This window comes from Neophocaena asiaeorientalis, unplaced genomic scaffold (assembly GCF_003031525.2).
Source record: "Neophocaena asiaeorientalis asiaeorientalis breed wild unplaced genomic scaffold, Neophocaena_asiaeorientalis_V1.1 scaffold280, whole genome shotgun sequence".
NCBI classification, from domain to species: Eukaryota; Metazoa; Chordata; class Mammalia; order Artiodactyla; family Phocoenidae; genus Neophocaena; species Neophocaena asiaeorientalis.
Window position 1 is genome coordinate 6,781,075 of NW_020185321.1, and position 72,089 is coordinate 6,853,163.

General features: G+C 38.9%; 1 protein-coding gene and 3 pseudogenes across 2 annotated transcripts; 2 read left to right on the forward strand and 2 right to left on the reverse strand.

The window, feature by feature from the left end:
* Window positions 1–865: 865 nt before the first annotated feature.
* ZNF571 (zinc finger protein 571) lies at window positions 866–14,391 on the reverse strand. 2 transcript variants are annotated; one of them, XM_024733835.1, is made up of 5 exons: window positions 14,357–14,391; window positions 11,231–11,318; window positions 9,366–9,492; window positions 8,996–9,091; window positions 866–2,961 (listed from the first exon to the last, which is right to left on the reverse strand). In XM_024733835.1, exons 2-5 carry the CDS (start codon window positions 11,237–11,239, stop codon window positions 1,268–1,270), a joined length of 1,926 nt encoding a protein of 641 aa, XP_024589603.1. In that variant the 5' UTR covers window positions 11,240–11,318; window positions 14,357–14,391; the 3' UTR covers window positions 866–1,267. The 2 variants fall into 2 exon arrangements, with proteins under 2 accessions (XP_024589603.1, XP_024589602.1); XM_024733834.1 differs by lacking the exons at window positions 8,996–9,091; window positions 9,366–9,492; window positions 14,357–14,391 and adding an exon at window positions 13,788–14,023.
* A 6,520-nt stretch (window positions 14,392–20,911) lies between these two features.
* Window positions 20,912–22,127, reverse strand: LOC112392304 (60S ribosomal protein L35a pseudogene; annotated as a pseudogene).
* A 7,061-nt stretch (window positions 22,128–29,188) lies between these two features.
* LOC112392288 (glycine cleavage system H protein, mitochondrial-like) lies at window positions 29,189–32,423 on the forward strand (annotated as a pseudogene).
* A 7,840-nt stretch (window positions 32,424–40,263) lies between these two features.
* On the forward strand, window positions 40,264–57,139 carry LOC112392398 (zinc finger protein 540-like; annotated as a pseudogene).
* The last annotated feature ends 14,950 nt before the right edge of the window (window positions 57,140–72,089 follow it).

Here is a 72,089-nt window from a genome sequence, read left to right on the forward strand (position 1 = left end):
TTTCCATTATGTACTAATACATTTCATTATATATCATCATAGTATCTGTTCCTTGAAGTGTAGAAGAAAAACATAATTCATACTTTATAATGTTCAAAATAATTGCATGCACAAACATGTCTGCTAACTAGTTACTTGTTAACTGGGTTTTAAATGTTTTATATTATTCAGAAATCCCTGAGAGAATTCATGTAAGTGGTTTAACTTGAATTTAAATTATGTTTGGGAAAATTGGGTAGGGTACTTGAATGCATTGGAAACATTATTTTTCCCATTTGAAGTATTGGGATGTAGGTAGGCTCTGAAGTTTGGGCATCTGAAAATTTACTGTTCAACCAGTTATCAAGAATAGATTAGGTTCAGATAATGAGGAAAAAGTGTAGTTGGTAAATTTTGCTTTGATTTCTCATTTAAGACAATATTTTATAGGTTTTTTTTTTAATGGCGTTAACTTGGCTATCATTTTGTTGGTAAATTCTTTTATCCTTAAAGTAGTAATTAGAAAATGTGGAATAATGACTTCTGCTTTTGTAATTTGTTGTAGAAAAATCACCTCTCCTTGATTTTATAAAAAAGCTCTACAACCGTAAAGAAATTTCTTCCATAGAGTTTCTTTCCAGTATGAATTTTCTGGTGCAGCAAAATTTATGAGCTCTAAAATAGAGGCCTTCATACTCTTTTTATGTTCTAAAGCTCTTGTCATAGAATAAATTATTTGGGTTCAAAAGGGGATAGATGGTAATAGAATGTTTACATCTTTCTACGGTACTTATAAAATATTCCTACCATTTGACTTCTCTAATAGCATTAATAATGATGATAATAATAATGATGATGATAATAATAATGATAATAACACTGAGTATCAGATACTGTCCAAAGGGAGTTACATGTATTTAATCACTTACAATTTGATCATTATTATACCATTATAGTATTTTACACATAAAGAAATGGAGGCACAGAGAAGTTAAGTAACCTATCCAATTTCACAGTTAGGAAATATTAAAATAGAGATGGTGCTCAATAAAGGATATAATTCAGCATTACATTCCAGGGTTATAGAGATTTTTTAAAATGTTTAATGGGTTCCAGAAGTCATTTATTTCTGCATTCATGAAGTTAATATAAGCTTTCTAAAAATGAGTTGATTTTGAACACAATCAAAAGGATGTCCTATTTCATTACAAACATGAGTTCTCTAATATTCCAGAGCTGCTGAAGATGGGTGAAGACTTTCTTATATTAAATCATATATAAAGCTTTCTCAATTATGAAGCCTCATATGTTGAATAAGTTGTGAATGACGTCTAAAGTCTTTACCACACTGTATGCATGCATAGGGTTGCTCACCAGTATGGATCCTTTGATGTAGAGTAAGTTCTGAGCCACGACTGAAGGCCTTCCCACATTCCCTACATTCATAGGGTTTCTCACCATTATGAGTTCTTAGATGTTCGGTAAGGTGTGAGCCACGAATAAAGGCCTTCCCACATTGCTTACATTCATAGGGTTTTTCACCTCTATGAATTCTCTGGTGTTCACTAAGTTGTGAGCCATAAATAAAAGCTCTGTCACATTCCTTACATTTGTAGGGTTTTTCACCTGTATGAATTCTCTGATGATATGTAAGTTGTGTGGTACGAAAAAAGGTCTTCCCACATTCCTTACATTCATAATGCTTCTCACCATGAATTTTCTCATGTTGAGTAAGATATGCACAACGAATAAAGGTCTTTCCACATTCCTTACATTCAAAGGGTTTCTCACCTGTATGAATTCTATGATGTTCACTAAGTTGTTTGCCACAAATAAAGGCCTTTCCACATTCCTTACATTTGTAAGGTTTCTCACCTGTATGAATTCTCTGATGTTGAGTAAGATTAGAATTAGAAATAAAGGCTTTCCCACATTCTTTGCATTTATAGGGTCTCTCACCTGTATGAACTCTCAGATGATAAGTAAGTTGTGAGCCACGAGAAAAGGCCTTTCCACATTCTTTACATTCATAGGGTTTCTCACCTGTGTGAATTCTCTGATGTTCATTAAGTTGAGAGGCACATAAAAAGGCCTTCCCACATTCTTTACATCTGTAAGGCTTTTCACCAGTATGAACCCTTTGATGATAAGTAAGGTGTGAACCAAGAATAAAAGCCTTTCCACATTCCTTACACTCATAGGGTTTCTCACCACTATGAATTCTTTGATGGTAAGTAAGCTGAGAGCCAAGAATAAAGGCCTTCCCACATTCCTTACATTCATAAGGTTTTTCACCACTATGAATTCTCTGATGGAGTGTATATTGTGAACAATAACTAAAGGCTTTTCCACATTTCTTACATTCATATGGTTTCTCTCCTGTATGAACTCTCTGATGTTCAGTGAGTTGTGAACCACGAATAAAGGCCTTCCCACATGCTTTACATTGATAAGGTTTTTCATTAGTATGAATTTTCTGATGTTGAATCAGATCAGAACTACGGCCAAAGGCCTTTCCACAGTCCATACACTCATAAGGTTTCTCACCATTCTGAATCCTCTGATGTTGAATATAGGTTGGCTTTTTGCTGAAGATCCTCCTACATTTCTTAACGTCAGAGTGTTTTTCTTTATTATGACTTTTCTCATGTTGAATAAGGCATGACAAGTAGCTGAAAGCTTGTTTACATTCCTTACATTTGTACAATTTTTCCTTGGTAGGATTTGTCTGATGAAGAATAGGGGACATGGAATGGCTTTGAGTGACCTCTTCTTTACAGGTAATTTTCATGCGCATGTATGGTCTTTCCTGACTTCTCTGTTGATCCTCAAACTTGCCTTTGCACTCTGTATTTTCTCCAAGATCATTGCACTCAAGGTTATGGCTTATAGGTTTCCTCATATTCTCCCATTGCAGGGATTCCATTTCATAAGTTCCCTTTTCTGGACATGACCTTTTGGTCTCACAGCTGTATTCCAAGTCTGTAAAATAACAAGAAAACAAATTCTTGCTGTTTTTGTTTGTAAGAAGAAATGAACTGTCTAAGGTAAAAATGGTAGATAAGGGCTTCCCTGGTGGCGCAGTTGTTGAGAGTCCGCCTGCCGATGCAGGGGACACGGGTTTGTGCCCTGGTCCGGGAAGATCCCACATGCCACAGAGCGGCTGGGCCGTGAGCCATGGCCGCTGAGCCTGCGCGTCCGGAGCCTGTGCTCCGCAACGGGAGAGGCCACAACAGTGAGAGGCCCGCGTACCGCAAAAAAAAAAAAGGTAGATAAAATGATAATTCTCATAAGAACAGAATGGCTTAAACATTGCTAAAAATTTTGTGCAATTTAAAAAAAGGCACAAGGAGAGAACATAGAATGAGGGGAATTTATAGGGGGGAAAATAATTAAGAAAACAGATTAAGTCAGTGGTTCTCAAACTTTGGAGTGGATTAGAATCACCAAGGAAGCTTATAAAATTACAACAAAAACACCCCTGGAAATAAACAAACAAATGCCTGGGTGGATAGCCAACCTATCAACAAATCCTATTAGCTCTCCTGTCAAAATTTATCAAATATCTGACCACATCCACTACAACCACATTAGGCCAAGCCACCCATCTCTCACTGTAATAGGCTCTTATCAAATTCTTATGCATTTTAGACTCCCTCACATGCTGTTCCGTCTGCCAGGAATGCTCTCTACAAGGCCAGTTCCTTTTCGTCTAAAACGTACTAACTTAAATGCCAGCTGCTCAGAAAGACTATCACTGAAAACTCTAATTGGGTCCATGCCATGTCTTTATTCTCTATATCTGCACCTTCTTCTTCATTCTTGTTTCAATCTTTGCAATTCTAGAATTACATTTTCTTTATTTATGTTGATCCTTCTATTCCTCAAGCTTCACAAGCGTAGGAAAAATATTCCTCTTTATAGCTATTCCCCAGAACACAGAAAGCAAACAAACACAGTGTTTTCTTCTTCCCTTCATGTATTTTTTCAGGTCTTTCTTTCCAGTACCTTCTACTCAAGGCCAAATGTTCTCATATTTTCCAGAAAAGCATAAGGTTCTATAATGTTCTAGAAATAGTGACAACTTTATACACTAAAGAAAATTTTATGTTATTCTGAACAAAGTTGGGAGATGGGTGTAATTTTAAAAAGTAGAAGAACACAATCCACTGTGACTGGAGCCCCAGGCACACTCTGGAAACACTGCATATAGGCTGTAGAGTGTAATAGAGGATGGTAGTGGGTAAGAAAATAAACATATATTAGTAAATTCAAGTTCAAATGGTCTTTTAGAAATAAAAGTCAGAAATCTGAGGAAAACGTGCTTTTGCTAAAAAGTACAATGAAACTGTAATCTGTAAAGTACAATGAAACTGTAAAATACAATGAAACTGTAAAGTACAATGAAACTATAAACTGTAAAGTACAATGAAACTGTAAACAAAGACCCCCACACGGCTCAATTTAACACCAACTCGTCAGCAAAATGTACTGGGATGAGAGTATCTGGCTTATACTTTCTGTCAGAGAAGCACAATATGGTTTACAAGACAGTAGGAAAGAAACCAACTGGAATATGGTGATTAACGGAACAGCGTAAGGGACCAGATAAATCCAGTTTGGATTCCAAACTGCTCTCCGTGTTATAGTAACACGATAATAAAAATGGGAAGAAATATAAATCTAATGATTCTGGGGTGGGAAGCACTGTGAGACCACACAGGGTAAGGTGCTAAATGGCGACCTAGTGTGATAAAGAAAGTAAAGATAAGAATACCCAAGTCTTAAAACCATGCTGAGGTTGAGGAATGTGTATGAAATGTATTCAAATAAGTAGTTCTTTTTATTGTCATTAAATCAATGCAAGAATAACTGGGAAAACTGCAAAAGGGGTGATGACTAAAGACAACAAAATGGAGTCTGAAAAGCAGAAGGCACAATTGAAAGGCCCCTTTGACTCTTAGCCCCTCGAGTCCTACTGAGTCTATCTCCTAAATAGCTCTTGAATCTGTTTCCTTATCCCCAACACCACTGCCAACACTCTGAGGATGCCCGAAGCAACTCTCATTTGAGCCACGACAATAACCTACTCAGTAACGTCATGAGAACCTTCCTTCTAATCTCCATCTGGCAGTCAGAGTAATATATTAAATGTGTAAATCACACTATGTCACTGTCCTATGTAAGATTCTTCATAAGCTTGCAAATGCTTTTGGGATAAAATTCAAACTTGTTAGTAGCATCTTTCAAACTGCTTTTGACTGCAGCCTCACAATAAGAAATGCATGTTATATTATTAGTGAGTACACATGCACAAACATAAACAAGACAAATAGGTCATGAAATTTTCTTTTTTACATGTGATGCATTCTGATATTTTATTTTATTTTCTCTTCTGTGTTATTTTATTTATGAAACAAAACCAAACCAAAAAATAAAAACAAATGCTGCTCACATTCAATAAAGATGTTAAAAAACAAACCAACCAAAAACAAATGCTGCTCACAGCCTACCAGGTCATTTCATAACCCCTAGAAGGTACTGCCTGGCCTGGCTTCTGCCAGCTTCTCCAAACTCACACCTGGTACCTCTCCCTTACTAGGCTCCAACTACAAGGGTCTTCTTTGAATATCTCATATACACCAGGCTCTATCCTCTTATAGCCTTCAGTACATTGTTCCCTCTGCTAGGAATGCTCTTCCCTCTACCCTCAGCCTCCCTACTGGCTTTCCATCTTTTCAGGGCTCATCTGAAATTTCACAGACCTTTGCAATTCCTGAAAAGCCTTCCCCAAACCCAGACTTCTAGCAACACCGCACCTACAATTCTTTCTTCTATTAAGACAACCACTCCACTCACTGCAGCCTAAAAGAAAGGCCCCCATAGCTTTTGGTGCTGGTAAGACCTCCACATCCTGCTATTAAGGCTGGATTCTCCTGGAAGGTCTTGATTTCCATAAACTCTTAGTGTGACAGTCCCATCACTCTTAGTTTGTAACAGAAATAAGCACCCACCTTCCCCAAAGAGACCACTCAGGACCAATCCTGTAATGCTTGACATCTCTGGGTATCCAATTACCTCTGAAAAGCTCTGGCTTCCTGGGTCCTTGGTCATCACTAGGACTCTCGTCCCAATCCAGGTCTGGACATCCTCTTTTATGACCCAATGTTCTACTGCATGCTAACAAACAGACCTTCTGGAACTCATAGTGTACTTTCCAGAAGTACTCTAACTTCAGCCTCCCTTCTGATTATTCTCTTCACCTTCTTGCTCTGATTGAAACCTTGAGCACACTGCTTCCCCTGAAACACTGTTTTCCTTTACTTCTTTCCACCTACCCTCTCCCACAGTAGATATAACAGACCTTGTTGTTACCAATAATCACAACACCTCTAAAAGTTGTTTCGAGCAATCATCATTTTGACCACTACCACACATATTTCATTTACTCTTATACCATCTCTCTATTATTTATCTCCATCTTAAAGACTCTCCTTTGAAATCAAAACAAAACCACCTCTCCTTTGATTCTTTGGTTCACTTTGCAGCTCTTATCCATTTACTGTACTCCTTCCTGGCAAAACTTCTCAAAAGAGTTGTCTGTACTTCCTGTCTATACTTTTTATTTCACACTTCTTTCCACCTACCCTCTCCCACAGTAGATATAATAGACCTTGTTGTTACCAATAATCACAACACCTCTAAAAGTTCAGTTTCGAGCAATCATCATTTTGACCACTACCACACATATTTCATTTACTCTTATACCATCTCTCTATTATTTATCTCCATCTTAAAGACTCTCCTTTGAAATCAAAACAAAACCACCTCTCCTTTGATTCTTTGGTTCACTTTGCAGCTCTTTTCCATTTACTGTACTCCTTCCTGGCAAAACTTCTCAAAAGAGTTGTCTGTACTTCCTGTCTATACTTTTTATTTCCCTTTACTCCCACCCTCATAACTAACATTTTGCTGTATTTACTTCCAGGTTTTTTCCCTGCACTTTTATGTAGTTACATATACAAACTTGAATCAAACTTCTTTTTCCTCATTATTATATCATACTTCTTTTTCCTCACTATTATATCATACTTCTTTTTCCTCACTATTACAATACTGTTATTTAAAACTTCTAAAGCATTTAAAAACTCTGTTTGTACCTTTGAGAGCCCCTCAAATGGGCCTTCCACACTGCCTGGTGAGTTAACTCACTATCCCACTGTAGTTTTTACTGTTGACTTATTTCTTCTTCATTCTCTTTTTAATCCTCTACAATCAGGTTTTTGCTCCTCTCATTTCCAAACCTACTTTGTCAGTGTCACCAATATCCTTCATCTTGCCAAATCCAATAGTCAGTTTTTAGCCTTCATCTTACTTGAGCTCTTAGCAGTATCTTTCACAGTTAACCACTCTCTCCTTGTGTTTGTCATGGCTTCCAGTACACTGAATTCCCAGTTACTTCCTAGATCACAGGTTAATCAGGAAGCTCCTCAATTTCCTTTGCTGGATCATTTTCCTCTTCCCAGCTAAATGTTGGAATGCCCCATGGTTTAGCCCTTGGACTTTATTTACCTTGCTTTCCATCTAAACCAATCCCTCCATAATCTCATCTCATCCCATCATAAGAGATTAATCCTATATTTGTCTCTTCAGTCCTGACTACCCTCCTGCAGGCTTTCAAATGTGTGTCTAACTTCTCTATGGAGATATCTAATGGGCATCTCAAATGCCCATCTCAAAACTCTTAACTTCCATCTGCAGGCTTCCAAACTCTGACGCCTCTTTCTATTTCCAATCCTTCAGCAAGTCCTATTAATCCTACCATCAAAATACAACCAGAATATAACCCATTCTCATCACCTCCACATATTAAACCCCATTCCAAGCCACTATTATCTGTAATATAGACTCTTGAACCAGTCCTCTAACTGGTCTTTTGCTTCCATTCTTACCGTCTTCCTACACATAACACCCAGAGTGATCTTTAAACAATAATCCCCTACTCATCTGCACAAAATCTCCAAGGGCTCCCTATCATACCTAGGATAAAACCTCACTCCTTGAAATGGCCTACAAGGCCTCATATGATCTGATCTCTGCCCATTTCTCTGACCTCATCTCTAATTTCCACTTTCACTCACTCTGTTCTAGCCACATTGACCTTCTTGCTGATCCTCAAATAAAGGAAGCTCAGCCTCTCCTCAGGGCCTTTGCACTTCTGTTCTCTCTGCCTGAACACACACTTGCCTTATTTTTACACTGCTAATTTCTTTTCGGTCTCAGTTCAAACGTTACCTCCTCTGAGAGATCATCCCTGTCCATCCTAATCTAAGAACACAATAAGCTCTCAACAAACGTTTGCTGGTTGGAGATACCTAGCTAAATAAAAAAAAAACTGGAAAAAAACTTAATCAAGAAATAGAAAAAACGATTGTCTTGGAAGAAGCCAAAGTTTCCTCATTAAAGCAAAAGGGGGGGACATCCCTGGTGGCACATCCCTGGTGGCACAGTGGTTAAGAATCTGCCTGCCAATGCACGGGACACGGGTTTGAGCCCTGGTCCAGGAAGATCCCACATGCCGCAGAGTAACTAAGCCAGGGCGCCACAACTACAGAAGCCTGGGCGCCTAGAGCACGTGCTCTGCAACAAGAGAAGCCACTGCAATGAGAAGCCCGCACACCACAATGAAGAGTAGCCCCCATCCACCGCAACTAGAGAAAGCCCGCGTGCAGCAACGAACACCCAATGCAGCCAAACGTGATAAATAAATAAATAACTTAATTTTTTTAAAAGGGTGGGGTGAATGTAGGAAGAAGAGCAGTAAATGGGAGTTGGAAAGGAAGTTCCTTTGGGAGCTCATGTCGATATCACCTTCCTGCTCTCCCTAGGTCTCAGGTCTTCTTTCCACAGGCCTTTGAAGGGAGCTTCACACAAACATCGCAAAGTGTTGTCACTTCATAAAGCAGCTGTATTATTATCAGCAATAGCTGATCCTGTGTGGCCAGCTCTTATTCACCTGAGCTCCATCTTGTCATGGCTCTCACCACCATCCAGGGCTCCTTCCCTCGCTCCAATAAGGAAAACACGTCTGGCTTAGGGATCGAACATCCAGCTTAAAAGAAAAGAAACGGGACATGGTCATGGGATGAAGAGTCCCAGATTCAAATCCAGTCCATTGGTCATCAAAGAAGAGAAACTAACAGGAAGTGATGGAGGAAGATGTGAAAGTCCGAAGGGTGAGAAATAAAAAGGTACACAGTGGGGCTGTCTACTTCTACTTTTAAAAAACTCAAACGTTTCCTTAGGGAATAGAAATCAGAAATTCACAATGAAGGAGGCAGAAAGTATGGGAGACAAATTCTGAAAACTGTGTAAAATGATCTTACCCAGTGAGATCAGGTGGCTGTAGTTCTCCACCATGACCTGCCTGTACAAATCCCGCTGAATGGGGTCAAGGCATTCCCATTCCTCCTGAGAGAAGTTGATGGCCACATCCCTGAAAGTTACCAACCACTGAAACAACAAATCCATTTATTATTTGTGAAAATACGATGATGATTTTGAGGTGAAATGAGATAAGAAGGAGGAGGGCACTGAAGGAAGGGGGTGATATAATAAACAATATGCCATGGCCAAACACCTGTAACATTGAAGGAAATTGGGTGCCTGAACTATAGTGTCAACATGATCCTTGATCACTGCTACTGCCACAGACAAAACTTCCTATGTATACTAGGACAATTCCATTATCCAGAAAGGTCTGAGAATACAAAAGGCCAGATGATTGCAGTTTCCCAATTGAATGACATATTGTATGCAATCACACAGCACTTTAAGCTTTCTAATTCTCCATAAATAATAAATAAATTCTCAACTAATGGGTTCTTTCTGAAATTAACTTCTCTCTTTAAAGAAAAGGATAAACAAGATTGATGAAATCTTTCCAAACAATTTTTTAACAACTCTCTGGACTGGAACATAGAATTTGGATGTAACTTAGAATCTTTTTGAAGATTCAAGTTCATTAAGTCACTATATTATGTCACCAAATATAATGGACATACAGTATTTTCACTTTATGGATGTAATGATCTGCTTATTTGGGAGTATTTAAAACAAATTCTTTAATGTCTTTAGCTCTAGGAATCTAAAATTCTCAAAAGATTATACATCTGGCAGATTTTATTTGCTCCTACTTTCTGTGTTCCTAGGCTACAGCAGGCTGATGGATGCCAGTCTAGGTGCACACAGGCATCACTCTGACACATTCTGGCCAACTCCAAGGTAAGCCTTGCCTCTCATTGGTTTCTTGGCAAGAGGGATGTGGTAGGTAGACTAATGACCCCGCAAAGATGTCCATATCTTAACCCCCGGAACCTGTGAGTATGTTACCTTACATGGCAAATGGGACTTTGTAGATGTGATTAAATTAAGAATCTTGGGGAGATTATCCTGGATTTTCTGGTTGGGCCCAATGGGATCACAAGGGTATTTTAAGTGATAGAGGGAGGCAGAAGAGTCAAAGGAGATGTGATAATGAAAGCAGAGATCAGAATGATGTGATTGCTGGCTCTGAAAATGGAGGGGACCCTTGAGCCAAGGAATGTGAGCAGCCTCTAGCAGCTGGAAATGCAAGAAAATAGATTTTCCTCTGGAGCCTCCAGAAGGAACACAGACCTACCAACACCTTGATTTTAGCCCTATAAGACTGATTTCAGATTCCAACCTCCAGAAGTATGACAGTAGGTTTGTGTTTCAGTCACTAAGTTTGTAGTAATTTGTTACAGCAGCAACATGAAACTGTACAAGAGGCAAGATCTCTTTCTTCTCAGGACTCAGTTCCCCAACCAATTTCAAAGGCCTCACAAAAAAATCTCACCACACACTGAGATTGGGAACAACCAGCAGAAATGCTGTCACTTCCAAGTGGAAAACCTAGGTTTGTAGAGATCAAAGTCTGTCATGTGTCTCATTTAACTACCTCACTAAACCACTGTGCTAATACTTCTCTTAAGGGGAGATATTTCTGCTTCCTCAGGGCTCCTGGCAGAATACCATCTGGTGCAGGGAAAAACACTTAGAGGAGAATGAAGCTCTTTGCTACGATCACTCACTGGAATGGGAGAAATTTGGGAGCAGTTCCTTTACAGGACTAAGCAAGGCAGAAAATATGGGAATAAATATATCTGGTGTTCATATAACCCAACAAAATGATCGCACTTCAGGGAGGAAAGAAGAAACAGCAACTCACGTGAGGCATGGTTTTGAGCACTGTCAGAACTGATCAACTTTCTCGTTCCTCTCCTGGAGATGTGCAGAGTCCTAAGAGGAGAGCAGGGCTGGAGAAGGAAAACAAAGCCATGAGAACAAGCTTGCCTCAGAGCCCACAAAATGAGCACCTTGGAACTACCTTTATTTCCCCTCTTTGAGGGAAGTTTGGGAAAATCTCAGCCCTCTTACAAATCCAGTGGAATCCAGATAGAGCAGAGGGAATTCAGGCCAGACTTTTCCTTAATCCCCATGATGCTGAACAGGACCCCAGAGGGCGCCAGTTTCCATAGGCATCTTACATCTCTAGGATAGGGGAGTACCCAGGGAGCCCTGGGGAGCAGCGCTTCCCCAGGGCCCACATGCTAAGTGAGATGCTTTGCTCCCATGCTTAAAGGCTCAGGCCCACAAGACTGCTCCTGACTTCAGAAGCCAATCGCAAATCGCAGGCCACTGTACTTCTGACCAACCAGCTATAAATTGGGGGCTCCTACAATCCCCTCCTAAGGTTCTATACTTTGCTAGGATGGCTCACAGAACTTAGGAAAACACTTCACTTATGTTTACCAATTTATCATAATGGATACAATTTAGGAGCAGATGCATGGAAAAGATGCATAGGGCAAGGTATGGTGGAGGGGGAGCTTGGAGTTTCCAATGCTCTCTTTGGGATTGCCACCGTCAAAGCACCTCAAGGTGTTCACTAACCCAGAAGCTCATCAAATCTAGTTCGAGAGTTTTTATAGGGCTTAACCTCCAGTCCCACCCTCCCCTTTCCTGGAGGTCAGGTCAGTGGGTGGGTTGGAAAGTTCCAACCCTCTAATCATTTGGTCTTTCTGGTGATCAGCTCCATCCTGAAGCTATGTAGGGGCCAGACTCCAAGCCACCTCATTAGCATAAATTCAGGTGTGATCAAAAGGGGTTCATTACGAATAACAAAAGACACTCCTATCACTCAGAAATTTGCTAAGTTAGGAAAACCAAATAGTTGATGAAAAGTTCTTATTTATAGAACTCCAGCTAAGAAATGCAGAAGGAATTGAGAGAATTTTTTAAAAAAATCACTATGTGTAACCCTTAATAAAATAATAGATCTCAGCATCAATCATAAATGGATGTTATAACCTCTATGTCAGTGTTTCTTACCCTTTTTTTCATTATTAGTTCCCCCAAAGCCTTTTAAGACAACTTTTCTCCTGATACCACTTACCTATGAAATTTTAATACCACAGATATACTGTATATGTGTTTATGTACTGTGTCCACAAACCGTTATAATATTCAGTAAGAGTTTGGTCCCCCTCCCTGCCAAGAACCAAGTTTCACCCCCGTGGGGGCAATACCCCTCCTTCTGCCATTGAGAATGTATGCTTTAGGTGAAAGAGGAAGAGGGCATTTTATAAAGGAAGAATTAAGTGGACAGCACTTGAACACCAATCAACATGGCATCACCAGAAGTGGGACACCAGACTTTAAAAAACCTCAGGATGTGATGTCACAGGAAGTACACAACATAACCTATGAATTATTTTTGCCTGAAAATGTGATTTAGGCAAAATATCTGAATCTGATCAAGGCTCTAGATCTAACTACCCCTTAACAGAAATATGTAGCATAGGGGAACTAATTATATGACACCACAAGGAAGAAATTAGCCAAAAGGAGAATGCACAATATTCTGTAAACAAATAACCTAGTTTTTCTACAAATCAATGGCAACAATTAAAGTAAAAACAGAAAATAGAGAACTGTTATGGATTAAAAAAACTTAAGAGATTTGACAGGGACTTCCCTGGCGGTCCAGTGATTAACACTCCATGCTTCCAGTGCAGGGGGCCCAGGGTTCGATCCCTGGTTGGGGAACTAAGATCCCACATGCCGGTCGTCCAGAATAAAAATTTTTTTTAAATTTAATAAGAAAAGAGATTTGACAACCAAATGTAATGTGTGGACCTATCTGAATCATGATTTGAACAAACCAATTGTAAAAAATCTATCTTCCAAAGAATTGGGGAAGTTTGAATATATACTGGGTATATGATATTATGGAATGACTTAGTTTTTAAAGTTGAGATAGCATCATGGTTATTATTTAAAAATATGTCCTTTTGGTTACATACGCCTACATGTGATTAAAATAACACTTTGAAATACTAAAGGGAAAAGGGGGATGGATAGGTATAAGGATATTTGCAAATGTGTTAAATTACGGCTGAGCGTTGGGCACACTGGGGTCGTATTATTTTCTACCCTGCTTGAAAATTTCCATACAAAGTTAAAACAAAAGTCCACATTTTCTCCAGAAAGTATAGTTATCTTTCATCAAAAATCTTAGACCAGAAAGGGCTGATTTGTCATCAGGTGGAAAAGGAGAGGTAAAGATGTGGTTGGTGAGTAGAGTAGACTGGTGAGGCCATCCCTGGAGCGCCAAGATTCACAGGGATAGCAATGCCTAAGGTCTCTCCTTAGGGAGATGTTGCAGGAGGTAGCAGCATCTTGAAAAGAAGAAACTCGAGAGAAGAAAGAAAATGGCAACATACTTTAGAAGAGACTTTTAGCTGTGCAATATTTTTTTCCTTTCCTCTGTATGCTTCTGTTGGAAAGAGTAGAACAGAGAAAAAAGAATCAAAGGATATCAAGCCTTTCCCAGAGCCGACCAAACAGTTTAGGACCAATTCCCACAACAACTTCAGGCTGAGAGAGGGATCAGTTTTTCCCCGTAGGGCTCTCAAAGTAGAATGGGGCATCCTGTTAGGGTGGTCTTCTGCCTTCCCGGGGCATAAACTCTCATTGTAGGGGCATCTTCAGAATAGCCTCGTTCTCTGTAAAGTGGAGGAACTGCGGCACCTGGAACCGCGCGATTCTCAACTGGCGAGACTCTGTCCCTGTCTCACGGCGGGAGAGTACACAGTCACTAAAGGGGCACAGCAGCCAAGTGCGTTAGAAGGCGACAGGTGAGCCCGTCACGCTGCCACAAAAGCGCGCGCGCACTCACACACCCAGCACTGTGGAACGTTCATGATAACATCTCCCTGCTCCCGTTGGCCGGGAACCAAAGTCACAGCGCCGCTTTTGCCGGAGGAGAGCGACGCCAAGTGCACACTCATACCTGCGGCGCAGAGGAACACAGCTGATAGCACCACGCCTCCGCCGCTAGGAACCGAAGTGACGGGGCCGACGACCAGCGGGGAAGGGCACAGCCACTCCGCACTGGCAAGGCCGACTTCCGTAAGGAATTAACCTGAGTGCTACGAAGTTGGAGATATGTAGTCCAGAGCCAGGATCGTCTCGATTCCTGTCAGCACCGAGCCCCAGCCGGCATACCGGTATTCCCAGCACCTTACAGGAACTTCCTTCTGGACGCTCCAACCCAAAGGCAGCGTGCGGGTCCCAGCGAGGTAGTGCACTCACCTACCGCTACAGACTGGATCCTTAAACCAAGGAGTAACGGAGTAAGTGTACGAAATGGCGCTGGGACGCGGTGGCCTCCGGGAAATGTAGTCGTAAACATGAACCCGGCCCGTTACAACAGAATCCAGAGGCAGTTGGCCACGTCCTGTGGTCCGGAATCGGGGGCGCCTCGGGGCTCCCTCGCTTGAACTCGGGAACTCACGCTGCTGCGGTGTGAGCCGAACTATTTCATTTTACTCAAGTGACTTCCCAGAGGTTCTAGAAAATCGCAAAGAGGTTACCAGAGCTTGAGTCTTGCAGTGATGCCTTCAAAGAAATATAGTCCAGGGCTGAAAAACCTGCAGAAGTCTAGGAAGCAGGGTCCAGATTTCTTAGACAGAGCTCTGGCCCGGACGAGGTGAAGGTGACTACCGGGTTGCTGCTCAAAGCGGTTCAGGGGTGTGATGCTTACTTCATGGTCGTGTATGTGTGTGTGTGTGTGTGTGTGTGTGTGTGTGCGCGCGCGCGCGCCCGCGCAAGGGCAAGTGTTCTCAATAGGAGAAGGGAAGACTGTGGGGAGTGTGATGTGTGTCAGATTGTGCTTGAGACTGTGAGGAATGTTAGTGGATAAGCATGTGACCCATTTGGGACTGTGTTAAATGTCTGGGGATGGTTGTAACTATAGCTTTCAGGATGATGTATGGGATTAATCAGACAGTCTATGACTAAGTATTTTATAACTTGTAAGAAAATGCTTTTTCTTTGCATGGTTGTGAATTTAGAATAGATTCCATGGAATTATAGAAATGTTAAGTGAAAGATACCTTGAGAGTTCACCTGTAGTAGTGAATGTGGGAAAAGAAATGTGTGAGCATAGTATTGTGAGAGTGGGTATGATTGTCTCGTGATGCAGCTCTGTGTAACAGTGGTATCTTTAAGCTTCAGTTTCCTCACCTGTAAAATGAGGTTAACATTCGTGTAACATTTGGAGCAGTGCTGTCCAATAGATATTTCTGCAGAAGTGGATTCCATGTCCAATGTCTGTGCTGTCCAATACCATAGCCCTGGCCACATTTGGCTATTGAGCACCTGAAATGAGACTAGTTTGACTGAGGAGCTAAATTTTTTATTTTGTTTAATTTTAATAAATTTATATTTAAATAGCTATATGTGGCTAGCTAAATTTGACAGCGCAGTCTGAAGTATCAGTTTGCCTTCAAGATTTGGAGGGGGAGAAACTTAAGTAATTTCATCTAGCAAATAATTTGAAAAATGAGTTTTACATTGAAATGAAGAGAGATGAAAAATGCAAATTCAGCTTTAGTCTTTATTTTGGGGGGAATAATTTGCATAGAGTCCACAAATATTACTATATACCGCAATGATTTTTTTTTACATACCACACACAGATCAAGATAAAGAACATTTCGGGAATTCCCTGGTGGCGCAGCGGTTAAGAATCCGCCTTCCTTCCAATGCAGGGAACACAGGGAAGATCCCACATGCCACGGAGCAACTAAGCCCGTGTGCCACAACTACTGAGCCCACAGTGCTACAACTACTAAAGCCTGGGCGCCTAGAGCCCATGCTCCGCAACAAAGAGAAGCCACCGCAATGAGAAGCCCCCACACAGCAACGAAGAGTAGCCCCAGCTCTCCGCAACTAGAGAAAGCCTGCGCGCAGCAACAAAGACCCAACTCAGCCAAAAATTAATTAATTAATTAAAATAAATAAATAAAATAAAAGGTAAAGAACATTTCAAGGACGCCAGAGTGTTCCCTTGTGCCCCATCCTGGTCAGCTCTGACTCCACCTAGAAGTGACCACTTTTTGGACGTCTAGCACTATAGATTAGTTTTGTGAATTCTTGAACTTCATTTAAATACAATCAGTGTAATGATATGTGTCTGGCATGTTTTTTAAAAAAAATATTTATGCATGCTGTGCCGGGTCTTAGTTGCGGCATATGGGATCTTTAGCTGCAGCATGCGAATCTTAGTTGCAGCATGCATGCAGGCTCTAGTTACCTGATCAGGGGATGAACCCCAGCCCCCTGCATTGGGAGTTCAGAGTCTTACCCACTGAACCACCAGGGAAGTCCTGTGTCTGGCATGTTTTTAATCAACATTATGGCTCTGAGATGAGTCCTTGTTATGGAGTATAGGAATAATACCTGTAGCCAGCTAGTAAATATTTTAGGTTTTGTGTGCCAGATGTTCTCCGTCACAACTGCTTAACTCTGCCAGTGTAGCATGAAAGCAACCATAGACAACATGTAAACAAATGAGTGTGGCTATATTCTGGTAAAACTTTACAGACACTGAAATTTGAATTTCATATAATTCTTACATGTCGCAAAACGCTATTCTTATTTTTATTTTTTTTACATCATTTAAAAATGCAAAACATTTTTTAGGTCGTTGGCCATACAAGAATAGGTGAAAGGCCATATTTTGTCCGTAGGCTGCAGTTTTTCAATTCTTACTATGATTTATTCATTCTATATTAACAGACATTTGTGTGATTTCCAGTTTTTTCTTACTATGAATAAATCGGCCATGATCAATCTTAAAATATTTTTTGGTAGACATAGCATTCATTTCTATTAGGAATCCAAGAGTGGAATAGCTGGATCATAAAGTAGGTCTACATTTATATGTGTAGGTACTGTCAAACGATTTCCCAAAGTCTTTGTGTTAGTTTACACATATGTCAGCAATGTAAAGGATTCCAGCCTTTTGAACACTTGGTACTGTTAGTCTTTTTAAACTTTTACAATACTAGTAGGTAGGTAGTAGTATCTCAGTGTGATTTTAATCTGCATTTCCCTGATTAATACTCACTTTAGCATCCTTTCATATATCAACCATTTGGATAACCTCTCTGTTGAACTGCCTAACTCTTGACCATTTCATTAAAGTCAGTTTGTGGGGTTTTTTTTTTCTATTTATTTATAGCTATTTGTATATGCTGGGATATGAGGCCTTTTGTAGGATATATTTATTGTAGATATCTTTCCCAGGATATGGCTTGCCTTTCACTCTGATAATGAAATCTTTTTTTTAACATCTTTATTGGAGTATAATTGCTTTACAATGGTGTGTTAGTTTCTGCTTTATAACAAAGTAAGTCAGCTATACATATACATATATCCCCATATCTCCTCCCTCTTGCATCTCCCTCTCACCCTACCTATCCCACCCCTCTAGGTGGTCACAGAGCACCAAGCTGATCTTCCTGTGCTATGCAGCTGCTTCCTACTAGCTATGTATTTTACATTTGGTAGTATTTATAAGTCCATGCCACTCTCTCACTTCATCCCAGCTTACCCTTCCCCCTCCCCGTGTCCTCAAGTCCATTCTCTACGTGTGCATCTTTATTCCTGTCCTGCCCCTAGGTTCTTCAGAACCTTTTTTTTTTTTTTTTAGATTCCACATATATGTGTTAGCATACGGTATTTGTTTTTCTCTTTCTGACTTACTTCAGTCTGTATGACAGACTCTAGGTCCATCCACCTCACTACAAATAACCCAATTACGTTTCTTTTTATGGATGACTAATATTCCATTGTATATATGTGCCACATCTTCTTTATCTATTCATCTGTCGATGGACACTTAGGTTGCTTCCATGTCCTGGCTATTTTAGTGCTGCAATGAACATTGGAATACATGACTCTTTTTGAATTATGGTTCTCTCAGGGTGTATGTCCAGTAGTGGGATTGCTGGGTCATATGGTAGTTCTATTTTTAGTTTTTTAAGGAACCTCCATACTGTTCTCCATAGTGGCTGTATCAATTTACATTCCCACCAACAGTGCAAGAGGGTTCCCTTTTCTCCACAATTTTGGGTTTTTTTAGCTGCATTCGGTCTTCATTGCCGCGTGTGGGCTTTCTCCAGTTGTGGCGAGCAGGGGCTACTCTTTGTTGTGGTGCGTGGGCTTCTCATTGCAGTGGCTTATCTTGTTGCAGAGCACGGGCTCTAGGGGCGCAGGCTTTAGTAGTTGCAGCATGCGTGCCCAGTAGCTGCGGTGCACAGGCTTCAGTAGCTGTGGCGTGGGCTCTAGGGTGGGCTTCAGTAGTTGTGGCTTGTGTGCTCTAGAGCATAGGCTCAGTAGTTGTGGTGCACGGGCTTAGTTGCTCCAACGCATATGGGATCTTCCTGGAACAGGGATTGAACCTGTGTCCCCTGTGTTGGCAGGCAGATTCTTAACCACTGTGCCACCAGGGAAGTCCCTGATTTTTGCATGTTAAACCAACCTTACATTCCTGGCATAAATACCATTTGGTCATGGTGTATAAATTTTTTTTAAAAAGATTAGCGATGTTGAGCGTCATGTGTTTGTTGGTAATCTGTATACCTTCTTTGAAGAGATGTCTATTTAGGTCTTCTGCCCATTTTTGGATTGGGTTGTTTCTTTTTTTGATATTGAGTTGCATGAGCTGCTTGTAAATTTTGGAGGTTGATCCTTTGTCAGTTGCTTCATTTGCAAATATTTTCTCCCATTCTCAGTGTTTCGTCTTGTTTATGGTTTCCTTTGTTGTGCAAAAGCTTTTAAGTTTCATTAGGTCCCATTTGTTTATTTTTGTTTTTATTTCCATTTCTCTAGGAGGTGGGTCAAAAAGGATGTTGCTGTGATTTATGTCATAGAGTGTTCTGCCTATGTTTTCCTTGAAGAGTTTTATAGTGTCTGGCCTTACATTTAGGTGTTTAATCCATTTTGAGTTTGTTTTTGTGTATGGTGTTAGGGAGTGTTCTAATTTCATTCTTTTACATGTAGCTGTCCAGTTTTCCCAGCACCACTTATTGAAGAGGCTGTCTTTTCTCCATTGTTATATTATTGCCTCCTTTATCAAAAATAAGATGACCATATGTGTGTGCATTTATCTCTGGGCTTTCTATCCTGTTCCATTGATTTATATTTCTGTTTTTGTGCCAGTACAGGCCCAGCCGCTCTGCGGCATGTGGGACCCTCCCAGACCGGGGCATGAACCTGTGTCCCCTGCATCGGCAGGCAGACTCTCAACCACTGAGCCACCAGGAAAGCCCTTTTTGGGTTTTTTTAGCTGCATTCGGTCTTCATTGCCGCGTGTGGGCTTTCTCCAGTTGTGGCGAGCAGGGGCTACTCTTTGTTGTGGTGCGTGGGCTTCTCATTGCAGTGGCTTATCTTGTTGCAGAGCACGGGCTCTAGGTGCGCAGGCTTTAGTAGTTGCAGCATGCGTGCCCAGTAGCTGCGGTGCACAGGCTTCAGTAGCTGTGGCGTGGGCTCTAGGGTGGGCTTCAGTAGTTGTGGCTTGTGTGCTCTAGAGCATTGGCTCAGTAGTTGTGGTGCACGGGCTTAGTTGCTCCAACGCATATGGGATCTTCCTGGAACAGGGATTGAACCTGTGTCCCCTGTGTTGGCAGGCAGATTCTTAACCACTGTGCCACCAGGGAAGTCCCTGATTTTTGCATGTTAAACCAACCTTACATTCCTGGCATAAATACCATTTGGTCATGGTGTATAAATTTTTTTTAAAAATTTTCTACTGGATTCAGTTTTTTAGTATTTTGTTGAGGATTTTTGTGCCTTTTTGTTACTTTTGTGTTGTTGTTTGCTATGGTAAATATTTTGTTTTAAAATTTTACTGTTTAATTACTTGAAGCTAGTATACATGGACACAATTTATGTTTTTATAGTCACATATCCAGTAATCATGCTAAATTTATTTATTCAACCACTTTTATAATTCTTTTGAATTTTCTACATACAAATTATGTCATCTGCAAATATTGTTATATTTCTTCTTTTCCGATCTTTATACCTTTTCCTTCTTTCCTGTTTATTGCACTAGCTTGGGCCTCCAGTATGACGTTGAATGTATTGGTAGTAGATTTCCTTGTTTTGCTCTCTTGAAGAATCCAGCAAGTATGTTGTCTGTAGGTTATTTAAAGATGCTCTTTATCAGACTGATAAAAGGCAATTTTCTTTTATACCACTTTTGTTGAGAGTTTTTATGAATTTGTACATTATTGATATTTTGTATTCCATCAAATATTTGGAAGAATTCACCAGTGAAAATGTTCAGGAGTAGAGCTTTCCTTGTGGGGAAATTTATAATTAAACATTTATTTTTCTTAACAGAATTACTCAAATTTTATATTTTTTCTCATGTCATTTTGGTAAGTTATATTTTTAGAGGAATTTTCCATTATTTGAAGTTGTCAAATTTATTGGTATAAAGTTGTCCCTAATGCCTTCTTATTTATCCTTCAAAACCTATAAAATCTTTTTCCATACCTGATATTTGTAGGGTTATTTTCCTCTTTCTTGGTCAGTCTTGCTAAGACTTATCAATTTTGTTAAATTTTCAAAGAACTGGTTTTTGGCTTAGTTTATTTTCTCTATTACTACTTTGCTTTCTATTTTAGTGATATCAAACTTATCTTTATTACTTCCTTTTAAATACCTTCTTTGGGTTTAAATTGATGTTCTTTCTTTTAGTTTCTTACAGTGGAGGCTTAAACCATTCATATTCAATATTTTTTACTTTTTGATATATGCATTTAGAGCTAGAAACATGCCTCAAATTACTGCTTTTACTACAACCCAAGTGTTTTTTTTTTTTTACAAGAGAACAAATCCTACACTTTTATTTATTTACTTTTCAATAAGTTTAAATCCTTGAAAGGTACAGCATCACACGGATTCTGTGTCCAATGGCCTTAGCAAGAAGATTGCTTTGGAATTTGGCATGAACCATGCCACTGTTTCCATGAACACCCGTTATCTTTCCCCAGATTACTCTGGTTTTGTTAGGTTTTCCATCAGTAGTTACTGTGTTGTTCTTTGCTTTGTACACATAAGTACATCTCTTGCCTAGATAGAATTCAGTTTCATCTTGAGCATATATACCTTCAACTTTCAGGAGAGCTGTGTGCTCCCTCTGGTTCCACAGACCCCACCGATAGCCAGCAAAAGTGGCCTTGGACCATAGCCTTTCAGACATATCTGTCACTTTAGAAGTCCTCTTCCCAACAGGCCCCACTTATTTGCCCCCAAAGTTCAGCTGTGGGAGCTCCACACACCTCCACAGGGTCCAAGATGGTTGAAAAAGCCCAAGTGTTTTGCGTTTTTTTCATTATTATTAAGGTCAAAATATTTTTAAATTTCTATTCTGCCTTATTATTTGACCCATTGATTTTATAGAATTATATTGCTTAAGTTCAGATAACTTGGGAATTTTTCAATATTTTGTTTTGTTATTGTTGTTGATTTTTAGTTTAATTCCATTGTGGTCACACAACATACTGTACATGATTTCAATCCTATGAAATGTATTAAATCTGCTTTATGGCCCAGTGTATAGACTATTTTGCTAAATGATCCATGTTCACTTGAAATGAATATATATTCTGTCATTGCTAGGTGTTGTATTCTGTATTTGTTAAGTTGGCTAATTGTGTCATTCTCATATTGTTACTGATTGTTTTGGGACTACTTATATATGAGTTAATAGGACTTGTGTGTTAAAATCATTTATTTATTAAAGTGGCTGTATCTTTTTCTCCCTTTTCGTTCTGTCAATCTTTGTTTTCAGAGTAGAATTCTAAAAATTCTCCCACAATGAGATATTATCTCAGTAGCTGACTGGCAAAAAAAGTTTTAAAGTGTTACAAGTGTTGTCAAGGATGTGGAACAACTCTCAACTATGTGGCAGTAAGTGTCAATTGAAATGATTCTGGAAACTCTTTGACATCACCTAGAGAAGCTGGGAAGCACATGCCCTAGAACAAAGCAAGTCCACCTGTAAGTATTATACTTTAGAGTTATTCCTTACACAGACTTTTAAAGGTCTACAGAAATGTTCAAAACAGCACCACTTGAAATAGGAGGGAAAAATCTGGAAACAACTCAAATATCCATCAAGAGGCTATATAAATAAAATTTGGCAGATGTACACAGTAGACTGCTGCCCAACATTGAGAAAATGAACAAATTCCCAGAACATAATGTTGAGGTTTTTTTTAAGTGACAATACATAGAATGTCATTTCACTAAATTTCAAAACACACACAAATCTAAACAATATGTTATTTGGGGATATGTACATATATGGCAAATCTATAAAGAAAACCATGGGAATGACTAAATTCAGGTGATGGTTAACTTTATGGGAGATGGGGGAGGAGCATCTAGGACACTTCAGGGACTTCCCTGGTGCTCCAGTGGGTAAGACTTTGAGTTCCCAATGCAGGGGGCCCAGGTTCGATCAATCGTTGGGGAAATAGATCCTGCATGCATGCCACAACTAAGAGACTGCATGCTGCAACTGAGAGTCTGCATGCCACAACTAAGAAGTCCACACGCCACAACTAAAAGATCCCACATGCCACTACTAAAGATCATGCACGTGGCAACAAAGATCCCGCAACTAAGTGCCGCAACTAAGACCCAGAGCAGCCTAAATAATAAATAAATACATATTTAGGATACTTCAAAGGAACTGATAATAACTTTTTCTTAAGCTGAGTGGTAGGCCCACAGAATTTATTTTCATTCATTCAACTGTACTTATGTTCATATATATATATATATATATATATATGCTTGTGTGTGGAATTCTAAGTTAATAAATAGGCTCAAAATGAAACAGGATGACAATATGAAATAGCTGAACAATTGTATTACTGAATTCAAGCCAAGGAATTCTCTGACACAACCCAAAGAATTAAAGGAATAAAAGAAGCAAGAATATAAACCCAGGGAATGTATTCAGGAGAACTTGATGAAGATAAAACTAGAAAATAATGACATAGAAAATTAAAAAAAAATACAGTTGACCCTTGAACAAGACAGATTTGAACAGTGCAGGTCCACTTATACATGGATTTTTTCAATAAATACGTGCTATAGTACTACATTATTTGCAGTTGGTTGAATCCTCAGATGTGGGACCTAGGATGTGAATATGGAAGACCAACTGTAAAGTTATACACAAATTTTCAATTGCACAGAGGGTCAGGGCCCCAACCCCAGTGTATGTCAAGGGTCAACTGTACAACCAAAACTAGTTTTTTAAAAAATGACCAAAATCTTGTCATTTGAAAAGAGCAAGGGTAGACTTTTGCTTACATACAGTGAGTAGGTCACATGCATTTATTTCCCATCACTATCCAAAAAGAGATGAAAATAACAATGACAACAACAAATGTGAAGAGAAAACTACAAAAAATAAGAAAATTCAAGGAACTCTGGTATGAAAGAGATTATGACCAATTTACAACTTCCCTGAAGGGCCCAGGTTCCACAGAAAAGGACCTTGGTGAGCTATGGATCTGGAAGTAGAGGACTGGTTGAAAATTTATACACAAACTCATTGCCCTGATCTTCCCCCTCTACAGTTAACTTTTCTCCCTTGTCTAAAAAATACATTTGATCTCTGGATAAATTGATTTTGAGAAGATGTAGAGGATGCACAAAGAAGGGCAGACAGACACAGTTAGAATGAGTAATAACCACAGTCTGAAATCTTCTTAAGCTTCTTTCCCTATCCTGGTACCAGTCTCCAGCAACTCAACACATAACCTTCACAGGCAGGAAACTGGAGGAGTCCTTTAAGGAGAAACTAAAGAACAAAGAGATAGAAATCTGGGGGTGTCCCAGAGAAAAGATTGCTTCTGAAATCCATCAGTCGGCAGGCTCTAACTCATGACTGAAAGTAAGGATTACCACGTGGTTGAGAAAAGTACCTAAAATGAAAGACAGAGAACAACTCAAACAGGAAAAGGGAATATGGTCATAACAAAGACAATACATGTAGCTAAGAGAACTTTAAATAAATAATATTTACATAATTGACTATCCTACCTATCACATGCATAATATAATTATATATTATTCATATAATTTTGAATCAAATATAATGAATATAATATATATACTATATATAACATTAATATATAATTTCATAAATATCAGAGAAGATATTGCATTCCTAAAGAACAGTATACTATATAGAAAAAAACCATGAGAGAGCTCTAGGAAATTAAAAATATGACTTATTAAAAATTAAATAAGTAGAAGATAAAATTCCTAGAGTTGAATAAAAAGACAGAGAAAATAGGAAGAAAACATTTAGAAGCTTAAGCCATGTAAGTTCCATCAAATAATTCCAATGAGAGAGAGGAAAGAAGGAAAGAAAGAAAGAAACTACACAAAAATTTTCCAGCCCAGAAGTACACAAGTCTCTAGAATGAAAATATTCACCTGACACCCAGCATTAAAAAGTTTTAAAGAGGGATTTCCCTGGTGGTCCAGTGGTAAAGAATCCGCCTTCCAATGCAGCAGGACGCTGGTTCGATCCCTGGTCAGCGAACTAAGATCCCACATGCTGCGGGGCAACTAAGATCGCATGCCACAACTACTGAGCCCATGTGCCTCAGCTAGAGAGCCCACATGCTCTGAAGCCCACGTGCCACAACTAGAGAGAAGCCCATACGCTGCGTGGAAAGATCCTGCATGTTGCAACTAAGACCCGACACAGACAAAAATAAATTTAAAAATAAATTTAAAGATCCACACCAAGGAACAAAATTACAGTACATTGTGTGATATATATCACCCTAAACGTTCCAGGAGGGTTGGGAACACAGATTATGCACAAAGAAATAGAAAACAGATGACAAGCCTTTACAAAAGCAACATTAGCTACATAACATTAGCAACATAACATCAGATTTTATCTGATGTTATGCCTTCAAATTCTAATTTATAGTAGAATTCTCACCACAGGCAATAAGTGAGATTGCAATAAAGGTATTTCCAGACAGTAAGAACTTAAACATTTACCTCAAAGGCATGCATTTGAACGAAGTTGTTGGAGAGAGGCAATCAGCAAAAATGAGAAACATACAAAATTAACAAGACTTGGAACATAGGAATTCAGTTCCAGAAAAGGGAGAAGGGAAGTCTTACAGAAACCCTGCAGTCCAGACTGGAACTACAAGATGATGGCTGTGAAAGAGATTCGGCAAGGGGGAGAAGAAGTATCAGATAAGTTTGAACATTTGGAAAAATCATTGCTTAGAGTTTGACACTTTGGAGGGGTGGGGGGAACATTTAGAAAAGGGTAGCAATAGGAGCAAGTACATATACATATAAACCAAGTCAGCTAAATCCACAATAAAAAAAATTGTGTAAAAAATATACTTGGCGGCTTCCCTGGTGGCGCAGTGGTTGAGAGTCCACCTGCTGATGCAGGGGACACGGGTTCGTGCCCCGGTCCGGGAGGATGCCACATGCCGTGGAGCGGCTGGGCCCGTGAGCCATGGCCGCTGGGCCTGCGCGTCCGGAGCCTGTGCTCCGCAGCGGGACAGGCCACAACAGTGAGAGGCCTGCGTACAGCAAATATATATATATATATATACTTGGCTCTGAAGCACAAAAATATATAATCAGTATATAAATACCAAATACTGCTTTAACCAATAACTGTGATATAGTCATATTTGGAAGTGGTAAAGGGAGAGGACAGGGTGGGAGGGTCTTGTTTTAAATGAGGTTTGAAGTTCTGATCATTAAACAGGACATTTAAATTATTTTAACCACTAAAATGAGACTGATTTTTTAAAATAAATGTATTTACTTATTTTTGGCTGCATTGGGTCTTCGTTGCTGTGCGCGTCTTTCTCTAGTTGCAGCGAGTGGAGGCTACTGTTCGTTGTGGTACATGGGCTTCTCATTGCAGTAGATTCTCTTGTTGCGGAACTCAGGCTCTAGCCTCGTGAGCTTCAGTAGTTGTGGCATGTGGGCTCAGTAGTTATGGCACACAGGCTTAGCTGCTACGCAGCGTGTGGGATCTTCCCGGACCAGGGCTCAAACCCAGGTCGCCTGCATTGGCAGGTGGATTCTTAACCACTGCGCCACCAGGGAAGCCCAAGACTGATCTTTTAACGAACAGTGGTAAAAGGAATTTTTTATTACCTAAGAGTGACTAAGGACGTTATTGGGCTCCTATACAAATATATAATTTTTACTCCCCTTCATGTTACTATGTAGTCCTCATTTCTACATTTTGGTATGGGTCCAGGAATACATTATTATGATCCTATCATAATAAAGGAGATAATTTTGTCTCCTTCCCCCCCCCCCAGTATTTATGCCTGAAATTATTTTACTTAATTAAGTGCCAGTCATAATTCTGAAGGCACACCTAACCACCATGTAATTAATCAAAATGCCACACATCCAGCCTCATACACAGAAACAGCGATGCACAAGCGCAGACCCTGTGGAAAACCATAACCAGAGGCGTTGGCCTATCAAAACCATTCCAGAAATAATACACTGTGGAGCACAGCCACATTCACGGATACACACAATCTCACGCACTTCACTAACCAACCGCGCAGACTTCCGGCTTCAGAGCTGGGCATAATCGTCCATTCTCTGCGGAGTCATCGCAGTACCCCATCCAAATAATTACACGCAAGAACAGCCCCACGCACAGAAACAACGCTGTCCAGATTACACACTCAGGCACACAGGCATCCAGCCGGCTCCGGAATCCTGGCCCCTAGCAGGTTTTACCGCCGCGTTCCAAACCCAACAGCTCCCTCTAGAAGAAGCGAAGGAGCACACCCACTCCTCTTTGCGCCTGCGCACTAGTGACTGTGCGGAGAATTCCCAGCAATCTCCGGGAGGGGCGGGTCGCGGAGACGATAACCAATGAAAAAAAAGCCAGAGGCCAAGACACTTCCCGCAGGGTAGCAGGCCGCAGTCAGTCTCAGCCTGTAATTCGAGGGTTCGTGTTCAGGGGTCTGAGGTTTTCTGGAGCCTCCTCGGCCTTTCACCGCCTCCTACACGCTTGGAGGAGGCGTGGGACTTGCGTCTGACAGAGACAGGCACTTCCCAGAGCCCCAGCGTCACAGCCTTGGGAAAGAGCTGTTCTCCTATGCCTGTTCCATTGGAGTGTGGTGAGATGGGAACCCGTGCAGCCGCAGCTTTTCTCGGACACCTAATGTTTGGGAGGGGACAGGCGGCACTCTGGAGACCCGACTGCGCATGGGAAGCAGAGGGTTTACGGCATTTGGGGTCTAGAGTCTTCTGCCGCTCTATGTTTCCCCCCAGGGTTCCACCAGGTTGGTGCAGGTTGACCTCGTGTTAGGCTGCACCCTGCAGGTCTGCAAGCCTTGTAATTGCCCGGCAGCGGGTTGCAGGAAAGAGCATGGAGACAGCGGTAGAGACATCAAGGGTTTATTGGATAGGAAATCTTTCAGCTCTGAAGCAAAGGCCCTGGGGTGATACCCCACTGTGTATGGCAGACATCAGGCGGGACACAGGCAGTAGTCTTCCTCTGGGAGAGGAGAAGGAGGAGGAGGTTACCAATTATTGGGGAATTGATGTCAGGTGGGCTTATTAGTTTCCAGGGAAACCAGTAGAAGAGTGTGTCCCTCATTGCCCCTCTGGTTAACAGCCATCGCTGGGGCAGGTGTTGCCCCTTGATAAACTAGCATGGTGTAGCCATTCTGGTCTTGATCTCAGACAGCAGTGAGCAGTGGCTTGAAGTGAGATTTTAGTTCCCTGCCCAGGATTTGGACCTGGGTAGCCCAAAAGAAAACCAGGAATCCTAGCTGCTAGACCACAAAAGGCTAGGGGCTAGAAGCAAAGTTCCCCTGGCTCTTGCCTCATTTGAAAAATGAATTTCTCAAGGAGGCAGAAACTGCAAAAACAGGTACAGAGTTTATTGTTAGAGACACAACACAACAAGTGAGAGAGCACACGGAGAAACAGTTTGTTTATTTAAGACAGAAGCAAGATAGAGATATGTACCTGGAGAGAAAGGGTGTGGGTGTCCTCCCTAATGAGGAGAAGCGCAGTAGAGAGGAGGTCAGATCATTGGGGCTCGTGCTGTAGCACAAGGGAGCAAAGAGAGGAACAGGCACCCTTGCTCACTCCCTGAGAGGAGCTGCTTTGGTCCTTAAATGGGTTAACACTGGGAGCAGATCCATGGGTTGGGTAGAAGGAGTAGCCTAGGTGGTCAGCCCACCCGCTTGGTGGTGCTGTGTACCACGCTTTTGCTCCCAGCCCCTCAGAAACGGCAGTTGGTTTGTGGCTTTTTGTATTTTTGTTCATAATTGCCCCAACTGCGTGTGTGTGCAGTTATTTTTAGTCCCTTATAGTTTCATTGTATTCTGTTGCTCAAGGAGATGTCTGTCCAGGTGCACGCACTCTGGTAGAGGGTCCCAGGTCCCAGACTATCTCAGAAGGACCCATAGGACATTTCTGGAGAAACGAAGGCAGTGAACGGCCTCAGGGGTGACCAGCTGCAGTGTCAGAACTGCAGCGTATCCAGAGCTGTGAACCCAGACATTATAGTCTTCTACTTTCTTTGCGTGCATGTGAAAGTGAGGGGCAGAGATGGTAGTGGAGACTGGATTTTGACCAATCTTCAAAAAGACCAGATATCTCAGGCACCCCTTTCCCTGGCTACTGCCATTCTCCACAGAAGTCATGTGAGAAGGAGAGAATTGCTGCTGTACATCAAAAAATCAAATTCAAGGTGAGTTTGTGCTTCCTCTTTGTTCCATGAAATGCATTTCGTTTTTCAGTATGTGGAAACATCTGGTGTCCTCCTGAAACATTTTCATTGATTTACCCTTAAGTCTTCCTTCCACAGGGAAAGTCACAGGTCCTGGGGATAGATCCCATTCCCCAGTGCACCCAGATGTCCTTCTGGTTAATTATTTGTATTTTGCAAATAATTTAATTCTTCCTGTTGACTCTCTTTTATTAAACATTTCTTAGGCTGTAGAAATGCAACTCTGGAGGATAATAGACTATTATTTTAGACAGTGATTTATTAATGAAGAGAATATACCTGCTTGGAATCACACACTGGATATTCTTAATCTTCTACAAAGGCTTGAGATCAAAAGCAAATAGGGTAGGAGATGGTTTGACTCATTTCAATCAGTGACAAGGACTTTGCTTTGTGAAACTTTTAAGAGTACAAATGTAATTGGTGGTTTGAGAGGTCTGTTTCAACTAGGGTGTAGATCCCACCACCACTCTACTCCAGAATACCTAATGGTATTTTTTGTAGTACTGGCCAGGTCTGCTTCCTGGTTTGTCAGCATAACTTTGTTTCAGGCCACATTTTTGTGTGATGTGTGAGCAGTATGGTATAATGGCTAAGAGTGTGGGTCTAATACCTGGGTTAAAATCCTAGCTCTAACACTTGCTAGGTGTGTGAGCTGCTTGGGTAGTTTATTCAACCTCTCCTTGCCATAGTTTCTTTTTTTTTTTCCAAAATATTTTGTAAAGACTAATTTTTTTTAAGAGCAGTTTTAGGTTTACAACAAAATTGAGAGGAAAGTACCGACATTTCCTATATATCCCCCGTCCCAATACATACATAGCTTACCCCATTATTAATAACCCCCACCAGAGTGGTACCTTTTTTTTTTTTTAACCAAGGATGAACCTACATTAATGCATAAGTCACCCAAAGTCCATAATTTACCTTACTGTTGTACCTTAGTGTTGTACATTCTGTGGTTTGGGACAAATGTATAATGACATATATCCATCATTCTAACGTCATAGAGTGTTTTCATTACCTGAAAAGTCCTCTGTGCTCTGCTGATTCATCTCCACCCACCCCCCACAAACACTGATCTTTTTATTGTCTCCATGGATTTCCTTTTTCCAGAATGTCATATAGTTGGAAGCAGACAGTATGTAACCTCTTCAGATCAGCTTCTTTCACTTAGTACTGTGCATTTAAGTCTCCTTCATGTGTTTTCATGGCTTGATGGCTTATTTCTTTTTTAGCACTGAATAATAGTCCATTGTCTGGAGGGACCACAGCTTATCCATTCACCTACTGAAAGTCATCTTGGTTGTTTCTAAGTTTTGGCAATTATAATAAAGCTGCTGTAAACATCTGTGTGCAGGTTTTTGTGTGAATATGTTTTCATCTACTTAGGGTAAATACCAAAGATCTTTATTACTGGCTTGTATGGTAAGAAAGAGTATGTTTAGTTTTGTAAAAAACCACCAAACTTTCTTCCAGGGTGGCTATGCCATAGTTTCTTAACTGGAAAATACCTACCGTGTAGCATTATTATGAGAGTTAGATGAGTTAATAGTGTAAAGTCCTTAGAATAGCCCCTGGCACATACTAAAAGCTCAGAAAACATTGCCTGTTATGATGTGGTAATTCTGGGTCATTCCCCCTCAGCTTTCTGCAGATCAGGAACAATGACAGTGTAAACTTAAATTTCTTGGCACTTGTAGGTAAGAAAATGAAGCAAATGCCAAAGTCCTGTAGGGTGGCATTTAACTCTATGCTATTTACCTTCCTTTATGGGATTCCAGGCAAAAACTGAATCCTTGATTTCCCCCCCCCACACATTTATTGAGATATACTTGGCATATAACATTGTGTAAGTTTATGGTATACAGTGTGAAGATTTGGTAAATGTATAGATGGTGAAATGATTACTACATAATTAGCTCTGTGCATGTATGTGTGGTGAGAACGTTTAAAATCTACTCTTTTAGCAACTTTCAAGTGTACAATACAGAATTGTTAACTATAGTCACCAAGCTGGACATTAGATCCCCAGTTAGATCTTCTAACTGGAAGTCTGTACCCTTTAACCAACATCTTCCCATTTCCCCAGTGCCCTAGCACCTGGCAAACTCCATCAACTTTTTGTTTCAACGAGTTTGGTTTTCTTAGACTCCACATATAAGTGAGGTCATACAGTATTTGTCATTTTCTGACTTATTTCACTTACTGTAATGCTTTCAAGGTTCATTCATGTTGTCCCAAATGACAGGATTTCCTTCTTTTTTTGGGCTAATATTCCATTGTGTGTGTTTATATCTATATATAAAGAAAATGTGTTGTATGCACATATCACATGTACATTTAACCCATTTTCTTTATCCATTTATTGGTGGACAGACAAGCTGGTTGCATGTTTTGGCTATTGTAAATAATGCTACAGTGAGCACCCCTGCGAACATGGCACTGCGAGCGGTGCGGAGCGTGCGGCCCGTGGTCTACAGCCTGTGCGCCGTCTCTGCGCCCAAAGAGCCCTGCCCGCCGCGGCCCTGGGGACTGCGGGCGGGCGCCATCAGGCGCTGCGCACCGGACCCGGTCTGCTGTCGGGTCGTAAATTCACAGACAAACATGAATGGGTAATAATAGAAAAAGGTGCTGGAACAGTGGGAATCAGCAGTTTTGCACAGGAAGCTTTGGGAGATGTTTACTGTAGTCTGCCTGAAGTTGGGACAAAATTGAACAAACGAGGAATTCGGTGCTTTGGAAAGTGTGAAAGCTGCTAGCGAACTATTCTCCTCTATCAGGAGAAGTAACTGAAATTAATGAAGCTCTAGCAGAAAATCCAGGGCTTGTCAACAAATCTTGTTATGAAGATGGTTGGCAGATCAAGATGACACTCAGTAACCCTTCAGAACTAGATGAACTAATGAGTGAAGAAGCATATGAGCAATACATAAAATCTATTGAGGAGTGAAAATGGAACCCCTAAATAAACTAGTTTGAAACAACTTAATCTAGCATAGTTGTCTTAAATTAATGGTGGATAGATTTTTAAAAAGAACCTTTTAGCAAAAGAAACTACTTGCAACAATGTTGCCTGAAGAAAATACCCCTTAACTGCCTAATGACTTCAGATAAACACCACATCTTTTTCACAACACCCGATAATTTTTTTTAATTTTTTTTTTTTTGCGGCACTCGGGCCTCTCACTGCTGTGGCCTCTCCCGTTGCGGAGCACAGGCTGCGGACGCGCAGGCTCAGCGGCCATGGCTCACGGGCCCAGCCGCTCCGCAGCACATGGGATCCACCCAGACCGGGGCACGAACCGGTGTCCCCTGCATCGGCAGGCGGACTCTCAACCACTGCACCACCAGGGAAGCCCCTCAACACCCTATAATTTTTCGGCTAATCTCCAGTTATAATATTCAGAATTCCTGAAATTGTGGTAAAACTAGTTATAAAAATTATGTAGTTCAAGGATAACATTGTTATCTTAACCTTGTATAATATTGTAACTTGCTTACAGCCATCCCTGGATTTGGGTCAAAATACTCAATGAACTTCCCATTGGAAATAAATGGCAGTGGAGAAAAAGTTTGTTAGTTGTATAGTGTCCAGTGAAGAACGTTACTATCTTAATTTTGCAGTATACTGTGTTTGCTGGTGCTACTTCTATACAGTGAAGCAATAGCCTTGCAGGAAAATAAGAAACAGTTTAATAATAAAATATTCAACTTCTTAATTAAAAAAAATAATGCTGCAGTGAACGTGGGGGTACAAATAAATCTCTTTGAGATAGTGATTTCATTTCCTTTGTGTATATACCCAGAAGTGGGATTGCTGGATCATTTGATTGTTCTAAGTTTTTGAGGAACTGCCATACAGTTTTCAGTAATGGCTGCACAAATTTACATTTCTACCAACAGTGTACAAGGGCATCCTTTTCTCCATATCCTTGACAACACTTGTTATCTTGTCTTCCTAGGGATAGACATTCTAACAGGTGTGAGGTGATATCTCATTGTGGTTTTGATTTGCATTTCCCTGATTAGTGATGTCAAGCATCTTTTCACATACCTGTTGACCATTTGTATGTCTTTGGGAAAATGTCAATTTAGGTCTTCTGCCTTTTATTTATTTATTTTTTGGCTGTGCTGTGCAGCATGTGGGAATCTTAGTTCCCCAGCCAGGGGTTAAACCCATGCCCCCTGCAGTGGAAGCACAGAGTTTTAACCACTGGAAGGGAAGTCCCTTCTGCCCATTTTTTAATCAGATTTTTTTCTCTTGAGTTGAATGTGCTTCTTATATGTTTGAGTTATTAATCCCTTATCACATGTATGGTTTGCAAATATTTTCTTCCATTCTGAAGCCTGCCTTTTGTTAATTGTTTCTTTTGCTGTGCAGAAGTTTTTTAGTCTGATGGAGTCCTTCTTGTTTATTTTTTCTGCTGTGGCCTGTGCTTTTGGTGTCATGTCCAAAATATCATTGCCAAGGGAATTCCCTGGTGGTCCAGTGGTTAGGACTCTCCACTTCCACTCCTGGGGGCCTGGGTTCGATTCCTGGTTGGGGAACTAAGATCCTGCAAGCTGTGCAGTGCAGCCTATATGTATGTGTGCATGTGTGTGTGTGTGTGTGTGTGTGTGTGTGTGTGTATCATTGCCAACACCAGTTTTCCCAGTGTTTTCTCCTAGTAGCTTTATGTTTTCAGGTCTTACATTTAAGTCTCTAATTCAATGAATTAGAGACTTAATTTTTGTTAGTGGTGTAAGATATGGGTCCAGTTTCATCCTCTTGCATGTGAATATATCCAGTTTTCCCAGCACCATTTATTGAGGAGGCTCTCCTTTGCCTATTGTGTATTTTTGGCTCCTTTGTCAACTATCAGTTGACTGAATATTTGTGAGTGTATTTCAGAGCTCTTAATTCTATTCTGTTGGTCTATGTGTCTGTTTTTATGTCAGTATTAAACTGTTTTGACTAGCTATGTAGTATAGTTTGAAATCAGGACATGTGATGTCTCCAGCTTTGTTCTTCTTTTTCAAGATTGTTTTGGCTATTCAAGGTCTTTTGGGTTCCATACCTATTTTAGAATTGTTTTTTCTATTTCTGTGAAAATGCCAATGGAATTTTGATAGGGATTGCATTGAATCTTTAGATAGCTTTGGGTAGTATGGACATTTTAACAATATTAATTCTCCTGATCCATGAACGCAGAATATCTTTCATTAATTTGTGTCTTCTTCAGTTTCTTTCATCAGTGTCATAGTTTTCACTGTACAGATCTCTCATTTCCTTGGTAAAATTTATTCCCAAATATTTTCTTGTTTTTGATGCTATTTTAAATGGAATTGTTTTCTTTATTTTCTTTTTCATATACTTCAGTGTTAGTGTATAGAAATACAACTGATTTTTGTATGTTGGTTTTATATTCTGCAGTTTTACTCAATTTGTGTATTAGTTCTATCAGTTTTTGGTGGAGTCTTTAGGATTTTTCTACATATAAGTTCATGTCATCAACAGACAAATTTTACTTCTTCATTTTTGATTAGGATGCTTTTTATTTATTTTTCTTGCCTGATTGCTCTAGCACTTCCAGTACTATGTTGAATAGGATTGGTGAGAGAGGGCACCCTTACATTTTTCCTGATCTTAGAGGAAAAGCTTTCAACCTTTCACTACTGAGTATGATATTGGCTGTGAGTTTGTTGTATATGGCCTTTATTATTTTGAGATATATTCCTTCTATACCCAGTTTTTTTTTTGTTTTTTGTTTTTTGGGTTTTTTTTTTTGCAGTACGCGGGCCTCTCACTGTTATGACCTCTTCCGTTGCAGAGCACAGGCTCCGGACGTGCAGGCTCAGCGGCCATGGCTCACGGGCCCAGCTGCTCCGCGGCATGTGGGATCTTCCTGGACCGGGGCATAAACCCGTGTCCCCTGCATCGGCAGGTGGACTCTCAACCACTGCGCCACCAGGGAAGCCCTATACCCAGTTTTATGAGAGTTCTTATCATGAAAGGAATTTTAATTTTGTCAGTGCTTTTTCTGCATCTAATAAGGTGATCCTATGATTTTTATCCTTCAGTCTATTAATGTGGTATACCACATTTATTGATTTGCATCCCAGGGGTTTATTCTTGCATTCCAGGGATAAATCCCACTTGATTAATCCCACTATGATCCTCTTAATGTACTGTTGAATTGGGCTTATTAGTATTTTGTTTAGAATATTTGCATTTATATTCATCAAGGATATTGGCCTGTCGTTTTCTTTTCTTGTAGTGTCCTTATCTGGCTTTGGTCTCAGAGTAATGCTGGCCTTGTAAAATGAGTTTGGAAGTGTCTTTTCCTTTTCCATTTTTGGAAGGGTTTGAGAAGGCATGACATTAACTCTTCTATAAATGTTTGGTGGAATTCACTACTGAAACCATCTGATCCTGAGCTTTTCAGTATTGGGAAGTTTTTTGTTTTTTGTGTTTTTTAAAATATTTATTTATTTATTTGTTGCATTGGGTCTTAGTTGCAGCAGGCGGGCTTTTTAGTTGTGGCACACGGGCTCCTTAGTTGTGGCATGTGAACTCTTAGTTGTGGCATGTGAACTCTTAGTTGTGGCATGCGTGTGGGATCTAGTTCCCAGACCAGGGATTGAACCCAGACCTCCTGCATTGGGAATGCAGAGTGTTAACCACTATACCACCAGGGAAGTCCCAGTATTGGGAAGTTTTTGATAACTGATTCAATCTCCTTACTTGTTAGTGGTCTATTTACATTTCCTATTTCTTCATGATTTAGTATGGGTAGGTGTATGTTTCTAGGATTTACCTCTTCTAGGTTATACAGTTGTTTCTGTATAATTGTTCATAATAGTCTCTTATCTTTGATATCAGTTGTAATGTCTCCTCTTTCATTTATAATTTTGTTTGAGTCCTCTCTTGTTGAATATAGCTACAGGTTTCTCAATTTGGTTCATCTTTTCTAACAACCAATTCTTAGTCTCATTGATTTGTTTTTCTGTTTGCCTTTCTAGTGCCTATTTCACTTCTGCTCTTTTTTTTTTTTTTTTTTTTTTTTTTTGCGGTACGCGGCCTCTCACTGTTGTGGCCTCTCCCGTTGCGGAGCACAGGCTCCGGACACGCAGGCTCAGCGGCCATGGCTCACGGGCCCAGCCACTCTGCGGCACGTGGGATCCTCCCGGACCGGGGCACGAACCCGTGTCCCCTGCATCGGCAGGCGGACTCTCAACCACTGCGCCACCAGGGAAGCCCCACTTCTGCTCTTTTGATAAGATTTTGCTCTTCTGTCTGCTACTTTAGTCCTACTTTGTTCTTTTTCTAGTTCCTTGAGATGTAAAGTTAGGTTAATTATTTTGGATCTTTCTTTTTTCTTAATGTAGGCATTTATCACTATAAACTTCCCTCTTAGAATTGCTTTTGCTGCATCCCACTTGCTCAGTTCTCTTAATGAATAATATGCAGAAAGGAGCATACTTATTAATTTATAGGAGACCAGGACTTCCAACTAGTCAATTAAACCTCTGTGTGTGTTAGAAGGAAATACTAGTAATCCTCATCTGATCTGACAAGCCTTATACGTATTTACACCTTAAAGATTATAGAGATGTCACTGGAATAGCAAATCACCAAGATAGTCATTCAGAATTTCTTACTTTTTTAGAGATGTGAGGTTATTCTCATAGATTTTAGCAATAATCTCTGAAGTCCAGGTATCTTACAAGATTCCATGATAGGAACAACAATTCCAAGGATATATTTTTAATAATATTAGAAAACATAGTAACGTGCTTATAGTTATAAATATTCACGTGCTCTGTATTGGACAGGGTAACAAAGCTAAGCCTTTGTTAATATTCTCTATTTGTCATTTTATCACATCAGAATTTTTATAAGGTAAGAATGATATCTCTTTCATTGTAAATTCTAAGGTCGGGGAGGGGACATCACCTTTTTCTTCTGAGAAATTTTTTGCTAATATTGTTAATTAAATAGATTTGCATTCTCCAGACAGATCTCTGAAATTTATTCATTAGTATTATCAGGCATGGCTATCAAATCCCACAGAACCTACAAAAAGAATTCTTGGAACTAATAGTAATATTAGCAGGATCACAGAGTACAAAATCAGTATACAGAAGTCAGTCATGGACTTCCCTGGTGGCACAATAGTTAAGAATCTGCCTGCCAATGCAGCGGACACGGGTTTGATACCTGGTCCAGGAAGATCCCACATGCTGCGGAGCAACTAAGCCCGTGCACCACAACTACTGAGCCTGCGCTCTAGAGCCCACAAGCCACAACTGTTGAGTCCATGCACCCTAGATCCTGTGTGCCACAGCTACTGAGCCCATGTGCAACAACTACTGAAGCTTGCGCACTCTAGGGCCCGCATGCCGCAACTACTGAGCCTGTGCTCTGCAACAAGAGAATCCACCACAATGAGAAGCCTGTGCACTGCAGCAAAGAGTATCCCCCACTTGCTGCAACTAGACAAAGCCCGTGCACAATAATGAAGACCCAATGCAACCAAAAAAAAAATTTTTTTTTAATTTAAGAAAAAGTCAATCACCTTTGGGACTTCCCCGGTGGTCCAGTGGTTAAGAATCCACCTTCCAATGCTGGGAGCAGGGGTTCAATCCCTTGTTGGGGAACTAAGATCCCACATGCCGTGCAGTGTGGCCAAAATTTTTTAAAAATAATAAAAAATTTCAAAAAGTCATTTTTTCTATATTAGCAATGAACACCTAGAAGTTGAATTTTCAAAAACAATACCTATATGTGTATATATAACTGATTTACTCTGCTGTACACCTGAAACTAACACAACATTGTAAATCAACTATACTCCAATAAAAAATTTTAAAATATAAACATTTTTAAAAAGACATACTTAGGAAATTTCAAGTATTTGATACAGTATGGTTAACTATAGTTGACATGCTGCACATTATCTCTCTAGAATTTCTTCATTCTGCACAACTAAAACCTCGTACTTCAGTTATTTGTGTTAAATGTAGATTCTGTTCATGTCTTGAAAATATTAAATATTTATATTCAATAAAATATGTTTTAAAAAAAATGCCATTTTCAATAGCAACCCCAAAAGTGAAATGCTTAGGTATAAATCTAATAAAATATTTACAGAATCTATGTAGAGAACTACAAAAGAATGATAGAATTCAAATACCTAAATAAATATATTTATTTATGTTTTCACATATAGATTTTTTTGTTCGTGAATATTCAAAGCAGTTTTATTATCACTGGACAAAAACTATAACTCAAATGTCCATCAAAAAGTAAATGGATAGGGCTTCCCTGGTGGTGCAGTGGTTGAGGGTCCGCCTGCCGATGCAGGGGACGCAGGTTCGTGCCCCAGTCTGGGAGGATCCCACGTGCCGTGGAGCGGCTGGGCCCGTGAGCCATGGCCGCTGAGCCTGCGTGTCTGGAGCCTGTGCTCCGCAGCGAGGGAGGCCACGGCAGTGAGAGGCCCGCCTACCACACACACACAAAAAAAGGATAAAGACATTTTTGTACATCCACAAAATGGAATACAAAACAGCAACATAAAAGGGATGAATGTCAAGATAATTATGCTAAATGTAACAAACAAAATACCACTTATATAAAATTGTCGAATATTTATACTAATATGTAGTCACAAAGATCAGTTCTTGCTTGGGGATAAGGAATAGAAAAGAGGCTATATACAAAAATGCACCAAGAAACTTTTGCAGGTGATGAATACGTCCATTATCTTGATATTTCTGCAGGTATATACACATGTAAAAACACAACAGACTACACTTAATTTTTTTTCTTTTGGCTGTGTTGGGTCCTTGTTGCTGTGCACAGGCTTTTCTCTAGTTGTGGTGAGTGGGGGCTACTCTTCGTTGCAGCACGCGGGCTTCTCATTGCAGTGGCTTCTTGTTACAGAGCATGGGCTCTAGGCGCGTGGGCTTCAGTAGTTGTGACACGTGGGCTCTGGAGTGCAGGCTCAGTAATTGTGGCACACGGGCTTAGTGGCTCCACGGTATGTGGGATCTTCCCAGACCAGGGCTCGAACCCATGTCCCCTGCATTGGCAGGTGGATTCTTAACCTCTGTGCCACCAGGAAAGCCCTATTTTTTTTTAACTTTTATTTTATACTGGAGTATAGTTGATTAACAATGTTGTGTTAGTTTCAGGTGTACAGCAAAGTGATTCAGTTATACATACATATGTATCTCTTCTTTTTCAAATTCTTTTCCCATGTAGGTTATTACAGAATATTGAGCTGAGTTCCCTGTGCTATACAGTAGATCTTTGTTGGTTATCTATTTTAAATGTAGTAGTGTGTGTATGTCAATTCCAAACTCCCAGTTTATCCCTCCCCCACCACATATAGATTTTTATTCATGTATTGGATCACTCAATATTGTTAAGGTGTCAGTTCTTTCCAGTTTGAGCTATAGATTTAAGTCAATTCAAATCAGAATACCAGAAGTCTTTTTTGTAGATATCAACAAGTTGATGCTCAAATTTTATGGAAAGGCAATGGAACAGAAGTAGCCAATACAATTCTGGAAAAAATGTTGTAGGATTCACATTATCTGATTTCAAGACTTAATGTAAAGCTACGATAATCAAAGCAGCATGTTATTAGTGAAAGAATAGACATATAGATCAAGGGAATAGAATAGAGACTCTAGAAATAGACTCATATGTATATGGTCAATTGATTTTTTTTTCAGTATAGCACGAAGGCAGTTCAACAGAGAAAGGATAAGTCATTTCAAAACATGATGCTGGAATAATTGAATGTCCATATGCAAAAGGATAAAAAAAAGTAACCCTGACAGAGACCTTATCCCTTAATAAAAAATTAACTCAAAATGAATTATAGACCCACATATAAAATGCTATAAAACTTAGAAAATAGGAAAAATTCTGCATGGCTTTGGGTTTAGCAGTAAGTCAGGTATTTGTAGGATATTCATCAGTTTGGATTTATCTAATGTTTTCTCATGATTAGATTGAATTGATAGATTTTGGAGGGAAGAATACCTCAGTGGTGATGTACCCTCTTCAGCACATTACATCAAGGGATACAATATGTGCTATTACTGGTGATGTTAGCCTTGATCACTTGGTTACAGTAATGTTTGTCAGATTTTCCATTGTAAATTTACTGTTTTTCTCTTTGGAGTTAATAAATTTGGGGAGATACTTTGAAGCTACATGACTATCTTGTTTCTCATTAAACTTTCATTCACTGATTTTAACATTCATTAGTGGATCTTGCCTGCAACAATTAAAATTGTGATTAGCTAATGATGATTTTTTTTACCTTCCTTATTTCTTCTATATTTATAGAATTCTCCTATAAGGAACTGTTGTTCCTACCTCATTTGTATGTGTGTACGTCATTTATATGTGTATGGGTCCATAAATATTTATTATAATACACATACAGACAGATACACAATCCAACATTGTTATTTGGGGTGGGGGGTCAAATTGTTCCTTTAGCCTTCAGGAGCTATTCTATTTTTTATTCTCTTAATTTTTATTTTATATTGGAGTATAGTTGATTTACAATGCTGTGTTAATTTCAGGTGTACAACAAAGTGATTTAGTTATACATGTACATATATCTATTCTTTTTCAAATTCTTTTCCCATTTAAGTTATTACAGAACCTTGAGTAGAGTTCCCTGTGCTTTACAGTAGGTCCCTGTTGGTTATCTATTTTTTTAAAAAAAACTAGTATAAGGAAGTTTATAGCAGCCTTATTCATGATTGCCAAAACTTGGAAGTAACCAAGATGTCCTTCAGTAAGTGAATGGATAAATGAGGTGTGGAACATCCAGACAATGGGCTGCATGGCATGAGGGGTCTAGTTCCCTAACCAGGGATCAAATTCATGCCCCCTGCAGTGGAAGCACAGAGTCCTAACCACTGGACTGCCAGGGAATTCCCTAGTTATCTATTTTAAATATAGTGGTGCATATATGTATATCCCAAACTCCCAATTTATCCCTCCCCACAACCTTTCCCTTTTGGTAACTGTAAGTTTTATAAATCTGTGAGTCTGTTTCTGTTTTGTAAATAAGTTCATTTGTATCTTTTTTTTTTTTAGATTCCACATATAAGTGGTATCATATGGTATTTGTCTTTCTCTGACTTACTTCACTTAGTATGATAATCTCCAGGTCCATCCATGTTGCTGCAGATAGCATTATTTCATTCTTGTTAATGCCTAAGTAGTATTCCATTGTATATATGTACCACACCTTCTTTCTCCATTCATCTGTCGATGGACGTTTAGGTTGCTTCCATGTCTTAGCTATTGTAAGCAGTGTTGCAATGAACATTGGGGTGCATGTATCTTTTTGAATTACGGTTTTCTCCAGATATATGCCCAGGAGTGGGATTGCAGGATCATATGGTAGCTCTATTTTTAGTATTTTAAGGAACCTCCATACTGTTCTCTACAGTGGCTGTACCAGTTTACATTCCAACCAACAGTATAGGAGGGTTCACTTCTCTCCACACCCTCTCCAGCGTTTATTATTTGTGGATTTTATTTATTAATTTTTGGCCATGCCACACAGCATGTGGGATCTTAGTTCCCTGACCAGGCATCAAAGCCGTGCCCCCTGCATTGGGAGCACAGAGTCTTAACCACTGGACTGCCAGGGAAGTCCTGTTTGTGGATTTTCTGATGATAACCATTCTTACTGATGTGAGTTGATATCTCGTTGTTTTCATTTGCATTTCTCTAATAGTGACGTTGAACATCTTTTCATGTGCCCAGCGTATGGTCAATCCTGGAGAAAGTTCCATGTGCACTTAAAAAAAATATGTATTCTGCTGCTTTTAGATGGAATGCTCTATAAATACCAGTTAAGTCCATCTGCTCTAATGTGTCATATAAGGCCTGTGTTTCCTTACTGATTTTATGTCTGGATAATCTGTCCATTGATGAAAGTGGGGTGTTAAAATCCCCCACTATTACTGTGTTGCTGTCGATTTCTCCTTTTATGGCTGTTAGTATTTGCCTTATATATTGAAATGCTCCTGTGTTGGGTACATATTTATTTAAAATCATTATATCTTCTTCTTGGATTGATCCCTTGATCGTTTCGTAGTGTTCTTCTTTGTCTCTTGTAACAGTCTTTATTTTAAAGTCTATTATGTCTGATAAAAGTATTGCTACTCCAGCTTTCTTTTGATTTCCATTTGCACGGAATACCTCTTTCCATCCCCTTACTTTCAGTCTGTATGTGTCCCTAGATCTGAAGTCGGTCTCTTTTACCCATATACATGGGTATTGTTTTTGTATCCATTCAGTGAGTTTATGCCTTTTGGTTGGAGCATTTAGTCCATTTACATTTAAGGTAATTATCGATGTGTATGTTCTTACTGCCATTTTGTTCATTGCTTTGGATTTATTTTTGTACATCTTTTTGCTCCCCTTCCTCTTTTGTTCTCTGTGATTTGATGACCATCTTTAGTGCTACGTTTGGATTGCTTTTTCTTTTTTGTGTATCTATTATAGTTTTGGGATTTGCTGTTCCCATGAGGTTTTGATGTAGCAGTCTATAAATGTATTGATACAAGATTGTTTTAAGTTGCTGGTCTCTTTCCTGCCTAGAGAAGTGCCTTTAGCATTTGTTGCAAAGCTGGTCTGGTGGTGCTAAATTCTCTTAGTTTTTTCTTGTTTGTAAAGTTTTTGATTTCTCTGTTGAATCTGAATGAGAGCCTTGCTGGGCAAAGTGTTCTTGGCTGTAAGTTCTTCCCTTTCATCACTTCTAAATATATTGTGCAACTGCCTTCCAGCCTGCAGAGTTTCTGCTGAAAAATCAGCTGATAATTTTATGGGAATTTCCTTGCATGTTATTTGTTGCTTTTCCCTTGTTGCTTTTTAATATTTTCTCTGTCTTTAATTTTTAAAAATAAATTCATTTATTTATTTTTGGCTGTGTTGGGGCTTCATTGCTGTGCGTGGGCTTTCTCTAGTTGCAGCAAGCGGGGGCTACTCTTTGTTGCAGTGCATGGACTTCTCATTGCGGTGGCTTCTCTTGTTGTGGAGCATGGGTTCTAGGCACACAGGCTTCAGTAGTTGTGGCATGTGGGCTCAGTAGTTGTGGTTCATGGGCTCTAGAGCACAGGCTCAGTAGTTGTGGTGCGTGGGCTTATTTGTTCTGCAGCATGTGGGATCTTCCCAGACCAGGGCTCAAACCCGTGTCCCCTACATTGGCAGGTGGGTTCTTAACCACTGCACCACCAAGGAAGCCCTTGTCTTTAATTTTTGTCAATTTGATTAATATGTGTCTCAGCATGTTCCTCCTTGGGTTTATCCTGCCTGGTACTCTGTGCTTCCTGGACTTCGGTGACTGTTTCCCATGTTAGGGACATTTTCAGCTATTATCTCTTCAGATATTTTCTCAGGTACTTTCTCTCTCTCTTCTCCTTCTGGACCCCTATAATGAGAATGTTGGTACGTTTAATGTTTTCCCAGAAGTCTCTTAGACTGTCCTCATTTCTTTTCTTTCTTTTTTCTTCATCCTGTTCCACAGCAGTGATTTCCACCATTCTGTCTTCCAGATCACTTATCCATACTTCTGCCTCTTTATTCTGCTGTTGATTCCTTATAGTGTAGTTTTCATTTCAGTTATTGTATTGTTCATCTCTGTTCTTTAGATCTTATAGCTGTTTATTAAACATTTCTCATATCTTCTCAGTCTGTGTATCTTAACTCTTAACATGGCCAGGGTGGAACTTTTTGACATTCCAAAACTGATTCTTGCATGCCTAATTAGAGAAAGTGGGCTTAATAAAACATCTTTTCAAAATTCTGACCCTGAGAGAACAAAAGTAATTTTGGGAGAAAGTTTGAAGTTGAAACTCTTATCATGTCCTTGAAATGTAAACACATCCTACATTTCCTGAGACTACAGTCTTAGCTCAACTAGTAGAAACTAAAACTGAAAAAAGAAAAAAAAAGGGAAAAGAGGCCTTTTAAAACTCGAGCAGGAAAACTATGAGACCTCTGTGTCTATTTGGATATATGTATGTCTGTGTGTACATTATAAATATGATATGTCCCTACCTCCAGATGATATTACCAAAAATAATTTGTAAAAGAGCTGTATTTAATTGACTTAAAAGTAAGTACTTAGAAATCAAATACTTCTGAATGTAACTCAAGCTATCCCAAATTTTTAAATGTTCATATGATCTGAGATTAATCTTTAATAAGTGAAAACAAGTTTTAGTTGATGGTTTAATTAATATAGACACATCTTTAAAGTCATCAACATTAAATATAATACTTTTATTGTACCTAGGTTTACTAAATGACAATAAGCTCATGTTACCTCTGTTATAAAATTTGTCAACAAGATAATTAACTTGGTATGATATTTTCATAAGTAATGAAATAGAGATAAATGGGATCAAAGTATTTGGGTGAACTCTTTAAGAATGATTACGTTTTATGATGTGTCTACCTGAAAACAATTTCTCCAGATTTTTGTTAACTTGAAACCTCACAGTTCTGCTACATTAAGTTAAATGATGGCAATTCATTGACTGTCTAGATCACTTTTTTTTTTTTTTTTTTTTTTGCGGTACGCGGGCCTCTCACTGTTGTGGCCGCTCCCGTTATGGAGCACAGCCTCCGGACGCGCAGGCTCAGCGGCCATGGCTCATGGGTCCAGCCGTTCCGTGGCATGTGGGATCTTCCGGACCGGGGCACGAACCCGTGTCCCCTGCATCGGCAGGCGGACTCTCAACCACTGTGCCACCAGGTAAGCCTTAGATCACTTTTAATAAGATAAAATACTGAAACATTTATTGCTAAAGAAATCTATATTGACTTACTTTAGACCTCTTATTACAGAGAGGCTAAATATGTTTGAGATTATTAATAATCTTCTGCATTATTTTTGTACATGTATCTTTTGCATTATTATTGAAATATTGTACTATGAAGTGGCATATACTTCTAGAAATTATTTTAAAAAGGGAACTGTGAGGGACTTCCCTGGTGATCCAGTGGTTAAGACTCCATGCTCTCAGTGCAGGAGGCCTGGGTTCGATCCCTTGTCAGGAAACTAGATCCCGCATGCCGCAACTAAAGGATCCTGCGTGCCGCAGCTAAGATCCAGCACAGCCAAATAAATAAATAAATATTAAAAATAAAAATACTTCAGGACTTCCCTGGTGGCACAGTGGTTAAGAATCCACCTGCCAATGCAGGGCACATGGGTTCGATCCCTGGTCCAGGAAGATCCCACATGCCACAGAGCAACTAAGCCTGTGCACCACAACTACTGAACCTGTGCTCTAGAGCCCACGAGCCACAACTGCTGAGCCTGTGTGCTGCAACTACTGAAGCCCATGCACCTAGAGCCTGTGCTCTGCAAGAAGAGAAGCCACTGCAATGAGAAGCCTACGCACCACCACAAGGAGTAGCCCACGCTCTCCACAGCTACAGAAAGCCCACGCTCAGCATTAAAGATCCAATGCAGCCAAAAATAAATTTTTTTAATTTTAAATAATAAAAAGGGTACTGTGAGAAAAGAGTTTTAGGCATGGTCAGGACTAAAATTAGATTGAATTTAATTAAAGGGATGAATTTTAATATTGAAAATAAAATGGTACAAAACTAGAATTTGTGTTTTTCTCTGTAAAGAGGATAAAATTTTCTTGTACTATTGATCTGATTTTGATAACGTATTGTACAGTTTCTTTACCTCTTAGGCAGTCTGTTGTGCCTTTCTGAATTTGCCCTTGAAATCTTTTATTGTCACTTTGGTTAAATGAATAAGTATTGTTTCACAGTGATTTATGATCTTACTTGGTCATGTGTTTAAAACCTTTTGATATCTTTGAAAGACTTCCTCAAATCAAATTCTAAATGAAGTTCTTCTGATCTCTAGCTAACTTTGGGATGCTTCAGAGGGCCTCTGAACATCTCAAAGGGAAATATTAAACTAATTAGATTTATCTGGTATGTTAAATTACCTGGGAAACGTGGTGAAATGAGTAATGATAAACCTTCTTAGATTATATTGTATGGGTTGTTAATATAAATATTCTAGAAATTATACGAAGTTCCTAAAATTTGAAATGTCCTGGTGTGTAGTCAGTCATAATTCTAGTTATTATCTTAAAATGTTGTATGTCACAGAAATAGTGAAATTTCCATGACAGTGGCATGTAATCAGGTCTTCAACCATGTTTTGTGTTTTTTAAATATTTATTAGTCTGTGCTGGGTCTTAGTTGCAGCATGTGGGATCTTCGTTGCCATGTGCAGGATCTTCACTGCGGCATGCAAGATCCTTCAGTTGCTTCATGCAGGATATTTTATTTGTGGCATGTGGACTCTTAGTTGTGACATGTATGTGGGATCTAGTTCCCTGACCAGGGATTGAACCCAAGCCCCCTGCATTGGGAGCATGGCATCCTAACCACTGGACCACCAGGGAAGTCACTAACCATGATTTTAAGTCTTTTAATTTATAGGCATTTGCTGTCTTACTCTTATGCTTTTGCAAAAATGCTTGTAGATGAATTGCCTTTATGCTCCAAAGCAAAATTAGACCCAGAAGTGAAAGGACTTCCACTTTTTATGAGGGCTGTTTCAACAGTGGCTTTCTTGTGTAAGGTTACTGAAGAAATAGAAATGGGGTCTCCTTTAACTATTTATTATATGTCCCACACTCAGTTGAGTGTCTTCTAAACTCTTACCACACTCAGCACTATTCTGTAAGATGACTAACTTCTTATGAAATATTGTTGCTTTCTGCACCTAATATTACTTTGGTTCAATGTAATAACCTTAACCTTGCAACTTTGCTTCCAGAACCACAGAAAGAAAACACATGACTGCATTTTGTTAACTGATTATCATCTTGCTCCCAGGAATGAATTACAAAAAGCTCCTATTGGTAATGCTGATCTAATTTGAATTACAGATGTGTCCTACTTAAAGAATGAGCAGGTACATTACCAAGTTGGATATGTAGTAATGCCCACAGTGGACATAAATGAAAGCTCTTATATACCAAAAACAAAGTCAGCAGAATAACCTCTATTAATTGCCTTAACCAGAGCTTGCCAACTAAGACCAGATAGCAGTTATTTATACTGACAGTCACTATGCCTTTGGAGTAGCACATGACTTTTGAATCCTATGGAAACAATGAGATTTTTTAACCTCTTCAGGACAACCTATTTTTTTTTAATTTTTAAATTTAATTTTATTTATTTTTTTATACAGCAGGTTCTTATTAGTCATCAATTTTATACACGTCAGTGGATACGTGTCTATCCCAATTGCACAATTCATCACACCACCACTCACACCACCCTGCCGCCTTCCCTGCTTGGTGTCCATACGTTTGTTCTCTACATCTATGTCTCAATTTCTGCCCTGAAAACTGGTTCATCTGTACCATTTTTCTAGGTTCCACATACATGCATTAATATACAATATTTGTCTTTCTCTTTCTGACTTACTTCACTCTGTATGACAGTCTCTATATCTATCCACGTCTCAACAAATGACCCAATTTCGTTCCTTTTTATGGCTGAGTAATATTCCACTGTATATATGTACCACATCTTTATCCATTCGTCTGTTGATGGGCATTTAGGTTGCTTCCATGACCTGGCTATTGTAAATAGTGCTGCAATGAACATTGGGGTGCATGTGTCTTTTTGAATTATGGTTTTCCCTGGGTATATGCCCAGTACTGGGATTGCTGGATCATATGGTAATTCTATTTTTAGTTTTATAAGGAACCTCCATACTATTCTCCATAGTGGCTGTATCAATTTACATTCCCACCAACAGTGCCAGAATGTGGCTTTGTCTGAAATCAGGGAGCCTGATTCCTCCAGCTCCATTTTTCTTTCTCAAGATTGCTTTGGCTATTCGGGATCTTTTGTATTTCCATACAGATTGTGAAATTTTTTGTTCTAGTTCTGTACCAGTGGTGTGTTTGATAGGGATTGCCTTGAATCTGTAGATTGCTTTGGGTAGTAGAGTCATTTTCAGCCTGGGCTTTTGTGTTTTGGAAGTTTTTAAATCACAGTTTCAATTTCAGTGCTTGTGATTTGTCTGTTCATATTTTCTATTTCTTCCTGGTTCAGTCTCGGAAGGTTGTGCATTTCTAAGAATTTGTCCATTTCTTCCAGGTTGTCCATTTTTTTTGGCATATAGTTGCTTGTAGTAATCTCTCATGATCCTTTGTATTTCTGCAGTGTCAGTTGTTTCTTCTTTTTCATTTTGAATTCTATTGATTTGAGTCTTCTCCCATTTTTTCTTGATGTGTCTGGCTAATCGTTTATCAATGTTGTTTATCTTCTCAAAGAACCAGCTTTTAGTTTTATTGATCTTTGCTATCATTTCCTTCATTTCTTTTACATTTATTTCTGATCTAGAGGGGATTAGTGCCTGTGTTCTGGTGGATGAGGCTGGATCTTGTCTTTCTGGTGGGCAGGTCCATGTCTGGTGGTGTATTTTGGGGTGTGTGTGGCCTTATTATGACCATATAATTTTATCATATGATTTTATGATTTTTGGGTGTGTGTGGCCTTATTATGATTTTATGCTAATGGATGGGGTTGTGTTCCTGTCTTGCTAGCTGTTTGGCACAGGGTGTCCAGCACTGTAGCTTGCTGGTCATTGAGTGGAGCTGGGTCTTGGTGTTGAGATGGAGATCTCTGGGAGATTTTCACCGTTTGATATTATGTGGAGCTGGGAGGTCTCTTGTGGACCAGTGTCCTGAAGTTGGCTCTCCCACCTCAGAGGCACAGCCCTGTCACCTGGCTGGAGCACCAAGAGCCTGTCATCCACACGACTCAGAATAAGAGGGAGAAAAAAAAAGAAAGAAGGAAAGAAAAAGATAAAATTTAAAAGTTATTAAAAAAGATAAGTATTTTTAAAAAGTTTTTAAGTAATTAAAAAAAAGAAAGCAAGAAAGAAGAGAGCAACCAAACCAAAAAGCAAATCCACCAATGATAACAAGTGCTAACCATTATACTAAAAATAAATACAAACTAAAAAAAAAGGACGGCCAGAACCCTAGGATAAATGGTAAAAGCAAAGCTATACAGAGAAAATCACACACAGAAGCATACACATACACACTCACAAAATGAGGAAAAGGGAAAACAATATATATGTCATTGCTCCCAAAGTCCACCTCCTCAATTTGGGATGATTCTTTGTCTATTCAGCTGTTCCACAGATGCAGGTACATCAAGTTGATTGTGGAGATTTAATCTGCTGCTCCTGAGGCTGCTGGGAGAAATTTCCCTTTCTGTTCTTTGTTCGCACAGCTCCTGGGGTTCAGCTTTGGATTTGGACCCGCCTCTGCATGTAGGTCACCTGAGGGCGTCTGTTCTTTGCTCAGACAGGATGGGGTTAAAGGAGCAGCTGATTCGGGGGCTCTGGCTCACTCAGGCCAGGGAGAGGGAGGGGTACGGAGAGCAGGGCAAGCCTGCGGCGGCAGAGGCAGGCATGACGTTGCAGCAGCCTGAGGCATGCCGTGTGTTCTTCCGGGGAAGTTGTCCCTGGATCACGGGACCCTGGCAGTGGTGGGCTGCATGGGCTCCCCAGAAGGTGGGTGTGGATAGTGACCTGTGCTCACACACAGGCTTCTTGGTGGCGGCAGCAGCAGCCTTAGCGTCTCATGCCTGTCTCTGGTGTCTGTGCTGATAGCTGAGCCTCGCGCCAGTCTCTGGAGCTCCTTTAAGTGGCGCTCTTAATCCCCTCTTCTCGCGCAACAGGAAACAAAGAGGGAAGAAAAAGTCTCTTGCCTCTTCGGCAGCTCCAGACTTTTTCCCAGACTCCCTCCCGGTTAGCTGTGGCGCACTAGCCCCTTCAGGCTGTGTTCACGCAGCCAACACCAGTCCTCTCCCTGGGATCCCACTGAAGCCAGAGCCTCAGCTCCCAGCCCCAACCCATTCCAGCGGGTGAGCAGACAAGCCTCTCGGGCTGGTGAGTGCTGGTCGGCACTGATCCTCTGTGCAGGAATCTTTCCGCTTTGCCCTCCGCACCCCTGTTGCTGTGCTATTCTCTGTGGCTCTGAAGTTTCCCCCTTCCCCCACCCGCAGTCTCTGCCCACGAAGGGGCTTCCTAATGTGTGGAAACCTTTCCTCCTTCACAGCTTCCTCCCACTGGTGCAGGTCCCGTCCCTATTCTTTTGTCTCTGTTTTTTCTTTTTTCTTTTGCCCTACCCATGTATGTGGGGAGTTTCTTGCCTTTTGGGCAGTCTGAGGTCTTCTGGCAGCGTTCAGTAGGTGTTCTGTAGGAATTGTTGTATTTCTGATGTATTTGTATTTCTTGCCTTTTGAGCAGTCTGAGGTCTTCTGCCAGCGTTCAGTAGGTGTTCTGTAGGAATTGTTCCACATGTAGATGTATTTCTGATGTATTTGTGGGGAGGAAGATGATGTCCATGTCTTACTCTTCTGCCATCTTGAAGCTCCTCTTGTTATATTCTAATTGGCCTTACATTACATTTCTTAATGAACGAACATCTTTATGATGTTTAGTCTTCCAATTGTTTACCTAAAACAATATATCAGCCAGTTATTTTACCAGCAAAGTGGGTTTATTTGGGAACAGCAAAGAATTGCGATTCAGGACATGCAATCTATGATGGCAAACCACAGGCAAGTCCAAAGGAGAGAGTTTTTTGTTTTGTTTTGTTTTGTTTTATAGAGGAGAAGAGGGAGTGGGAGTGGCTATTACGAAGAGTTCATTGGAGGAAACCAGGAGTTTGAAGTGAGTGGCATTTTATTGGCTGAGTTGTGACAGTAGCTCACTGGCTGGGCTGTTGCCAGGAAAGGAAAAATTCTTCCTCCTACTTGGTAGTAAAGTAGTATCCTTCTTCCTGTTGGAGATGCAAAGTACCTCTCTTCCTATTGGGTATGCAATTGACATGAGTGGTTGGTTTTAAGAACTCCGCCTCCTGGCCTCCCAACTCCTTTTTATAAATTAGTTTGTTTGTTAATTTTCACAGTTTGCCCTTTTGATCATGATCTCTCTCTGACACCTGAAACTAACACAGCATTGTAAATCAACTGTACTTCAGTTAAAAAAATAAAAGATCTTTCTCTGAAAGCATCGTTGATCAAGAGTCAGGCTTTTCCCGGTTCAGCAGCCTTTTCTCCCTCAGTGCTAGGAAGGACCTTTCCTGGGTGTCCTGTCTCATACTGGCTGGAAAGTGCACAAACTGGAAATCTGTTGAGATCACATTTGAGTAACAAGGAGTATATTTGCAAAGTTTTGTTAAGTGTCTACTTAGGAATGGAATTTGGTGACACTGGATATATATGTTGAACTGGGATACTTTCAATTTTCCTAAGCAGTTTTGCTAGCTTGCATTCCCACTATTAGTGTACAAGAGAATTCTTCTTGTTATGCAACCTTAAAGGCATTTGATATTGTTTCTCTCCCATCTTTTCATTTTAGCCATTCTGTTGAGTAGTTGGTAGCATTGCGTTTTAATTCAAATTTCCCTGAAAATTGCAGTATTGCTTTATTTTTGTTGACTATTTGGATACCCTTTTTTAATAAATGCCCATTGAAGTCTTCCACACAGTGTTCTATTTGGTTAGCTGGGTTTTTTCTTACTGGTTTTTAGTAGTTGATTTTTATTCTGGATACAACTTGAGATATATCTGTATCTATATAGCTAAATATCTATGTATAGCTATCCCTATCTATATATACCTATACCTCCACACATTAATCTAACCATCACCCATTAATCTTTGAAATCTTCCTTGCTTTTTTGGTACAGGAAATCCTGGACTCAACTCATACCTTCTCTGCTTCAGATCAGAAATCCACAAGTACTCCAAAGAAACTAGGGTTGGGGTGTGTGTGTGTATTTCATATATAATATCTTGCATATGATGGCTTACCTCTTACTCTTATTGATGACTTTGATGAACAGTAGTTCTTAATTTAGAAAAGCAGAAAATGTGCTTGTTTTTTCCTTTTGAACTATCAACTTTCCAAGTAGAGTTATTTAAATAGCCACCTTGCTGACATTGGAAATGCTCTTTCACATATATATATATTCATTGATTAAATGCATTTCAATGAATGATCATCCATCTCCCTCCCTCACTCTTGCTCTCTCCTGTTGTCTCACTGTTAGCCTGGCTTGCTTCCTAAGCTGTTTCCTATGTTATTTTGACATCACTCACTAATCTGTGCAATCTTCCTTACTTTTTGGCACAGGAAATCATGGACACACATACCTTCCTTGCTTTAGATTAGGAATCTGCAAATTCTCCAAAGAGCTCAGGTTGATATTAGTAGGGAATAATACTTAAAGACCACAGTTTGGATGATAGGAATGTGCATTACTGTTACCTTTCCTGGGGAATAATTCGTTGACAGGCTTCTCTGTTTCTTCAAGAGAAGTTGGTCTATTTACACTTTATCTTTTTTTTTTTTTTTTTTTTTTTTTTGACGGGCCTAGCTGCTCCGCAGCATGTGGGATCTTCCTGAACCGGGGCACGAACCCATGTCCCCTGCATCGGCAGGCGGACTCTCAACCACTGTGCCACCAGGGAAGCCCAACACTTTATCTTTTTTAGAGTTGGTTTTGATCAGTTCTTTTTCTAAAACAAAAACAAAAACAAAAAACTATTTCACATATAGATTAAAATTTATTTACAAAATAATCTTGCATAATTAAAAAAATATATTCTTTTAGACATTTCCCCTTTGTCATTTAAAAGTTTTCTCTTCCTCTTTTTTCTTTATTAGGTAGGCCAAGAATTTATTTCTCTTACTGATTTGTTTTTAAGAATCAGCTATTTTATTTGTTTACCCCATCTTTTTGTATTTTTTGACTCATTACATTTTGTCTTTATTCCTTTCTTTTGCTTTACTTCAGCTTACATTCCTTTTTTATCTTTTTGTAGGGTGCTTAGTTCAGTCTTATATTTAGGTTAATATAACCATTTAAGTCTTTGACTTTTTTTCTGAGCACTAAATTGGTATGCCATCCATTCTGATGTTATTTTTGTCATCAAAATTTTCTAGAAAGTCTGATATTTTAATTGTTTTTAATATTTAGGCTGTGCCAGGTCTTAGTTGGGGCACACAGGATCTTCGTTGCGGCATGCAAACTCTTAGTTGTGGCATGCATGCAGGATCCAGTTCCCCAACCAGGGATCGAACCCAGGCCCCCTGCATTGGGAGCACAGATTCTTACCCCCTGGACCACCAGGGAAGTCCCTGATATTTTAATTTGTATTTCCTCATTGAAACAACAGTTGCTTAGTTAAGTACATTGTTTACAAATAGAAAAGCTTTTAATTTTTTGCTGTTATTATTTAAATTTTTATTGTGTTATATTCAGAGATTGTTTCAAACTCCCTCCATTTTTATACTTATATTGTAATCACAGAAAATTTCTTCTCCATTCATTTCAAATTGAACCTTACATCCACTATTTAGATTTTTCGTAGGCTCTTCTCTTATCTAGATTGCCACCCTCTAGGTTTTATCCCAAATATCCTTTTTAATAGATTCCCTGACACTCCTAGTTTCCCCAGACAATTTCCTCATACCATTCACTTACTCTGCTCTCTCCAAAATTGTAGTCTCCTTGTTCAGTTTTTAAATAACTGTTCAATATGATACATAACTGCTATAATATCTAAAAATCATTCAGATACTTTTCCATAAAGAATAAGAATGGTTGGTTCTAGATGTAAGGGGATAGAAGGGAAATCTGTGAAATGTTATGAAGTAAGCAGACTGAGCATCTAGGAGGGTTGAATATAGTGAAACTCAACTGAATATATGTTAATTATACACATCTCTATGCACAGCAGGGAATGAACAGTATTGGTGGAGACATCTCTGTTTGATTGGATAACTGCTTAAAGAATTATTAGGTAAAACAAGGACCTTTTTCCTTTTACACATTTGGCTGAGCTACCTTGAATTTCCTTTAGTTCCTATATATATAGGAAGTAAAGTAGGAAAAAGTGCACTTAACCACTGCAGTAAGGTATGAGACTAGAGGTAGGGAGAAATGTCTTTTGAGTGTTGTGAAATTATTTAAGTGATAATTATGATATTCAACTGCATTACAGTGACTTTGTAATATTTTCTTCTAGTATCATAGTTTGACAGTTATCATTTTATTCTAAAGTTAATCATTTAACACCTGCTATGTCCCGGTGAATTTATTTATTTTGAATGAAATAGGAATTATATCTTCCTTTGGGATGGTTTGGGAATCAGAAACAGCAAAGCAAAGCAAAAAGTAATGTATATATGTTGAAAACTGTGACATGAAGAAAAGAATCATGATGTTGTGATTGAGAATAAACATGGATCTACTTATAGTCAGCAGGGCAAGCATTTCTTTGCAAGAAATGTTTAACCTAAGATGAAAGGATGAATAGTCAGCCTTTCACTGAGCCCAGGAGAGGTGATTCTTAGGAGATGAAATAGCCTGTAAAAAGCTGTATGAAATGGAAAGGTTGTGGGCATAATCTAGGAGCTGAACAGTAGCAAGTGTCCTAAGAGAGTAAAGAGGACAGTTTCTTCCAGAGAAGTCTTTAGGTAAGCAAAGGCCATATTATATTCTATGGTAACATGTTTGGATTTTATTCTAAGAGTAAAGGAAATGATTAATATTATTAAATGGGAACTCCTAAACTTTGATTTATATTGGAATCATCTTGTGAAGTTATTAAACATGTAGATGCCCAATTACTCCTTTAGATTTGATTCACCTTGGTCTGGGGTGGTACCCAAACAGCTGTACTTGTAAGAAGCTCTCCAGATTATTCTGATTGACACCTAAATTTCAAATCACCAAAGTCTTACACAATCTCTCATTATTCTCTCAGCTCATATTGTTTTGACTTAAAACTACCTAATTATATTGAAAGTTCTTTAAGCCATTTATTTCTTTTCAAGAATTGTTTTCGTTTTGTATCCTATTTTTAAGATAGAAACTGTATGTTTTGCTGGCTGCTAGAAAGTTATCTTTGTTTGCTTTTTTGCTTTCTTTTAGGTTTACTCTCCAGGTATAAGACCAAGAAGTTATCTCCAGAGGATATTTATGAAATCAGTTTATCCCGATGGAAGATAATAGGAGGAAGTAAAACTCCTTGTCTTAAAGGATCTATTTTGAGGAATGAGTGGCAGAGCAAAAGTGAGTTTGAGGGTCAACAGGGACCTCGAGATAGATATTTCAGTCAAATGAAAATCATCTATAACATGCCAACATGTAGAAAACATTCATCTTTTACTCTGAATCAGAGAATTCATAATAGAAACTTCATGAATATAGGGAATGTGGAAAACCCTTTAGTTGTGGCTCAAATTTTGTTCAACATGAGAAAATTCATTCTGGTGATAAACTTTTGATTGTAAAGAATGTGGGAATACCTTTAAAAGTGTCTATCGGGAGTTCCCTAGCTGTCCAGTGGTTAGGACTTGGTGCTTTCACTGCCGTCGGCCCAGGTTCAATCCCTGGTCGGGGAACTAGGATCCCGCAAGCCACGCAGTGTGGCCAAAAAAAAAAAAAAAAAAAGTGTCTAAGTGTACATCAGAAAATTCATACTGGTGAGAAACTATGAACGTAATGTATATGGGAAGGTCTTTAGTTGTAGCTATCAGCTTACTCTGCATCAGAGATTTCATACTGGTGAGAAACCCTATGAATGTCAAGATTGTGGAAAAGCTTTTCTACTTGTTTTTTTCCTTACACAGCATCAGAAAATTCATACAGGCAAGAAACCCTGTGAATGTAAGGAATGTGGGAAAACTTTTAGTGCATGTGGTCAACTTACCTGTCAGGAAAAAATTCATACAGGCAAGAAGCCCTGTGAATGTTAAGGAATGTGGGAAGGCCTTTAGACTTGATTTTTACCTCATTGAACACGGAAGAATACATACAGGTAAGAAACCTTATGAATGTAAGCAATATGAAAAAACCTTTAGTGTGTGTAAACAGTTTAATTGACATAAAACAGTTCATACTGGTATAAAACCTTTCGACTGTAAGGTATGTGGGAAGGCTTTTAGTTGTAATGACAACATTAGAGTACATCATAGAATGCATACTGGTAAGAAATCATATGAATGTAAGGAATGTGGGAAGACTTGTGGGAGTATATTCTCAAGCTAGTGTACATAAGAAAATTCATACTGATGTGAAACCCTACAAATGTATAGAATGCGGGAAGGCCTTTAAATTTAGTTTCTATTTTACTGAGCAGATAATTCACACTGGTGAAAAGCCCTATGAATGTAAAGAACGTGGAAAGGCCTTTATTCATAGAACAGATCTAAAAGAACATCTGAGAATTCATTCTGGTTTAAAACTCTATGTATGTAAAGAATGTGATAAGGCCTTTAGTTGATGTGGACAGTTGACTCAACAGCAGAAAATTCATATGGCTATAAAACCCTATGAATGTAAGGAATGTGGAAAGGCCTTTAGTCATATTGGAGACCTTAGACCATATCAGAGAATTCATATTGGTGAGAAATCCTGTGAGTGTAAAGAATGTGGGAAGGCCTTTAGACTTAATTCATACTTTACTGAACGTCAGAATTTTCATACTGCTGAGAAACCCTCTAAGTTATGTAGGAAGGTCTTTAGACAACATTCACATCTTTATTGGCATCAGAGAATTCATAATGTAACGTAATATAGGAGAGCCTTTCCATGTCACTTTCTGTTTACAGAATAGCAAAATATTCATGCCAGAAAGAAATTCTGTGAATGTGACTTTTTCCAGACATGTTAATTTAATAAGTGTGTAACAGCCTTCTAATACCTCTCAATCCTTCTTAAATTTTAGGAAGTTCGTATTAGGAAATAAACCTGTTAATGTAACTGTTAACCAAGAATTCCAAGAACAGAGACCTGGTTGAAGAAAAAAAGGAAAAAAGCGCTTTTATTTGGGGTTTGTTAGAACTGCAGCCCAAGAAACACAACCCACTCGAATTGCGTTCTGCTGGACTATAAAATGGGGTAGGCTTAAAAAGGTAAAAAACTGCAAAGTTACATAAGTTGTCAAGAATTAGGATGTGAGCTGGCAAGAGGTAAGGCTGCTTGTTAAACAAGGATGCTTTGGGGTTCACAATGATTACATAATTGTGTCAGGGGGTGGGAGACTTTTAAACTACAAGGTTGCAACTAGCAGCTGCTAGCAAATACTGTTTTGAAAACAGCTGGTGCTGTCCTTGAGTTTAATACAATTCAGAGAAAATTCAAGTTCTCAGTGATGCATGAATGTGTCTCAGACCAGATCCTCAGTGTCTGCCAGATTACATTTTTGTATGCCTGAACTATGAATACTCTATTATAATTTCAATTTGTCATCAAACTAATTGTGGGGAAGTTTTTAATCAATGACATATACTTATCATCATTGCCTTTACTATCTGTGTGATAGTGGGCAACACATTTACCCTTCTGGGTGTCATTTATAAAATGGTACCCACCTAAAAGTGTGGTTGATAGTTTATAACATGTACAATTTTGCAAAAACTACCTGGCCAAAAAACTCCTTTGAATGAAAAATATGATAATGAAAAATAGATATGATAATTTTTATTATTATCAACATTATACTTAGTGAGTTTCTTAATATAAAGACATAATGAAGGTAACAAATTTAGAAAGCCATCCATCACTTATTGTATTTCAGGAAATTCATCTTTTTTTTTTTTTTTTTTTCCCCCATTAACATCGGCAGGCGAACTCCCAACCACTGCACCACCAGGGAAGCCCAGGAAATTCATCTTTGATAAAATCCATAAGAATATAAAGAACATGTAAAGATCAAATGCAGACTTCATTGCTTAAGTTCTACCAGAAAATTAGAGCTGAAAAGTAACCCTAAGGATTTAATGAGTGTGAGAATATTAAGAATATAGCTGGTGAAACATCAGGGAATGGTGTGAAGGATTTTACCAATAATATAGAAGTTAAAAGGATAACAAAGAGCAAACTGCCTAGAAAATATTTACCAACTTTATTATGAAAAATTTCTGACAAAAACATAGAACGCATTCTGTAATGAACATCCATTTACCCTTCACCTAGATTTGAAAATTTACACTTTGTATATTTGCTTCATTTTTCTATAAAATATAATTTTTGCTGTACCATTTAAGAATAAATTGTAAACATAGTATCACTTTACCCTCAATAAATCAGTTTGTATCCTAGAAGTTAGGACATTACCAAAATATTATAATCATACCTTAAAAATTAATTCTATACATTCTAATATTCAGTCCATATTTAATTTTCCCTAATATTCTCAAGAATATCTTTTAACAAGGATTCACTCTCCAGACTCATACTTGTTAGTGGTTATGTCACTTTTAAACTGAACAGCACTCTCCCATCTTTGTTTCATGGTTATGTTTTTTTGAAGAATCCATCACAGTTGTCTTAGAATGTCTTAAGTTCTTGGTTTGTCAAATTTATTTCCTCATAATGTTGTTCATCTTGTTACACTGTTTCTAAATTGGAACTTAAGTAGAAGCTTGATTTGCCTCTTGTTAAACATTTTTAGCAAGAACACTTCACAGGTATCTGTGACTGCCAGATCTCTCATTATAAAACTAGTTTATTTTTTTGCAATTAGTAAGTAATTGGGTAATAATTTGCACCTCCTCTTGGAAATGTATAATAATCTTTATGTATAGAACAAGTAATAGATTAAACTGAAAGTCAAATTTTAAATTATAACCCATTCAGAGAGGACTGGTACTGAAATGTTTGTATTTCAAAATTTGTGAGATGTAGCCAAACCTCTACTCAGTGTGAAATTAACATCCTTCGATGCATACAGGAAACTAAAATTAAGGGATGGGACTTTTTGTTATCTCCCACCTCAGCACCTATTCCAGTGTCTTTCTCATATATTAGGCACTTGATAAAACTTGAAAAAAATAAGCAGTCAAGTGAAAAAGTTAAAAAATTACAAAATAAAACGAATGCTAACAGAAGGAAGTAGTTAATGCAATTTAAACTAGAAATTAATTTTAAAAAACACTCGTAGACTTACCCAATTTTTCCAAATTTGATAAAAGAAAAATGACACAATTATAGCAGCATGAATAACAAGAGGGATATTATTAACACAGATACTGATGTTGTTCTTTGTGAGGAAATATTATGTAAATTTATTTCAATATATACAAAATTCCAGTTAATGAATTATTGTCTAGAAAGTGAACTTTATTGAAATTGATAAAACATAATGAAGCCTGAAAAGACCATTAATGAGTGGGAAAGTTAAATTTAGCAAAAAAGCTCCTTTTTATAAGCCAGCACTTACAATCTGTTAGCTCCTTGGATAAAAACTTCAAGGAGATAATCCTTAACAGAATTTCCCCAGTTCATGCTGCATGACTGATGTAATCCAGATGACAAAACTAGAGAATAGTTATTAAAAGGCAAAATCTAGATGAGTTCTAATTAAATAGAAAAGGCAAAAAGCTAAATAGAATATTTGTCAGCAAAATGATATAAAAGCATTATGCAGTAAATTCTCATTTATTTGAAATAAACCAGCATTGGAAATTTCTAATTATGTACATATGTAGCTTAAATGATTGAAAACAGAACTTGATTAATTTTCTTTTATCTTCTAGATTCATTCTCTTAGCCTTACAATCACTGATATTGTCCTGATTTCTCAAAATGAAAAAGTGCTCTCTCATTTTAACATTTTGAAGGTGATACAATTTAACAATCAGTGGCATCCTGTAATTACTTTCAAGTAAATACCAACCAAGATTTTTATGTGTATGAAAAGCTTTCATTGGTATTTTCTGGTAAGATCAACAGTGTTCCAGTATCAAAACATTTTATATTTGATGGAATGTATTGTATGTATATACACATGCCTATACACACTCTAGACATAAGGATTTAAATTTAATTCTTTATAAGAGTTTCTTGAAAACAACCGCCAAAACAAAGGCACTTCAATGTTTTTGTTTAGATTTTAATAAATGGTGCTGGGACTATTATACATACAATACATACCACATACAGGCAGCTCCTGAAAATCTAAATAACTTCTGGTGAATATCAGAGAATACCTGAAGTACTTGGCATTAGATCATCTAAGGAAACCAGATGATCTAAGACCAGAACACGAGAGAATATACACCACAATTTAAAAAGTAAGTGTGGCATAATGTGATCTATGTCTAGGGTTGGTCACAAGGAGCATGAGTGGAGACAATGGCAACAGTGAGATTGCTGGGAGAAGTAATTTCACCTAGCATATCACCCTTTCTTAAACTAGTTAGTAAGTACTATTGTTTGCTTCTGGGAGAATGTGAGAGGCTACTGGTTGGTATTATTCTGGAAAAAACAGGAGCATCCCTATACTTAGGACTAGCTGGCAAGGAATTTTGTACCACAGTAGCCCTCCTGCTAGCCTGTCTCTCTCTAAAAACAGATCAGAGTACAAATCAAGGCAGCACATCCTAGTCCTGCCCTGAGGCAGATTACATCAAAAGGATCCTCAAGTGTAAAACTGAGTATATGTCAGAATACCAAACATTTGATAAAAGTAGATTCTCATATAATAGAGAAACAAAGCTAACCAACTGGAAATACTACCAGTAGAATAAACAGAACAGGACTTCTAAGTATGAATAGCATCCTCAAAATGATGTGAACATATATACTATATCCCCAAAACAGAATCTACTAGAGATTACACAAGTTATTTAAATGTTTTTGCGAAAATAACTCAGTAGAGGGACTTCTGTTTCTAAAAAGATGGAATACATGTCCTTTTCCCTGTTCTTCCTGCTAAATACAACTCAAAACTCTGGACATTATATACAAAACATACAAGATGACTCTCAAAGATGAAGAGAAGCTAGGGACCACAGGACCTAAGGAGCAACATGGGGTGAGTTCCACAGGTTTCATTTTTATTCCAAACTTGGAGCTAAAGAAGCTGGTAATTGAAATGCTAATGTGCAGAGACTGAAAAAAAGTCTCAAGAAAAGCCTGTTCTCTCCAACCAGAGAAACAGGAAAGGATAGCCTAACAAGACATGAAACTTTTAAACAACTGCTCTACTTCAGGCAAACAGCACCAAAAAATCTGTGGCCCTATCCCCACCACTGACACCAGCGGCCAAATGGAGACTCTAGCCCTCTGACCTTTATTAGGTTGTAAAAAAGTATCCCCAATGTCCCTACCAGATTGTGTCAGAAAAAGTTGAGTATGAAGTCCAGCATTTAATGGGCCCCTCCACTACCAGTACAATGTCAATGGTGCCTAAATGGGGAGACTGACCTTCCATAACCAATGAAAATATTGTTCAGGAAATGAGAAATCAAGAACAGCCTCAGATGAAAATGATTTTTAACAACAGGCATACCCTCAAAGAATGACTTCCAGGATTTGTTGCCAACAAAACTATCCCCAAAGAATGCCTAAAAAATACCTGTAAACAAAAATGAAACACTAAAGAATCGTGGAAAACAAGGAAGGTAGACAGAACACCATAAGAGCAAAACTGTGGGTAAAATAGACTTTCCTTTCCTTAATTATGTTTGACAGTTTAAACAAAAATCATAACACTGTCTAATGTGGTCTTCAAGAAATATTCAAGTCAATTAGAAATGAGAGAGAAGAAAGGAAAGTAAGGTTTCTACACTTACAGTGGATAAATGTTGAACCATTATACTTCAGTATGTACAGCTGGCCCTCCATGTCTCTGGGTTCCATATCCACAGGTTGAAAATATTTGAAAAAAAATTCCAGAAAGTTCCAAAAAGCTAAACTTAAATTTGCCACATGCTGGCAACTATTTACATAGCATTTACATTGTATTCCCAACTATTTACATAACATTTATATTTTATTAAGTATTATAAGTAGTCTAGAGATAATTTATAGTATACAAGCTTGTGTGTAGGTTATATGCAAGTACTACACCATTTTATGTAAGTAGGGAATTGGGCATCTGTGGATTTTGGTATATGCAGTGGGTCCAGGCATTAATACACTGTACCAGGGGACAACTGTATATATTATGTCATGCCTAGAACAACTCTTAAAAAACTATATAAGAGACCCCACAAATACTCTAAACAGAAAAATAACAGGGTAGGAAACTACAGCAGTCCATCCAACCACAAAAGTAATTAATAGACTGGCAAAAACAGAATCAACTTTTTCAAAAATCTGGTAACTAATCAAAAGCATACAGCATTCAGAGAACTTCTGAATCAAGAAAAAAACAAGTGTTATAATAAGTGAAGTAAGAAAGACAAATACCATATGATATCACTTATATATGTAGTCTAAAATATAACACAAATGAACTCATCTATCAAACAGAAACAGACTCAAAGATATAGAGAACAGACTTATGGTTGCCAAGCGGGTGGGGTGGGGTGGGGGAGGGATGGATTGAGAGTTTGGGATTAGCACATGCAAACTATTATATATAGAATGCATAAACAAGTTCCTACTATATAGCACAAAGAACTATATTCAATATCCTGTAATAAACCATAATGGAAAAGAAAAAATAACCAAGTGAATCTCAGAGCTTTGTGGTATTTTAATTTACCCTGGTCCCATGCCTCATTCCCCAGCTCAGCAGCAGTCTTGACTACAACAGCCCACACTCCCAATACTGCTACCTAGAATCTATAGGAAAGGGGAAATCACAATAGGAAAGGCAAATATATATTAAGGATTGAAGATTACTTAAATAACCCAGTATGTAGATTAAAAATAAAACTTTAAAACTGTAAAAGTGATAACTACAATAAACAGTAAAAGGATAAACATGAAGATATAAAAGAGAACATCAAAATAAAGTCTGGGAGGGGGGAAGATAAAAATATATATCTTTTAGAACATGACTAACTTGAATGATTATCAGTTTAAAGCAAGTAGATATAGTTATGGGTCAGCATACTTGAACTCCACAGTAACTACAAAGCAAAAACATAAATATATTCACAAAATATAAAAAGAAAGGAACTTAAGCATATCACAAAAGAAAATCATCAGAAAAAAAAAAGGACTGCAAAAACAACTGCAAAACAAGGATTAAGTGGCAATAAATATACACCTATCAATAATTACTTTAAACATCATTGGACTAAATGCTCCAATCAAAAGACAGAGTGGCAGATTGGGGGGAAAAGAAAAAGAACCTGCAATATGCTGCCTAAAGACACTCACTTCAGGGCAAAAGTCACAGACTGAAAGTAAGGGGATGGATAAAGGTATGTCATGCAAATAGAAAAGAAAAAGGGGGTAGCAATACCCATATCAAACAAAATAAAGGCCATAAAGAAAGACAAAGGCATTACATAATGATGTAGGGATAAATACAAGAGGAGGATATTACATTTGTTAACATGTACATACCCAAAACAGGAACACCTAAATATATACAGCAAATACAGACACAGAGGAGGAAATTGACAATGCAATATTATGAGACTTTAACACCCCACTAATATCAATGGATGGATCATACAGACAGAAAATAAATAAGGCAAGAGAGATCCCAAATGACACCAGTTGTACTTCATTGATATCTACAGGACACTACATCCAAAACAAACAAAAACAAACAGAATACACATTCTTTTCAAGCACCCATGGAATGTTTTCTAGGATAGACCACATACTAGGTCACAAAACCCTTAGCAAAGAAGAGGACAGAAATTATTTCAAGCATCTTTTCTGACCACAACGTTTGAAACTAGAAATCACCGACAGAAAGAAAACAGGAAAAGAAGGAAAACATAGAGACTAAACAACATGCTACTTTAAAACCAATGGATCAGTGATGAAATCAAAGAAACCAGAAAACGTGTGGCAAACGAAAATGAAAACACAACATTACCAAATCTATGATGCACCAAAAACAGTTCTAGGAGGGAAGTTCATAATGATACAGGACTTCCTCAAGAAATAAGAAAATCTCAAAAAAAAAAAAAAACAACCCAAAAAACAACCTAGGGACTTCCCTGGTGGTCCAGTGGTAATGAATCCGCCTTACAGTGCAGGGGACACGGGTTCGATCCCTCGTCAGGGAACTAAGATCCCACATGCCGTAGGGCAACTAAGCTTGCACGCCACAACTACTGAGCTTGCATGCTTCAACTACAGAGGCTGTGTGCCTCAAACTACTGGGCCCACACACCCTGGAGCCTGTGCACCACATGCCACACCTAGAGAGAAGCCCGCACACTGCAACAAAAGATCCCACATACCTTGACAAATATCCCGTGTGCCACAACTAAGACCCAACACAGCCAAAACTAAATAAAATAAATAATAAATGAATCTTAAAAAAAAAAACCAACCTAAACTACCACCTAAAACAATTAGAAAAAGAACAAACAATGCCCAAAGTCAGCAGAAGAAAGGAAGTAATAAAGATCAGAGAGGAAATAAATAAGAGATGTTTAAGCTTCCCTGGTGGCACAGTGGTTAAGAATCTGCCTGCAGGGGACATGGGTTCGAGCTGTGGTCTGGGAAGATCCCACATGCCATGGAGCAACAGCCTGTGCACCACAACTACTGAGCCTGTGAGCCACAACTACTGAGTCCACATGCTATAACTACTGAAGCCTGCATGCCTGGAGCCTTGCTCTGCAACAAGAGAAGCCACCGCAGTGAGAAGCCCACGCACCGCAATGAAGAGTAGCCCCCATTCGCCACAACTAGAGAAAGCCTGCGCACAGCAATGAAGACCCAATGCAGCCAAAAATAATTAAATTTAAAAAAAAATAGAAAAGATCAATAAAACCAATAATGGGTTCTGTGAAAAGTTTTTTAAAATGGACAAACCTTTAGCCACACTCACCAAAAAGAAGAGAGACAGGATCCAAATAAAATAAGAAATGAAAGAGGAGAAATAACCAATACCACAGAAATACAAGGAATCATGACAGAATACTATGAACAGATATGCCAAAAAATTGGACAAGCTAGAAGAAAGGGAAGAGTTTCTAGAAACAGAGAGCCTGCCAAGAATGAGTCAATAAGAAATGTAATTTGAACAAACTGATCACTAAAAGTGAAATAGAATCTGTAATTTAAAAAACTCCCTACAAACAGAAGTCCAGGATTGGACGGCTTCACTGGGGAATTCTACAAAACATGTAAAGAAAATATAATACCTATCTCAAACTATTCCAAAAAATTTAAGAGGAACACTCCCAAATTCATTTTTACAAGGCCACCATTACCCTGATACCAAAACCAGACAAAGACACTACAAAAAAAGAAATTACAGGTCAATATATTTGATGAATATAGATGCAAAAATCCTAAACGTATTAGCAAACCAAATCCAACAATACATAAAAAGGATCATACACTATGATCAAGTTTGATTTATTCCAGGGTCACAGGGATGGTTCAACGTTAGCAAATCAATCAATATGATACACCACATTAACAAAAGGAAGAATAAAAATCACATGATCATCTCAACAGACACAGAAAATCCATTTGACAGCATTCAACATCCATTCATGATAAAAAATTCCTATCAAAGCATGAGAGTGTATATGGAACATATCTCAGTAAAATAAAGGCCATTTATGGCAAACCTACAATTAACATAATAATGTGAAAAGCTGAAAACCTTTCCTCTGAATATTCAGAAACATGTAAAGGACACCCGCTCTTGCCACTTCTATTTAATATAGTGTTGGAAATCTTAGCCACTGCAATCAGATAAGAATAACTAAAATGTATCCAAATTGGAAAGGAACAGGTAAAACTCACCATTTGCAGATGACATGTTAATCTATATAGAAAACGCCAAAGTGCCCACCCCAAAAATATAAAAAGTAATAAATGAATACAGCAAAGCTGCAGGATACAAGATTAATATACAGAAATCTACGGTGTTTCTTTAATAATGAAATATAACAAAAAGTGGGAAAAAATCCCATTTAAAAGTGTCAAAAACAATAAAATAACTAGGAATAACCTTAACCAATGGGGTGAAAGACCTATACACTGAAAACTATAAAACACTGATGAAGGAATTTGAAGATGATACAAAGAAATGGAAAGATACCACCATTCTTGGAAGAATTAATATTGTTAAAATGGCCATACTTCCCAAAGCAATCTACAGATTCAATGCAGTCCCTGTCAAAATACCCATGACATTTTCCACAGAACTAGGACAAATAATCCTAAAATTCAAATGGAACCACAAAAGACCCAGAATTGCCTAAGCAATCCTGAGAAAAAGAACAAAGCTGGACGTGTCACCTTCCTTGACTTCAGACTATACTATAAAACTCCAGTAATCAAAACAGCATGATAAACTTCACTGTAGCACTATTTACAATAGCCAAGACATGGAAGCAAACTAAATGTCCATCAAGACGTGAATGGAGGGGGCTTCCCTGGTGGCACAGTGGTTAGGAATCCACCTGCCAATGCAGCGGTCACAGGTCCAAGCCCTGGTCCAGGAAGATCCCACATGCTGCAGAGCAACTAAGCCCGTGTGCCCACAAATAATGAGCCTGTGTGCCACAACTACTGAGCCCGCATGCCACAACTCCTGAAACCCATGCACCATACCTAGAGCCCATGCTCCGCAACAAGAGAAGCTACCGCAATGAGAAGCATGCATACCGCAACGAAGAGTAGCCTCCACTTGCTGCAGCTAGAGAAAGCCCGTGTGCAGCAACGAAGACCCAATGCAGCCAAAAATAAATAAATTTTAAAAAGAGAGAGAGGAATGGATAAAGAAGATATGGTATATATATATGATGGAATATTACTCAGCCATAAAAAATTAATGAAATAATGCTATTTGCTGCAACGTGGATGGACCTCGAGATTATCATACTAAATAAAAGTAAGCCAGACAGGAAAAGGCAAGTATCATATGATATCACTTATATGTGGAATATTAAAAAAATAATACAGGGACTTCCCTGGTGGTCCAGTGGTTAAGACTCCATGCTCCCAGTGCAGGGGGTCCAGGTTCAATTCCTGCTCAGCGAACTAGACCCTGCATGCTGCAACTAAAAGATCCGACATGCTGCAATGAAGACTTTGCATGCAGCAACAAATATGCTGCACACCGCAACTAAGACCCAGGGCAGCCAATAAATAAATAGATAAATATTGTTTTAAAAAGATACAAATGAACTTATTTACAAAACAGAAGTATACCCACAGATACAGAAAACAAACTTATAGTTACCAAAGGGGAAGTGGGAGAGAGATAAATTAGGAGTTTCAGATTAACATGTACACACTACTATATATAAAACAGATAACCAACACGGGCCTACTGTATAGCACAGGGAACTATACTTAATATTTTGTAATAACCTATAAGGGAAAAGAATCTGAAAGATGTTATATGTATAACTGAATCACTTTGCTCTACACCTGGAACTAACAACATTGTAAATCAACAATTCGTCAGTAAAAAAAAAAAAAAAAAAAAAAGAAACAACAAAAACAGCATGGTATTGGCACAAAAATAGTCATGCAGGTCAACGGAGCAGAAGAGAGTCCAGAAATAAACCTATGCACCTATGGTCAATTAATCTATGACAAAGGAGGCAAGAATATACAATGGAGAAAAGACAGTCTCTTCAACTAGTTGTGCTGGGAAAACTGGACAGCTAAATGTAGGACAATGAGATTAGAACATTTACCTCACAACATATATAGAATAAACTCAAAACGGATCAAGAACCTAAATGTAAGACCAGATACCATAAACTCCTAGAAGAGAACCTAGGCAAAACATGTTTTGACATAAATCATCACAATATTTTCTTAGATCAGACTCCCAAGGCAAAAGAAATAAAAGCAAAAAAACCCGAATGGGACCTAGTTAAACTTAAAAGCTTTTGTACAGCAAAGGAAACTTTCAAAAAGACAACCTACAGAGTGGGTGAAAATATTTGCAAGCAATTCAACCAACAAGGGGTTAATATTCCAAAATACACAAACAGCTCATATAAATCAATATGAAAAAACAAACAACCCAATCAAAACATGGGCAAAAGACCTAAATAGACATTTCTCCCAAGAAGACATACAGATGGCCAACAGGCACATGAAAAGATGCTCAACATCACTAATTCTTAGAGAAATGCCAATAAAAACAACGAGATATCACCTCACAATGGTCAGAATAGTTATCATCCAAAAGTCTACAAATAAATGCTGGAGAGAGTGTGGAGAAAAGGGAACCCTCCTACAGTGCTGGTTGGAATGTAAATTGGTACAGCCACTATGGAGAATAATATAGAGGTTCCTCAAAAAACTAAAAATAGACTACCATCTGATCCAGCAATTCTATCCCAGGTATATATTTGGAAAAAACTAAAAACACTAATCAGAAAAGGGACATGCACCCTAATGTTCACTGCAGCACAATTTACAACAGCCAAGCTATAGAAACAACCCAATTGCCCATGAACAGATGAATGGATAAAGAAGTTATGGTAGAAAACAAATGCTGGAGAGGGTGTGGAGAAAAGGAAACCCTCTTGCACTGTTGGTGGGAATGTAAATTGGTACAGCCACTATGGAGAACAGTATGGAGGTTCCTTAAAAAACTAAAAATAAAACTACCATATGACCCAGCAATCCCACTACTGGGCATAGTCCCTGAGAAAACCATAATTCAAAAACAGACATGTACCAAAATGTTGACTGCAGCTGTATTTACAATAGCCAGGACATGGAAGCAACCTAAGTGTCCATTGACAGATGAATGGATAAAGAAGTTGCGGCACATATATACAATGGAATATTAGTCATCCATGAAAAGAAACGAAACTGAGTTATTTGTAGTGAGGTGGATGGACCTAGAGTCTGTCATACAGAGTGAAGTAAGTCAGAGAAAAACAAATAGCATCTGCTAACACATATATAAGGAATCTAAAAAACAAAAATCGTTCTGATGAACCTAGGGGCAGGACAGGAATAAAGACACAGACGTAGAGAATGGACTTGAGGACATGGGGGGGGGAAGGGTAAGCTGGGACGAAGTAAGAGAGTAGCACTGACATATATACACTACCAAATGTAAAATAGATAGCTAGTGGAAGCAGATGCATGGCACAGGGAGATCTGCTCGGTGCTTTGCCACCACCTAGAGGGGTGGGATAAGGAGGGTGGGAGGGAGATGCAAGAGGGAGGGGATATGGGGATATACATATGCATATAGCGGATTTACTTTGTTATACAGAAGAAACTAACACAACATTGTAAAGCAATTATACTCCAATAAAGATGTTTAAAAAAAGAAAACGTTATGGTAGAGATTGGTTCAAGATGGTGTAGTAGAAGGACGTGTGCTCATTCCCTCTTGCGAGAGAACTGGAATCACAACTAACTGCTGAACAGTTATCGAAAGAAAAACACTGGAACTCACCATAAAAGATACCCCACATCCAAAGACAAAGGAGAAGCCTCAATGAGATGGTACAAGGGGTGCAATCACAATAAAATCAAATCCCATAACTACTGAGTGGGTGACTCACAAACTGGAGAACAATTATACCACAGAGGTCCACCCACTGGAGTGAAGGTTCTGAGCCCTATGGAGGGTTTCCCAACCTGGGGGTCTGGAAATGGGAGGAGGAATCCCCAGAAATCAGACTCTGAAGGCCAGTGGAATTTGATGGCAGGACGTCGACAGGACTGGGGGAAACAGAGACTGCACTCTTGGAGGGCACACACAAAGTAGGACCTGGGGGAAGGATCAGTGACCCTATAGGAGACTGAACCAGACCTACGTGCTAGTGCTGGAGGGTCTCCTGCAGAGGCAGGAGGTGGCTATGGCTCACCACAGGGACAAGGACACTGGCAGCAGACATTCTGGGAAGTACTCATTGGCGGGAGCCCTCCCGGAGTGGAGTCCACACACCATTAGCCCCACCAAACAGCCTGTAGGTTCCAGTGCTGGGTTGCCTCAGGGCAAACAACCAAAAGGGAGGGAACTCAGCCCCACCCACCAGCAGAGAAGTGGCTTAAAGTTTTACTAAGTTCTGCCCACCAGAACAACACCCAGGTCTACACACCAACAAGTCCCTCCCATCAGGAAGCTTGCACAAGCCTCTTAGCCTCATCCACCAGAAGGCAGACAGGAGAAACAAGAAGAACTACAATCCTGCAGCCTGCAGAATGAAAACCATAATCACAGAAAGAAAGACAAAATGAAAAGGCAGAGGACTATCTCCCAGATGAAGGAACAAGATAAAACCCCAGAAAACAACTAAATGAAGTGGAGATAGGCAAACTTCCAGAAAAAAAATTCAGAATAATGATAGTGAAGATGATCCAGGACCTCAGAAAAAGAATGCAGGCAAAGATTGAGAAGATGCAGGAAACGGTTCACAAAGACCAAGAAGAATTAAAGAACAAACAGAGATGAACAATACAATAAGTGAAATGAAAAATACACTGGAAGGAATCAGTAGCAGAATAACTGAGGCAGAAGGATAAGTGACCTGGAAGACAGAATGGAAATCACTGCCACAGAATAAAGAAGAAACAATGAAAAGAAATGAAGACAGCCTAAGAGACCTCTGGAACAACACTAAACACACCAACATTCACATTATAGGGGTCACAGAAGGAGAAGTGAGAGAGAAAGGACCCAAGAAAATATTTGAAGAGATTATAGTCAAAAACTTCCCCAACATGGCAAAGGAAATAGCCACCCAAGTCCAGGAAGCACAGAGTCCCTTACAGTATAAAACCAAGGAGAAACACACCAAGACACATAGTAATCAAACTGATAAATAAAAGACAAAGAAAAATTATTAAAAGCAAGAAGAGAAAAACGACAAACAACATACAAGGGAACTCCCATAAGGTTAACAGCTGATTTCTCAGCAGAAACTCTATAAGCCAGAAGGGAGTGGCAAGATATATTTAAAGTGATGAAAGGGAAGAACCTACAACCAAGATTACTCTACCCTGCAAGGATCTCATTCAGATTCAGCAGAGAAATTAAAAGCTTTACAAACAAAAACTAAGAGAATTCAGCACTACCAAACCAGCTCTACAACAAATGCTAAAGGAATTTCTCTAAGTGGGAAACACAAAGAGAAGAAAAGGACCTACAGAAACAAACCCAAAACAATTAAGAAAATGGTAATAGGTACATATCGATAATTATCTTAAATGTAAATGGATTAAATGCTCCAACCAAAAGACACAGACTTGCTGAATGGATACAAAAACAAGACCCATATATATGCTGTCTACAAGAGACTCACTTCAGACCTAGGAACACATACAGACTGAAAGTGAGGGGATGGAAAAAGATATTCCATGCAAATGGAAATCAAAAGAAAGCTGGAGTAGCAATACTCATATCAGATAAAATAGACTTTAAAATAAAGAATGTTACAAAAGACAAGAAAGGATGCTACATAATGATCAAGGGATCAATCCAAGAAGATATAACAATTATAAATATATATGCACCCAACATAGGAGCACCTCAATACATAAGGCAAATGCTAACAGCTATAAAAGAGGAAATCGACAGTAATACAATAATAGTGGGGGACTTTAACCCTCACTTACACCAATGGGCAGATCATCCAGACAGAAAATTAATAAGGAAACACAAACTTTAAATGACATAACAGACCAGATAGATTTAATTGATATTTATGGGACATTCTATCCGAAAACAGCAGATTACACTTTCTTCTCAAGTGCACACGGAACATTCTCCAGGATAAATCACACCTTGGGTCACAAATCAAGCCTTGGTAAACTTAAGAAAATTGAAATTGTATCAAGCATCTTTTCTGACCACAATGCTATGAGATTAGAAATA

What these genes read in the sequence shown, in the direction of transcription:
- ZNF571 (XM_024733834.1), bottom strand. Translation starts at nt 13,994, where the DNA reads ATGCCCCATTCTACTTTGAGAGCCCTACGGGGAAAAACTGATCCCTCT. An exon ending in AGCTAAAAGTCTCTTCTAAA is followed by an intron (nt 11,319 to 13,787) that starts GTATGTTGCCAT and finishes TTCCTTCTCCAG; the next exon opens with CCCTGCTCTCCTCTTAGGAC. An exon ending in TGCTCAAAACCATGCCTCAC is followed by an intron (nt 2,962 to 11,230) that starts GTGAGTTGCTGT and finishes GTTATTTTACAG; the next exon opens with ACTTGGAATACAGCTGTGAG.